The sequence below is a fragment of the Gossypium hirsutum genome, chromosome A02 (genome assembly GCF_007990345.1).
Source record: "Gossypium hirsutum isolate 1008001.06 chromosome A02, Gossypium_hirsutum_v2.1, whole genome shotgun sequence".
NCBI lineage: Eukaryota > Viridiplantae > Streptophyta > Magnoliopsida > Malvales > Malvaceae > Gossypium > Gossypium hirsutum.
Genome location: NC_053425.1, coordinates 45759421 through 45831509, shown reverse-complemented (window position 1 = coordinate 45831509; position 72089 = coordinate 45759421). Strand labels below are relative to the sequence as shown.

The 72089-nt window shown below is 33.2% G+C and overlaps 3 protein-coding genes across 3 annotated transcripts; 1 reads left to right on the top strand and 2 right to left on the bottom strand.

The window, feature by feature from the left end:
• The first annotated feature begins 1438 nt into the window (after positions 1 to 1438).
• LOC107951177 (UDP-glucose 4-epimerase GEPI48) lies at positions 1439 to 5004 on the top strand. The gene is given in 10 exon segments (XM_016886119.2): positions 1439 to 1717; positions 2782 to 2831; positions 2918 to 3053; positions 3289 to 3409; positions 3531 to 3756; positions 4174 to 4253; positions 4329 to 4411; positions 4506 to 4563; positions 4566 to 4596; positions 4723 to 5004. Coding segments are annotated over 10 exon segments (1050 nt in total). The 5' UTR covers positions 1439 to 1534; the 3' UTR covers positions 4805 to 5004.
• A 31326-nt stretch (positions 5005 to 36330) lies between these two features.
• LOC107951176 (uncharacterized) lies at positions 36331 to 37534 on the bottom strand. Its single transcript, XM_016886118.2, has one exon. The coding sequence runs from the start codon at positions 37190 to 37192 to the stop codon at positions 36536 to 36538; it is 657 nt and encodes a 218-aa protein (XP_016741607.1). The 5' UTR covers positions 37193 to 37534; the 3' UTR covers positions 36331 to 36535.
• A 1456-nt stretch (positions 37535 to 38990) lies between these two features.
• Positions 38991 to 41468, bottom strand: LOC107951174 (phosphatidylinositol 4-kinase gamma 2). Its single transcript, XM_016886117.2, has 3 exons — positions 41240 to 41468; positions 39709 to 40979; positions 38991 to 39622 (listed from the first exon to the last, which is right to left on the bottom strand). Exons 2-3 carry the CDS (start codon positions 40954 to 40956, stop codon positions 39242 to 39244), a joined length of 1629 nt encoding a protein of 542 aa, XP_016741606.1. The 5' UTR covers positions 40957 to 40979; positions 41240 to 41468; the 3' UTR covers positions 38991 to 39241.
• Between the last annotated feature and the right edge of the window lie 30621 nt (positions 41469 to 72089).

The following is a 72089-nucleotide window of genomic DNA, read 5'->3' as shown; positions in this document are numbered from 1 at the left end:
GTTCTAAGTCTTAAATTTTGTATTTATCTTACCTTATTAAAAAAAATTAATAACACCTAATCTTTCTCTTATTAGATATTTGTTTTTGTTGATTGAAAAAATTAGTCAACTATTACATTCTAAAAAAAATTTGAGATTTTTTTATTGGTTGATTTCTAGTATTTACTTTTTACTCAACTAAGAAAAAAATTCAAGTTGTTTTAGAATAAAATGGTCGACCAATTTTTTAATTAAGAAAAACAAATACCTAATACACAAATTATTTAATATTAATAACCCTACTATCTTGCTTTCCATTTCAATTTCTTTTCTCAAAACACAAAAAAAAAATCTTAAAGTAAAAATTATCAAAAAAAATTTCACACTAAAACTTCAATTGCATGGTGAAAAAAGAAGAAGAGAAAAATTGTTGTGTTATTGATTTTACTTTAATAAAATAAGATAAATAGAAAATCTATAGTTTATAACTGTTTATTAGTTACTTGTGTGTGTTTTATTATTTTTCTTTTTCCTCATGTTTACATATGAAAGAAAGAACATGAAAGTAATTTTGGCATTTGAAAAATCTGCGGCAAATATAAGTATAAATAAATGGAATGTAAGTTTTAAAATTTTCGCTTGGATTAAAATGTAAATTCTGTGTGTTGGCTTAATGCTAAAGTATTTACTGCTTTAAATATGACTTAAGTTTAAATCGTACTAATTACATTGTTGATAAAATCTTTCTCTCCTTTTATAGTTTATTAAAAAGAAAATATGAATAAATACAAAATTAATTTAAAGAGTGACGTCAATTAAATCAATTCATTTTTAGTGGTATTATAAATTTTATATCATGTGATGTGACATGATATTCTTGATGCTCAAAATTTATATTTTTATAATATGGTGGTTTGGGTTTTTTATTTTTATAATTTTAATCATTTGATGATTAAGATTCTGATTGACACCAATTAATTGGATTGTATCCGTAATTTGATTATATACAACATTATTGGTGTTGGTTAATAAAGGTTAATGAGATATATTTTTGAGAAATACTTAAATTTATTACATTATTCAAAAATAACATTTAACAAGAATTAGATGTATAAATAAATGTTGAATAATATATATGAATACCCTAACATTTGTTCACTCCAATAAGAATAGACCTTTTTCTAGAAAGAAACAGCGGCGGCAGCAGAAGAAGAAGAAATAGAAGATTAGTTTACTCCAAAAACCCATCCCCCATCCAAAATCCCCGGTCATAGGGAGCCTTTTCACCCTTTTCACTCCACGTGGCTATTCTTCTCATTCATTCTCTTTTCCCCCCATCTTCCTGAAACTGAAGCCTTCACAAAATCTCTCTTCCTTTTTCTTTTTTGTGTGCGCTCTCTGTCCTCATATATAATTCTCTCTTCTATTTTTACCTTTTAATTCCATTAAACCCTTTTAATTTCAAAGAATTATTATTAGCCTTCTGTTACGCTCGCCTCTTCTCTCAGTTTCTTTTACTTTCAGTTTTTCTTTTTTGGTTTTGATTGGTTCGAATATGTCGAAGACTATTCTGGTGACCGGCGGAGCCGGTTATATCGGGAGCCACACGGTGTTGCAGTTGTTGTTAAGCGGTTACAAAACAGTGGTTGTTGATAATCTCGACAATTCCTCGGATGTTGCTCCCAAAAGAGTCAAAGAACTCGCGGGTGAATTCGGCAGGAACCTTTCCTTTCACCAGGTTCGTTTAACGATTGAATTCACCTATTTACAGTTTTTCCTTTTTAAAGAAGAAAAATGAAGATGTGTAGTTTCGTAATTATTTTAATGCTAGACTGCTTAGTTGGTTTGCCAGAGAGAAATCTCACTTAATCTTTGTGTTTTCATTGTTAATTTGGAGTGTAATTAGTTTAAATTTGAGTAATCGAATTTGCTATAGCTGGCAACGTGTTACGCTGTAAAATTTCGATCATATTATGTTTAATTCTTTTTACACAAAAAAAAAAACTGTTGAAATAATTGCAAATAGTAGACTAATTTCACATTTTCTTTTTTTTCTTAAAATTTCTACTTCTGTTTGCCATATTATCTATTTTTGGTGTATGTTTGATTAATGAAGGAATTCGTGAATTGATTGCCATTCAACTATGTTATTAATTTATAAGTGCTTTTAAAAGTTAAATAAGTTGAAGAGTTTAAGAGAATCGATGAGAATATGATCTTATTTCTACTTGTGGATTCCATATCAAATGCATTAAATGGTATTACTTAAAAAAATTTGTCAAAATTTGCTTAATTAAGCAACATAATAATTTGATTAAACAGATTTAAAGTCGGTGAATATTCCTTAAATATAAAAGAATATAATAATATAGTCCGTTTGGTTTTGTTTAATGTTTAATTGTATTATTTTATTGTCGGTACCCAAAAAGTGTTTTTTCCTATTTCTTTTGATCTGTATTTTACCCCCCCTTTTTTTTAATATCCATGGATGGACTCTTTTGAATGGGAAATGATTGGATCTATTAATTGTTTTTCTTGATGATATTTAAAAGCTTTAAACATAAATTTTTTCTTTGGTAATTAATTGTTAGCTCTTTTATCATCTGGAAACTGGTGAAGGGTCTCTATTATTATGTTTTTGCTTCAATTAATATACATTGGGATTTGTCTGATATTGCCTATAAATCAAATATCATGGGCTGCTGTATTATTGTCCCAAAATTAACAAGAATCATTAAATCACTGAAAACATGAAGTCATTGAAGTATTAACTAACATTTGGACCACTGGTTTCAACTGCAGGTGGACCTTCGTGATAGACCAGCCATTCAAAAAATATTTGCTCAGACAAAGTACTGTCAGGAATTTATATTATATGTTTGGTTTTTTATCGTGCCTTCTCTACTTGCTCAAATTTCTAAGGTTATTACATTATCAGATTTGATGCTGTGATTCACTTTGCTGGACTAAAAGCAGTTGGTGAAAGTGTAAGTAAACCATTGCTCTATCATGACAACAATATCATTGGGACAATTATCCTGTTGGAAGTCATGGCTGCACATGGATGTAAAAATGTACATTTCTTTCCCTTCCTTCTGTGTGTGATAGTGTTTGCTTTTTTTTTTGACCTTTTGGTATCTGCTATGGAAATCATTAGAACCAGAGATAAAACGAAACAGACTTGGGTTTCTTCTTGATCAAACTTTAATCACAAACATAGTAGCACCCTGTTGAACCTAGATTCAGTTTATGGATTGTTTTGGCTTCTTGAGTTTTAGAAGTTGACCGATCTAATATGATACATTGCAGCTTGTCTTTTCATCATCTGCTACTGTTTATGGCTGGCCAAAGAAGGTTCCATGTACAGAAGAGTTCCCCCTGTCTGCAGTGAATCCATATGGACGAACCAAGGTATGCGATGAGCATTTAAGTGCATACCATTTAGCAGCTCAAGGAAACAATGTCTTCTTTTTTATGAATCCATTATGAATACTTAGGCATTTGTCAATTAAGAATAGTGTCATCTAATCATATTTGACATGGTGGTTCAGCTTTCATTGAAGAGATTTGCCGCGACCTCCGTAATTCTGATTCTCAATGGAAGATCATACTACTAAGATATTTTAATCCAGTTGGTGCTCATCCCAGTGGCCACATAGGTGAGGATCCCCGGGGTACTCCAAACAATCTCATGCCTTTTGTACAACAAGTTGCTGTTGGTAGGCGGCAAGCATTGACAGTGTTTGGAAAGGATTATGCAACGAAGGATGGTACTGGGGAAAGATTTTTTCAAATATGACACCTTCTTAGGTTCTAATGAATCTTGTTTCATATTTCAGAATTCGTTTTGAGTATGTCTATGAACTGGGATATGATTTTGAGTTCTACTGAGCTTCTATCAACAACTTTCTTTGTTATGTAAGCTTGATATTGTTAGTCTCGATTTCGTCTACTCCTTGACACTGTGAATCCATGTTTTAAGCAAAACCTTTCTTTCCTTGTAATGAAGTCGACCAACCCCATGAAGCTCTGGCTCCCTTTTTCACACTAAGGGAAGGGAAATTTGAAATTTAACCACCATGCTTCAGGTCTTTTTGGGTTATTTTTGTAGCTTAAACATCATTATTTGTTTGTGAATTTGAGTTCAATGCTTTGATCATTTGTGACAAAGGGGCCATTTCTTGTATCTTTTCAGGTTCGTGATTACGTCCATGTTGTTGATTTAGCAGATGGCCACATTGCCGCTCTAAAAAAACTATCTGATCCTAAAATAGGTAATTATATAACATAGTATACGTATTGAAGTTAAAATTCAGTAGAATTGGTCCTTATTACCTATTCAATCACAGGTTGTGAGGTATACAACTTGGGAACAGGAAAGGGAACATCAGTTTTAGAAATGGTTACTGCATTTGAAAAGGTATCCGGGAAGGTAAATGATTCCTTGTTTAGTTTTCTTTATAATTTTTATATATTGAGTTGTGCTTATTTGTTATTCATGGTATTTATTTATTACTTTTTATCAGAAAATCCCTCTTCAAATAGCTGGACGTCGACCCGGTGATTCCGAAGTCATTTATGCTTCAATAAAAAGGCCGAGACTGAATTGAAATGGAAGTAAGAGCTTTACATACATGCAAAATTTTAAAGTTTATTAATGTAGGGTCATTAACTGCTTGCATAGTTCTACATGCATCCTGTTGTCAAACAACTCATATTGTTGAATTTTGGATTTATTCACAGAGCAAAGTATGGCATTGAAGAGATGTGCAAGGATTAGTGGAACTGGGCTAGTAAGAACCCATTTGGATATGGATCTCCTTAGTCAAAAAAGTAGGATACCTAGACAATTTTTTTCATACCACACCATTCTTTCTATCCCATTTTTTTAGCTTAATTTTTTCCCTAATTCTTTTACTATTGAGATGTGTTTTTTTAACCTTGTTAAAATGAACATGGATCATAATCATTAATTTGACAATGTCTTCTTTTGTCATTTTTTATAGAATTTAAATTTTCATTTTACTCCTATATTAGTAACCTGTTTCCTATTAAAATGTAACTTTATACAAGACAATATGCTTAAAAAAAAAAAGCTTGTTTGTCTACGATGCAATGTAAACATTCACTTTGGTTTTCAATTTTTACAAATTAAATTTTAGATTAAAATATAATTTATCCTTTGAAATTATTTATAAGTATCTAATTGATGGTCTAATAAGTTCTTGAACTTTTATTTCAATACACATTTTGGTGCCTCTATATTAACACTATTAGTTTGTTAAATAATAATAGTAGAAGCCCAATTTCGTCCGGCTTAATAAAAAAACAATAAATAAATAAATAATAATAAAAGCTCATTAAATAGTCCATATTACAAGCCTAAATACAAAAAAAAATTAAAAGTCCAAAAAACTTTAAAGCCCAAAGCCCACTATCTAAACCTAAACAGAAAAAAACCCTAATCTCCTAAGACTTCATCAGCTGCTGTTGCTCTTTTGCTTTGCCACATCAGCGGGCACGCCTCTCAAGTCCCCACACCTTGAGGTTAGCCTCCTCTACCACTATTTCACCAAAATGGCAAGGGGTGTGCCTCTCCACCACCGTTGACTTAGCCTCTTGCCATGAAAAACTTGTAAAAAAGACAAAAACACAAAAGCAAAAAAGCAAGAATAGCAGAAACAAAAAAGGAGAAAAGAAAAAATAAAAAAAACTAATATCCTGAGATCTATTTGGCTATAAAAGTCGAAACCATTGTAACAAAAAAAAAAGAAATCGAATACAAAAAAAAAACAACGAAGTTCAAAAAAAAGTAGTTCATTTTATTTATATTTTTTATTTCGAAAAAATAAGAATAAAAATAAAGTTTAAATTTTTATCTGTTAAGAGCCGTCGTTGAGAACCACCTCCAATTTGAAAAGCCTCGAAACCCCTTGGGGTTCCGTTGAAGGCCTTGTCGGAGAGGGAAAAAATCGAATGTCTTTTCTTACCTTTTCTTTTTTTAGCAATCTCGGCCTTTTTAGGTGTTTTATCCCTAGATCTAACTCTAAGGTTTCGAAAGGATTTTAAAAAAGTTTTTTTTTATTTTCCGACCACAAGAGGCGGTGGTCACAGGCGTCAATGACCGGTGGCCACGGCGACATGCGGCGGCCTTGTGGCTAGAAGGGAAGAGGGGATTTGAGAGAAAAAAAAGAAAAGGAATAGTTTTTTTAAAAAAAAAACTGATAAAAATGAATTTTTAAACATTTTAACTTATATAGACCCCTCAAAACGACGTCATTTTGGGCTTGGCTTTAGACGCCCAAAACGACGTCGTTTCAAAGTCGACTCGATTAATCCTAGCCTAATAATCCGACCCGACCCCCTAGGATCCGCATGTTTTCACATGGAAGGGTTAATTGTCATTTTGGTCCTTCCGCTTTTTTACTTCTTTTTAATTTCGTCCTATTCTTTTTTTATTTATTTTAATTTTTACCCTATAATTTTAATTTCTTTGCAAATTAGTCTCTTGACCCACTGTTGACCTACCAAGGAAATGACTCGTATGTTGGGTTGGGGAAAATAACACCCTGGGCCCCTGTACTTTTTATTGTGTTTTGATTTAATCCTTTGTTTTTTTTTTGTTTTTTAATTTATGCTTAGAATTTCTTTTAGCTTTCAATTTAGTCCTTTACCTACTTATTTTTTTATTTTTTATTTTTTTATTTCTGGCACTTTTATTTATGATTATTTATATTTTTGCCCCTCTCTAAATTATGTGATTTTATTTACATCCTTGAGTAGTTTTTTTTTCATTAAATATGATTATTATTACTATTATTATCATCATGTTATAGTCATTTACTATTTTACCCTCATTACCTTTACTACAATAATTTTATTCTTTTATTATTCTTTTATTATAATATTATTTCGTTTGTACATATGTAGCTATTTTATTCTTTGCCATTATTTTATTGTTTATTATGCTTACATATACACTCGTTCATTCAGTACCAAACTCAAACAAATTAATCGCACATCACATTAAATGTTATTTTTTTTACCCGACGCATAGGAAATAATTAGAACCGAGGCGATGTTCTTTAATTAAGGGATTCAAGAAATCGTGCCCTAACCTACGGGGTACGACTTTCTCGTTGAACTGAAATAATCGAACATCCTTTTAAAATTCAATACACATATGACTTAGGTAATAATTAAATGGCGATTATTTTTATTTTCGAGGATTCAAGACCTCGTGCATTAACTTACGGGGCATAATCTTTTCTTCTCAATTAAATCAAAATAAGAAGGCTTTTTCCATAAAATTTGATTTAGTTAGCGATATTTTAATCAAATAACATCATGCAAAATAAAGGATCGTATTTTAAATTTTCTTTGAATTCTCAGTTCTCGACACTAAGACATGAAGTAATAAACTAGGTATCAATTTTGGGAGTTATGAGAGTGTTAATCCTTCCTCATGAGTAACTGACTCCCGAACCCATTTTTGAATTTTTTAGAATGAAAATCATCATTTTAGTAAATCTAACCTTTTATTAAAATGATCAAAATTTGAGGTGATTCGATCACACATAATTAAAAAGATTGGTGGCAACTCCATCTTCATTTTTAAAATAAAAAGTTAAGCTCCAAAAAAGGGTTTCGATAGCTTGACGAATCCATTAGGGACAAAATATGAGAGTCAAACCACGAGTTTATTACTTTTTGGTCTTTTGTCAAAAATTAATAATTTGGTTTAAATTGACGATTCCTTCATTGCATTTCACCTTTCATGCTTTATTTTCGTAGTGAATAATGCCTTTGTTATATTGGGTTTCAAAGCGATCTAATACATTTGTTTTATTGGTTTGAGAATTTCTCTTTGTATGTTTTCACATATGTTGCATGGCATAATCGTTCCATTTACCCATCTTAAGTGGGAGTGGGAAACTATTCCTTCGTGAGGTCTTTACCTCCGTTTAGGATAGTGGATCGTTTTCGGGATACATCCGACCTATGTCTTCGTGAGGCCTTCACCTGCGTGCAAATAGAGGGAAATGTATTCCCCTGAACTGAACTCAGTCCATTTGAGCCTATAATGGGTGAAAATTGAAGAATTTGTCGATTCGGGAACCTTTACTTTAGAACCAAACTACATGTAGTAAACCCTAAAAGCTTGCCCTAGAAAGAACCATGTCAAACCTTTAGCAGTTACCCGAACAAATTACAAAGAAGAAATGTTTTAATTGTTATTCTTTGCTTTGTATTCAAGATTTATACAAAATATATTGACTTGTTTCATTTTGTTTTGGTTGTGGTTGCATTGCATTTTCATCTTAGAGGAATGGTGTTGATTCGCGTTCAGTTGCAAAATAGAGAGTTTGTCATGGAAAAGAGGTTTCTTGATAAAATGGAAGTAATCGTTTTATGTAAAGAAACTAATTTTCTAGTAAAGTTGTTCTAATGGAATTGAACTAGAAATAGTGGCTTTTTGCATGCATCTTTTCCATTCATTACATGCATTAAATTTCATGAAATCCAAAAGTGTGTTGAGTTCAGAACTCTAGTACAGAACCTGATGGATAACAAAGAGTTGAAATTCTTTGAAGATATCGAGGGTTTGGAAGGGAAAGATGTTTGTGCCTCTGAAGAGGGAACTAAAAAAAATTATCAAGAATTTGTCCCTACATCCCCGGAAATGTTCTAAACGACTAGACTGTGGAGGAGATCTTTATAGTTTTTAGGACCATTTTAAGTAATATTCAGAACATACATATTGCTCTAAGCCTGGGAACAATAGGGATCCTTTTATGAAAAGAGCATATGTCCAATATCTTTATTTCAATGAAAATAATACATTTTTATGTCCCATTTGGCAAACACTTCACTATCTGATTTATTCATACTTATACCACACAGTTAATCATTTTTAACTTTATTTGTTCCTTGGGTCTCCTTTTATTTCTATAATGGGTCTCCGGATATCAATGACATGAGCGATGTTGCTGTTAACTCGGAGTCTCATTTCGAGTAGGATATGTGTCTAGAAAAACCTTAGGACTTTGAAAATGATCAAGATTTTAACTTGTCTCCTGATTTGTTAAGGATGGTAAAGCAAGATGAGAAACAGATCCTACCTCACAAAGAGTTAGTGGAAATTTTGAGCTTAGAGACGAACAAGAAAATAAAGAGGTGGAAATAGAAACTTGTATCATTGCAGAAACAAGGCGAGACCTCATTGAGTTACTCTGAGAATTCAAAGATATCTTTGCATGGTCTTATCAAAACATGCCTAGTCTAAGTACTGATGTCATGGTACATTGGCTTTCCATAAAGGAAGAATGCAAGCTGTTTCAGCAGAAACTTTAAAGGATAAGGCCTAACATCCTGTTGAAAATAAAAGAAGAGGTCAAGAAACAATTTGACGCTAGTTTCCTACAAATGGTCAAATATTCAGAATGGGTAGCCAATATAGTCTCCGTCTCTAAGAAAGATGAGAAAGTGCAAATGTGTGTCGATTATCAGGATTTAAACAAAGCCAGCACAAAGGAAAATTTCCTGTTGCCCCACATCAATACCTTAGTGGACAACACAGCAGGTTATTCACTATTTTCCTTCATAGACGGTTTCTCCAGATATAACCAAATAAAGATACATCATGAAGATATGGAGAAGACCACGTTCATAACAATGTGGGGAACATTTTGTTATAAAGTAATGCCATTTGGCCTAAAAAATAGCAGATTTCCTAGCTAGCAGAGCTCTAAAGGATTATGAGCCTTTAAATTTTGATTTTCCAAATGAAGATTTGATGTATGTCGCAACCACTGAAGAAAGTGCTCCAAGAAAATATTCCTGGAAGCTAAATTTTAATGGCACTTTAAATGCTATGGGTAACGAAATTTGGACAGTTCTAGTCTCTCCAAACGGAGATCACTATCCTTTCACTAGTAAACTTGATTTTGATTGCCCAAATAACAATCGAAATACGAAGCGTGTATCATGGGTATCCATGTAGCTATAGAACACAAGATAAAAGTGCTGAAAATATATGGGGATTCTGCACTAGTAATCTATCAACTCAAAGGTGAATGGCAGATGAGAGATCCCAAGTTGATTGACGATCAAAAGCTAGTTCTCAAGTTAATTAAAGAGTTTGATGACATCACCTTCTGCTACCTCTCGTGAGATGAAAATCAGATGATCGATGCCTTCACTATCTTAGCCTCCATGGTCAAAGTGAACAAACAAGAGGGTGTAAACCCAATCCAAATGAGCATTTATGAGACCCCGGCATATTGTTACAACATCGAGGAAGAAGAAATGGATGATCACCCTTGGTACCATGACATATTGCAATATATAAGGAACTGTGAATTCCCTGAGTAGGCAATTGAGAATGATAAAAGGATTCTAAAAAGGCTAGCCAATGAGTATGTCCTAGATGGGGGAAATCCTATACAAAAGAAGAAAGTATCAAGTGTTACTAAGATATGTAGATGTTGTTGAGACCAAGAAAATCCTGGAAGAAGTTCATGAGTTCGTTTGAAAAACACATGTTAATGGTTTCACAATAGCTAGGCAAATTATGATATTCGAATATTATTGGTCTACTATAGAAGGGGATTGTGTTAATTGTGCCAAGAGGTGTCATAAATGCCAAATTTATAGGGACAAAATTCATGTGTCTCACATTTTCAAGTTATGATTTCTTCATGGCCTTTCTCTACATGAGGCATGGATGTCATTGGGTCGATCTCATTAAAAGCTTCCAATAGGCATCAATTCATCTTTATGGTCACCGGTTACTTCACCAAATGGGTAGAAGTCGCTTATTATGTCAATGTCACAAAGTCGGTAGTTAGCAAATTCTTGAAGAAAAATATCATATGTTGGTATGGAATGCCAGAAAGGATCATATTTGACAATGCATTAACTTTGAACAATAGCACGATAGTGGAGGTTTGTAGTCAATTCAAGATAAAAAATCATAACTCGTCACTATATCGCCCAAAAATAAATAGTGCAATGGAGGCAGCCAATAAGAACATTAAGAAGATCGTGGGGAAAATGACATATACTTATAGAGATTGGCATAAGAAGTTATCATTTTCCCTTTTAGCTTATCGAACGATTGTCAAAACCTCCATCATTGGTTTATGAAATAGAGGCAGTCTTACCCATTGAAGCCAAGATTCCTTCTCTCTAAATTTTATCAAAATTAAAGTTAGATGAAGTAGAATGGACCCAATCTCGATATGATTAGTTAAACTTGATCGAAGAAAAGAGGTTAAAAGCTATCTGTCATGGTCAAATGTACTAAAAATTAATGATGCAAGCTTATGACAAAAAAGTCCACTCCAAGGAGTTTAATGAGGGGGACCTGATGTTGAAAAAGATCCTTCCTATATAAAAGGACTTCAAAGGAAAATGGATTCCAATTTGAGAAAGACCTTATGTGGTAAAAAATCCTTTTCAAGAGGAGCGCTGATTCTAACTGAGATGGATGGAAAATATCTACCCAATCTTGTGAATTCGAATTTAGTCAAAAAATACTTCACATAAAAAAAAGGGAGAGGTCAAGGCGAAATACCTTAAAAGACATCTTGAGACCAAAGGAATTTTGACTTCAAAACCCAAAAAGGCGACTCAAATTTTAATCAAAGAATGGATGTGTAATAGTTGTTTCCCATCAAAGGTAAAAAGGAGGAAAAACTTTACATCTTAGGGCATCAACAAAGTACTCTAGATCTCCTAAACACATATCAGGCTCAAAATGGTCTTCAACAAGTTTTCTCAGAGAAAATCTCATACTACGATATCTGGGGTACCTAATTTCATCTCACTCACTTTGGGTTCTGGCAACGTTTGCCACTTTGATTAATATTTTCATTAAGAGCTTTGCCCGCAATAAATTTTAGTCTTATCTTTTTTTTTCTACGACCTTGTTCAAGCATTTTTACATTGAAATAACAGTTAGTGGACTAACAATGTTAAAGTATAAAGAATTTCTACATATCACTTTGAAAATTTCTAAATAATATAGGGACCTGAAACAGGACAACTAGTTAGAAATAACCAAATTTAAAAGTTAGAAAGATCTTAAAATGAATAGTCCAAATTGTGATTACCTCTTCGGGTTTCTTGTCAAAGATACCAGACCTGAACAAGAGGACATGTTAATACATTAGTGATAGAACCTTGACGAACAATAAGTAATGTCAACCTAAGCATTAAAAAGAGGACCATTCTCGAATATGACATTCTACATTCATATAAATATCATTTACATACATCTAATTGAGAGCATTTTATTCATTCATATCATAACATCTTAATCATTTGGCATAAAATATAGACCTGTGAAATGAATTCTACAGGTCCAGTTCCCTTAGAGAACGGTATAACAGATCAGTGAAACCTCAAATCCTATACCTCTAAAATTGTAATGGGTCAGATTGAAGCTACAAGTCCTATACATCTGAAGTTGCAGTTAGTTGGAATGAAACTACAATGGTGAATCTTATCTCCCTGAAGGTGCACTGGAGCAAGATGAAGCTACAAATCCTATACCTCTAAAGTTGTAGTAGGTCGAATTAAAGTCACCATAACGAATTTTATCTCCCTAAAGTTGCAGTGGAGTAAGATTAAGCTACAAATCCTATACTCCTGAAGTTGCAATGGGTCAGATTGAAGTTACCATAGAAAATCTTATCTCCCTAAAGTTATAGTGGAGTAAGATAAAGCTACAAATCCTATACCCCTGAAATTGCAGTAGGTCGAATTGAAGTTACCATAGCAAAACTTACCTCCCAGAAATTATGGTGGAGCAAGATGAAGCTACAAAACCTATACCCCTAAAGTTGCAGTGGGTCGGATTAAAGTTACCATAGTGAATCTTATCTCCTTGAAGTTACAGTGGAACAAGACGAAGCTATAAAACCTATACCCCTAAAGTTGTAATGGGTCAGATTGAAGTTACCATAGTGAATCTTATCTCCCTGAAGTTGCAGTGGAGCAAGATGAAGCTATAAATCATATACCACTGAAGTTGCAGTGGGTTAGATTGATGTTACCATAGCGAATCTTATCTCCCTAAAGTTGCAGCAGAGTAAGATAAATCTACAAATCTTATTCCCCTGAAGTTGTAGTAGGTTCGATTGAAGTTACCATAGTGAATCTTATCTCCCTAAAGTTGTAGTAGAGTAAGATGAAGCTACAAATCCCATACCCCTGAAGTTGTAGTGAGTTTGATTGAAGTTACCATAGTAAATTTTATCTCCCTAAAGTTGCAATGGAGCAAAATGAAGCTACAAATCCTATACCCCTGAAGTGCAAGTGGGTCAGATTGAAGTTACCATAGCTAATCTTATCTCTCTAAAATTATAGTGGAGCAAGATAAAGCTACAAATCCTATACCCCTGAAGTTGTAGTGGGTCTGATTAAAGTTACCATAGTGAATCTTATCTCCCGAAGTTGTAGTGGAATAAGATGAAGCTACAAATCCTATACCTCTAAAGTTGTAGTGGGTTGGATTGAAGTTATTATAGTGAATCTTATCTTCTTAAAGTTATAGTGGAGCAAGATAAAGGTACAAATCCTATACCCTTGAAGTTGCAGTGCGTCGAATTGAAGCTACAATAGCGAATCTCATCTCTCTAAAGTTGCAGTGGAGCAATATAAAGCTAGAAATCCTATACCCCTGAAGTTGTAGTAGGTAGGATTGAAATTACAGTAACGAGTCTTATCTCCTTGAAGTTGCAATGGAGCAAGATAAAGCTACAAATCTTATACCCTGGAAGTTGTAGTAGGTCGGATTGAAGCTACAATAGCGAATCTTATCACTTTAAAGTTGCAGTGGAGCAAGATGAAGCTACAAATCCTATACCCCTAAAGTTGTAGTGGGTCGGATTAAAGTTACGATAGCGAATCCTATCTCCCTAAAGTTGTAGTGGAACAAGATGAAGCTACAAATCTTATACCCTAAACTTACAATAGGTTGGATTAAAGTTATTATAGTGAATCTTATATCATAAAAGTTGTAGTGAAGCAAGATAAAGCTACAAATCCTATACCCCTAAAGTTGTAGTGGGTCAGATTGAAGCTACAATAGCGAATCTTATCTCTTTAAAGTTGCAATGGAGCAAGATAAAGCTACAAATCCTATACCCCTAAAGTTGTAGTGGGTCAAATTGAAGCTACAATAGCGAATCTTATCTATCTAAAGTTGCAGTGGAACAAGATAAAGCTATAAATTTTATAACCCTAAAGTTGTAGTGGGTCAAATTGAAGCTACAATAGAGAATCTTATCTCCCTGAAGTTCCAATGGAGTAAGATGAAGCTATAAATCTTATACCCCTAAAGTTGCAGTGGGTCGGATTCAAGTTACCATAGCAAATCTTATCTCTCTGAAGTTGCAGTGAAGTAAGATGATGTTACAAATCCTGTACCCCTGAAGTTGCAATGGGTTGGATTGAAGTTACCATAGCAAATCTTATCTCCCTGAAGTTACAGTAGAGTAAGAAAAAGCTACAAATCTTATACCCCTGAAGTTATAGTACATCAAATTGAAGCTACAATAGCGAATCTTATCTCTTTGAAATTGCAGTGGAGCAAGATAAAGCTACAAATCCTATACCCCTGAAGTTGCAGTGGGTAGGATTGAAATTATAGTAGCAAGTCTTATCTTTCTGAAGTTGCAGTGGAGTAAGATAAAGCTACAATTCTTATACCTCTGAAGTTGTAATGGGTCGAACTGAAGCTACAATAGCAAATATTATCTCCCTGAAGTTGTAATGGAGCAAGATAAAGCTACAAATCCTATACCCCTGAAGTTGTAGTGGGTCGGATTAAAGTTACTATAGTGAATCTTATCTCTCTGAAATTGCAATGGAGCAAGATAAAGCTACAAATCCTATACCCCTAAAGTTGCAATGGGTCAGATTGAAACTACAATAATGAATCTTATCTCCCTGAAGTTGCAGTGGTACAAGATAAAGCTACAAATCCTATACCCCTGAAGTTGTAGTGGATCGGGTTGAAGCTACAATAGCGAATCTTAACTCCCTGAAATTGCAGTGGAGCAAGATGAAACTAGAAATCCTATATCCCTAAATTTGCAGTGGGTTAGAATGAAATTACAATGGTGAATCTTATCTCCATGAAGTTGTAGTGAAGCAAGATGAAGCTACAAATCTTGTACCCCTGAAGTTGTAGTAGGTTGGAATGAAGCTACAACAGCAAATCTTATCTCCTTGAAGTTGCAATGGAGTAAGATGAAACTGTGACACTAAGTCTTGCCTTCCTAAAGTTGTAGCGAAGTAGATATAGTCGAGTAGAGTAACCAATGGATTGAAAGAATGAGCTACTTAAAAAAGTGATGCACCAAAGAAGTCGAGATTCGACATGACCGGACAAAATTGTTCCTTCTTAAAGTCTTTACTCCATCCCCGTTACACTACAATGAGCAAAGAAGGGCAACTATAGAAGCCCTATTTCGTCCTGTACAATAAAAAATTAATAAAAGTCCATTAAATTGTCCATATTACAAGCCCAAATAAAAAAAACTAAAAGCCCAAAACCCACTATCTAAACCTAAACAAAAAGAAATCCTAATCCCTTGAGACTTCACCAGCCGTTGCTGTTCCTTTGCTTTGCCACATCAGCGGGCACACATTTCAAAGGCCCCACGATCTGAGGTTTGCCTCCTTTGCCACCATTTCACCAAAATGTCAAAGGGCAGGCCTCTCCACTACTGTTGACTCAGCCCGTTGCCATGAAAAACTTGTAAACAAAAGCAGAAAAACAGGAACAACAAAAATAAAAAAGGAGAAAAAATAAAAAAAACTAATATCATGTAATCTATTTGGCTATAAAAGCCAAAACCATTGTAACAAAAAAAGAATTGAATTAAAAAAAACAACAAAGTTCGAAAAGAAAGTAGTTCATTTTATTTACTTTTTTTATTTCAAAAAAATAAGAATAAAAAAGGTTTAAATTTTTACCTGTTAAGAGCCGTCGTCGAGAACCACCTCCAATCTGAAAAGCCTCGTAACCCCTTGGCTTTCCGTTGAGGGCCTTACCAGAGAGGGAAGAAATCAAATGGTCACTTCTTCCCTTTTTATTTTTAATGATCTCGACATTTTTTGGGTGTTTATCCCTAAATCTAACTCTAGGGTTTCGAATGGATTTTAAAAAAGTTTTTTTTTATTTTCCAACCACCGGAGGCTGTGGTCGCCGGCGTCTATGATCGATGGTCGCAATGGTGTGTGATGGCCTTGTGGCCGAAGGGAAAGAGAGTATTTCAGAGAAAAAAAAGGGAATAGTATTTTTTTTAAAACTGATAAAAATTATATTTTTTTTAATTTTAACTTATATAGACTCATCAAAATGACATCGTTTTGGGCTTGGCTTCAGATGCCCAAAACGGCATCATTTCAAAGTCGACCCGAATAATCTGATCCAACCTTCTAGGATCCGCGTGTTTTCGCCTGGAGGGGCAATTGCCATTTTGGTCCTTCCGCTTTTTTGCTTCTTTTTAATTTCATCCTATTCCTTTTTTATTTGTTTTAGTTTTTACCCCATAATTTTAATTTCTTTGCAAATTAGTCTCTTGACCCACTGTTGACCTATCAAGGAAATGACACGTATGCTGGGTTGGGAAAAATAACACCCTGGGTCCCTGTAGTTTTTATTTTATTTTGATTTAATCCTTTGTTTGCTTTTTTTGTTGTTTTTTTAATTTATGCTTAGAATTTCTTCTAGCTTTTAATTTAGTCCTTTTCCTACTTATTTTTTATTTGTTATTTTATTATTTTATTATTTCCAACACTTTTATTTATGATTATTTATATTTTTCCCCTTTCTAAATTATGCGATTTTATTTACATCCTTGAGTAGTTATTTTATTTTTTTATTTTTGTCATTAAATATGATTATTTTTACTATTATTATCATCATGTTATAATCATTTACTATTTTATGCTCGTTACCTTTACTACAATAATTTTATTCTTTTATTATTATTTCATTATAATGTTATTTCATTTGTACATATGTAGCTATTTTATTTCTTTGCCATTGTTGTATTGTTTATTATGCTTACATACACTTGTTCATTTGGTACTAAACTCAAACAAATTAATTGCACATCACATTAAATGTTATATTCGCTTTTACCCGACGCATAGGAAATAATTAGAACCGAGACGATGTTCTTTAATTAGGGGATTCAAGAAATCGTGCCCTAACTTACAGGGCACAGCTTTCTCTTTGAACTGAAATAACCGAACGTGCTTTTAAAATTAAATACACATATGACTTAGGTAATAATTAAATAGCAATTATTCTTATTTTTGAGGATTCGAGACCTCGTGCCCTATCTTACAGGGCATGATCTTTTCCTCTTAATTAAATCGAAATAAGAAGGCTTTTTCCATAAAATTTAATTTAGTTAGCAATATTTTAATCAAATAACATCACGCAAAAAAAAAGGATCGTATATAAAACTTTCTTTGAATTCTCAGTTCTCGACAATAAGATATCAAGTAATCAACTAGGTACCAATTTTGGGCATTCTGAGGGTGTTAATCCTTTCTCATGCGTAACCGACTCCCGAACTCATTTCTTGGATTTTGTAGACCGAAAATTTTCGTTTTAATAAATCTAACATTTTATTAAAATGATCAAATTTCAAGGTGATCCAATCACACCTAATAAAAAGGATTGGTGGTGACTCCGTCTTTATTTTTAAAATAAAAAGTCGAGTTCCAAAAACAGGTTTCGACAATAATTATATATATTTATATTTATATTTATATTAAATTACTAACCCAATAACAATTAAACCAATGACCCAAAACCTTAAAAAAGGCTCACTTAACTAAATAACCCAACCCATAATATTTATTTGTGTTTTTTAATTAGGCAAGATTAATTAAGCTACAACGATCTTAAAAATATAAAAAATTATTAAAATCGAGTAATTGAAGGAATAACAGACCAAATGGCCAATAAAAGCCCTTTTTTAAAAAAAAATTACAGAAATGGGCCACTTTTTTAAAAATGACTGGAATCGCCCTTCAATTTTAGACAGGCTGGCGAACTCAGTTGGGGGTTCCTAGTGTTGGTGACATTGTACTGAGAGATGTATCGGGCGATAAAACTAGAAAAAACCAAAATTGGTGGTTGCCTTTTACTACTACAATAATGGGCTCAGCACCACCTTGTATTTTTACGCACTTAAATGGACTATCCGTGTAACAGCCTGATTTTTAGTGGTGTCAGAAACAGTTGTTTTTGGGCCACCAAATCCTACGAGTAAGTTCATAAATATTATATAATAATATTTATGACTCAAATATGGTTTTAAAAAGGTTTTTGATTCGATAATTTATACTATTTGAATGATTAATTAAGCTCAAGTAGTAAGACCTTAAGGTCAAGTGGTTTTAGAAAATGAGGTATCGAGACTCGTTTCTATAAACGAAGTAGTAAATATTTTTATAAATATTTACGGAGTGTCATTAAGGTGGTACTAAAGTTTCATTAAGAAATTTGAACGTTTCGATAGTTAATTAATTAAAACGGACTAAATCATAAAATATGTAAAATTTGATGACTATTTGATTTGAGTGATTAAATGTTTTATTGTATAAAGGAAAAGGGAATTAAATGGTAATTAAAACACTCAAGGTGTTAGTGGACAATTATGGGTATGAAATTGGTATTTTATTTATTTATTAACCAAGGTTAAAATGGTAATTTGATAATGAATTAAATTAAATAAAACATACGTAAAAGATAATGGTTGTCATCTTCCTTTCTCATTTTTGTTTCAACCGAAAGTCATGGCTATGGAGAAGCTAGGTTTGGCAATGTTTCATTTCATGCCTGGTAAGCCATTTTTCACCCATTTTTAATATTTTTTTATGTTTTCTAGATCGTTGCAACTAGGTCCAGCTGGCCTGTACCTTCGATTTTGAAACTATTAAAGATGTGAATGTTTCCATTGATGAATCTAGTGATTTTTTATGTTAAATGATGAATTTGAAATATTAGTTGTTGTTTAAAAGTATTTTGTTAAGTAATTTTGATGAATTTTCTTATTAGGGACTAAATTATTGAAATAATAAAAGTACAAGGAGTTGTTGTGAAATTGTTGCAAAAATCGGCTGAAATGGAGACTATGAATATTTGGCTAATGTGAATTGGCATTAAAAATGGTTAATTTGCATATTTTAAGCTCAGGGACTAAATTAAATAAAAGTAAAATGTTAGGGGCAATTTTGTAAAAATTTCAAAAATGAACATAAAATACATTTTTTTTGCTATCTAAATTAATAAATTGAATGAAATTATTAATTTAGATCAAGATCGAGTGGAAAATCGAGGAGAATTGAAAATTACCAAAATGCCCTTGTACTTTGATATTTTTGCAATTTAGCCAGGTAAGTTCGTACGTTTAAATAATGTTTTAAATTTTTGTTTTAAATGCTATCATGTTACATTCATATCATGCCTTGACGGAAAAATCAAACAACATATCGACGCCCATCGAATATGAAAAGGGATGGTTACGACCATCGAATATAAAAAAGGATGGTTTCAACCATCGATTATGAAAAGGGATGGTTTCGACCATCGAATATGGAAAGAGATGGTGACGACCATCAAATATGAAAAGGGATGGTTTCGACCATCGTTTAGCACTCTTTGTGTAAGCTTTAGTAAGGGTGCGATGAAATTCACTTTGATATTATAGAAAGGTATAAAGTATGTATATTCATAATTAAGGAAAATATGAGTTCATATGAATTATGTTTATGAAATCTATCTTACCATGTGATAATATTGCAAAGTTATGTGTCTAATTACTAGCTTGTGGCTATGGTAAATGTTATGTTTATGTCTTATGTGTTATGCAAAGGAAATGGTCAATGTTCAATATGAACCATGACATGTATGTATGAAACTCATTGAAATGGTGATGCATGGAAAACATAATATATTATGAAAGATGATAAATCCAATTCGATCAAGCTCAAGAATAATGGTTATCTATGTTAAGTTCACATGAATTATGTTCAAGTATGCTAACGTGTGTTATTGATGTGCTTAGGCTTGTGCCAAGCTTATAATCGGATTATATCATGCTTATTCTTAATTAAATACATCGAACCCGTAAGTGTTCAATTGGTAATATGCTCTTGTACATGATAAGGTGGTATAAATTAAAGTATGTAATTTCTTATGAAATGGTTTATCATGTAGTTGATTTCAAATGAGCTATATTTAAATGCACTAGTTTGTAGTCATGGTTGATATTATGCGTATATTTTGTGTGTTATGCATATGAAACAAGTGAGGAAAGGTAATGAAATGGTAAATTCATAGTTGAAATGAAATTTGATGCAAAGGGAGTAATGAGTTTGAATGATGTACTATATGTGAGAAATTTACATATGCTATGGATGGATATACCTATATCATGGATAAATACACTAAGTCGAGAATTCATAATGTTTTTTAGGCTTATGATAAGCATTGAGAACGGAATAAAAAGAAAGTAGATTGAAAAGTGTATAACCTTATAGAAAGGTTGATGATTATCTATTAAGTCGCATAAAATCCTATCATGTTATGAATGATAAATATACGCGACATTAATGAACTTACTCATTTGTGAGTTGATGATCATATCGATTTATGAATCTTATGGAATTGGCATAGATTTATGTTTATTCAATAAATTTTATTATTAAAATGGAATATTATGCTTAAAGTTTATATGAGCTTACTACGCATTCATTGCTTACATAGTTATTTTCCTTTACTTTACATATTATCGGAAGCTCGACTGGGTTGGAAGTTAGCAGGAGATCCATCACACTATCCATCGATTTTATCAGTAGATTTTGATACTTTGGTCGCAGTTATAATGACATGTATAGGTGGACTATGTCTAATGTTTAATTGATGAGTTTGGCATGTATATGTCATTTTGGTTGATGATTGTGGCATGAAATATTGCCCTGGATTTGAGGTACTTAAGATACTATTAATATCTTGTTGGTTGTGGTTAATATGTTTAAATTGATCCATCTTTTGAAGTGACCAAAAATTGGCATGTGTTAATGTATCTTTAAATGGCCAAAATGGTATGTGATAAATTGATCCAATCATGGTCAATATATAGTTTACTTTGAAAAGGTTTTGAACTAGATGTGCATAATGTAAATATGGTATATAAATATTGGTTGTTTGGTACTATTTTGAAATGGTTGGTTTATGTCATTTAAGTGGTTATGAAGCATGAGAGGAATGCTCCTAATGGTAAGGTTATTTTGATATGGCATGAATCTAATATGGTATGGTTGGTATGTATCAATTGTGATATGTTTGGCATGGAAACAAAATAGTTGATAAATGGTAAATGTACACATGTTTAGGTTGATTTGATGATTATGTTTGAGGTGTCTTTTGGCATATTGGTTGTATGGATAAATAACCTATTGAATTGGTTTTAATATGCATGCTTTGGTATGTTTGAAAGCTTGATTGTATGTGCAAATATCTTGTAAGTGTGAGCTTGAAATGGGAAAAAGGAATGGCTCAAAATTGGCCTATTTCTTGTCCACACGGCCTAAGACACCAGCGTGTGTCTCAGCTGTATGTGACACACGATCGTGTGTCCCCTGTAAATTTTAGAAGGTTGCGTTTCGAGAGTTACAAGGCTTGGCACACGGGCATCTGGCTTGGCCATGTGAACCAAGTCAGAGAGTTACACGGGCACAGACACGAGCTGGGACACGGCTGTGTGTCCCTACTTTGAATACCCACACAACCTGAGACACGGGCATGCGTTTCAACTGTGTGACCCTTATAGTATGAATTTTTCTATCTTTTGCCATGAAAATTCTAAATGTTTTTGATTTAGTCCCGAATCATTTCTAAAGTGTTTCTAAAGCCTTGAGGGCTTGAAAAAGAACGTTGTGCATGTGTTTGATTGAATTTTGAAATGTTTATGAACTGTTGGAAATTAAGGATTTGATTTATGTTTTTACAGTAATGCTCTGTATCCTTATTCCGGCAACGGATACGGTTTAGTGGTGTTACAACCCATATACATTCCCACTCGTAAAAAGGTAAAATTCAGTATATATTACCATTATTAAATTGATTTAAAATTAAATTATTATGCTAATAAGTTATTTAATTAGGTCCATGCTCCGAGTCACTTGGGATTATCTACCGAGTTTGAAGATATATAGCTTCTATTTGACCAGCGCTTGGAAGCGGATGTATATATTTATTTATTTTTTAACTATATACAAATAATGTAGTCGATTTCGTATTTAATATTTAGTAGTATATATATAAATAATTTTTTATCACATTCATATAGTTTGAATGGATACCATACGAGGACCCAACAACTCGAGTAGTAATTTTTAAGGAATTCTTTGTGAATCCTAACACCTAGCACGTTAAGGTCCCATTGGTAGTGTACTCTACCATCAAGATGCACGAGGTGGATAGAGTGTTGCGACAGTTCAGATTCCGGCAATCGATTCCTATAGCACCTCAAGAGCTTGATGATTTACATCGTATCGACTTACAGCGACTGGAGATGAATTGGCTAGTATTGCACTCGTAATACATCAAGATGTGGAATAATCGGTATGATTTTTTACCTACTGCGACGCAATTCTCGTTCCAGAGTTAGCATGCGATTCGGATTACATGCCATAGTTTAGGATCCATAGCAAGCCATATTTGTTGAGTGAAGAGGACAAGCGTTAAAATCCCCTTATGATTAAGCCACAACAGACCCCTTTAAATCCAGGGGGTAGTGAGACAGGCCCATCATCAGTGTCCATACAAGAACTAGCCCTGACAACATCAGCACTATCGCGCTCACCACACCCCCTTCATATCGTCTTATTCTAAGTCGTATTCTAACTATTTTCTGTATGTAATCCTATGACAGGTTGGACTGTCGGTCATCTATCACTGATTCGATACTTGCCTGGGCCATCTCATTTCTTGATGGCAGCAATGCATATGACGACGTACAGGCCATCTATGCATGAGGCACCAACAAGGAGTCTAGTCATTGTCCTATCAGCTTATGGGACTCAACATAGTTACACTAATTCGTCCAGGTGGTGCAAACACCTCTGGCATCTTTGTTATATCAAGGTGGGTAATCTTCCTAACCACTTAGGTATAGACCAGAGGTTGCATGAATACAAGGATGTACATCGTCTGAAGGCGAACCCCAACAACTACAACCTCCACCGGAAGCTGAACCTAGAAGGAATCCAGCGTGTAATTGTCGACCACCCTGATGTGGCATAGATTCCGACCAGCATATGCACTAATGAATTGTAAATTTTATTATTTAAATTAGTATAAGTTCTTTTGAATATTTTTTGTACACTATCTGGTTTAGCTATTCATTAAACTTTAATCAAAATTTTAATTTACCTTGAATATTTTCACATAACATTGCAATAAAACTTGATTTGAATAGAAATAACAAATTTTTTTTGTTTATAATTCACATGAAAAAATATTAAATTTATTTTGTATTAACAATGGCTAACAATTCTCATCAAGGCATATTATAATGTTGAACTTCGATATAGACAAGACGACATTGTATGACCCAAGTTCCTACACCACTCGCATAACCTCTGTTGGTTTGATCACTCCCGAATATCCATGTAGCGAATTCGGGTCGAGCATGGTCTACCTTTTATTTGTGACGCAGATCTCTACTAGGTAACAACTTAAATGGAGCAAGCGATACAGGTGGCTACTTACGTTCATCTGGAGTCGGTAGGAGTATATATCTCCACATGTTGTACAAGTTTTCTTATTTGTACACTTCATCAATAAAACTCGTTGGATCCAAATGAAGATTCATACAACCTACAATTGCATGAGCGCATAGATAACGAAGTGCATTAAATATCCTACAATCACAAGTCTTATTTCTCAGGTGTACCTGATACACTCCGTGCAATACCTTGATTCGGCCTGTCGAACTCCATCACTCGAAATCATAGGTCGTCGCACAAGTGACAAACTGTGTGTATGCAGTTTACTCGTACCTTACCATTATTAATTTCTATCACTACCGTCGAGCACCATACATGGCCTCCCTACAATTTTCCGGCATAACTCGTTGCTCGCTTTGGGAACAGTTCCGCCAAACAGAAGTATATCTCTTTCACTACTGTCGTTATCAGTAAATGTTCCCTTTAAAATGGAATTGATGCATTCCGTTAGGTTCGGTGTCATGTGGCCATATCATAGCCCACCATCGTATGCTTGTGTCCACTATTCGAATGGTATGTTTTCGAGATATGCTGCCTTGCCAAGTTAGTTGACTGCAATGTTGCCAACATTTCATGAAAATGATCCTTCGTGATCTTGTACTCTGTCAATATAATTGCATAGCGATGATTACATACAAAAAAAATATAAAAATACAAACGAAACATTACAAACCAAATAATACTGGTGGCAATCAGATACCCATGTTCATCACTTATCGTCACTCAATGGTAGACAGATATTGTTCGTTATAGTTGGATGCAACATGCCTCAAGCAGTATTGATGGTGCGTGGGATCCTAGAGGCTTACTTACTGTTCAATTGCAAACAGTATTCCAACTCCCCGATTCGAGATAACGCATATATCAAGTTGAGGGCAACATGCCTCCTCAATCTAAGCAAAAAGAAATCTTAGTCTTCTGCTTTCTCCCCAGTGTTCTTGCAAATGCAATTGGAAGGATCCTCTGATTACCATCCTTTGCCATAGCCAACAATAGCCGATGGGTATATCTACCATACATGAAGGTACCTTCTATTTGTATCAATGGCATGTAGTACTGGAATGCATCCCAGCATTTCTTGAAGGTCCAAAATAGATGCTTGAACACTCGGCATCCATAGAACAAGCGATCGTTGTAGTATGCGAGACCCGTTTCAAGATTTTTTATGCAACTAGGTACGTACCTCTCCAACACTTGACACTACTGCCATACCTCGTTGTATAACACGTCCCACCCACTATGCATACTCTCTAAGGCATTCTGTTTAGCTATCCATGCCTTACGGTACAAAGGTGTGTAGTTGAATTGGTTGCAAATATTAGCAATTAAAACCGACATGTTAGTCCTCGAATCCGCTTTCACCATCGGTAGTATTAGGCCTGCGATCATATCTGAATCTAACTTCAGATTATCCTATGAAACAACTGCAACCCAACGAATACGTCAAATTAAATTGAAAATAACCCTAAACTCTAAATAAAACCCAAATAACCCAATGATAATGTACCCGAGGCAACACATGTAGGCAAACCGGTAAACTTTTTAATCGTCTATAACCCTGTCTTCTTCCTAATAGAAGCCATGATTTTCCATGAGTAATTGTCGTCTCTTACTGCACACTTCCCTTCAAACTTCTCTAATTTTGATTTAATCACGTAGAAATTAACCCCATTCTTGATGTTGTATCGCCTCAATACTGCGAGAAAACCATCTTTATTGAAGTACTCACTACTCGCTTCTAAATCACTGAATCTAATGATGCACAACTGTAGCCAAGCCTCTTGTGTAGCAAGTCTGGAAATTCCAATACATTATCTGTCAAAAGATCGACGTTATACATGTGGGTTGGCGAGGAGTATGACGTGAATCATGGATCTTCTTCTTCTACTTCTTTATCACCCCTTTCACCGTCTTTAGGTTCAATTGGGACAGGCTCCGATTAAAAAAATAACCCAACTTCTAAACCGTTAGCACCAGGCTCTCGGGGTGGATCCACATCAGTTTCATTGTCATCTTCATTCTCCTGCCCACTAACATTTGCCACGTTGGAGGTCCCATTACCGGTGGACGTTGGAGGGAGTAAATTAATCCTTCTCGTGTACGTTTCAGAATATCCAAAATCACATGTTGATTGTCAATCACTGGAAGATGATGTCATTCCTCGGTAAGTATTCCCAACGTTGAACATCGACCCATCGAGGTGCATGTCACATCCACTAATTGAGTGTTATACAGGGGTAGTGTATTCCGTTCTACTACCAAAATTCGATAGTTCGGTGTTCTGCCTCCCACAATTGAAATATAAGGCTGAGACGGATGAGTGTCTTCTTATTGATGATCCCGGGATATCATAATGGGAATTTTCTACAAGAGTAGTTGTACTATCGACATTTTCAACCATTCTCACATTTCGGGCAGGAAGAGATATTGAAGTCGCAAGCCATTCATCCGGTCTTAAAAATTCCACATACAACTCAAGAAACAGTAATCCACTTTCAAGGTGCATTTGCGCCATTGCCTCTAAACCCTGAGCATCTTTGGTATCAAATGAGTCATATCTCAAGGGATCAACCGAAACACAAAATTAATACTTAATAGACGAAACTCTCATTGCAATAGATCTGAAGATTTTTCGCCTAATTCTTTTACAAAGTTCTGTCAACTCTATGTTCTGGTTAAAAGTCAGTCGCGTTGTATCTTCTAATAAAAAAGTCACGCTGTTCTATTTGTCACGGACCTCACCGTCATAATAAATAGTAGCATGAATTCATCCACTCATTTTCAACCAATTTATCTATCGAGAGAAAATTTCAAAACAAGAAAAATTATCACGAAAAATCAAAACATTATGAAATAAAATATAATGTTTCATATAAATGTGTTACTTATACTTTCAACCTCAACTTCTATTCTTCTGAACTTCTTCAATTTCTATTACTCCAACTTATGACATCGGAAGCTAAAATATGGGTCATTTATAGCCTAAGGGAATGCATCATACTCCTTTCTGTAAAATGCATCCCACTATCAGAAGCAGTACTGAAAAGGGCGTCCAGTTGGAAGCTTTTTTAGTACTTTTGCTCACAGTGCATCCTACTTGGAGCATTTTTCCTTAGAAACCTCAACCCCTACTATTAGGAGAATTTTTCAAAAACCTCATCTCAGGAATCTTGGGATATTTTTTCAAAACCATTTCATTAAATTTATTTTCTCAGAAGTAGCAGTATTGAAAAGGGCATCCAGTTGGAAGCATTTTCAGTACTTTTGCTGACAATGCATCCTACTTGTAGAGTTTTTCCTCTACAAACCTCAACCCATCTTGTCAAAACTATTTCTTCAAAACCCATCCTCAAAAAAATATTTTTTCAGATTCCATCCTGTACAAATTATTTTTTAAACCCCCTAAACCCTAAAATCTAAACATTTAAAAAATAAAACCCCTAAACCTAATTTAAAAAATCCTAACCTTAAATAATTAAAAATTAAAACAAAACCCTAACTTGGAAAACACGAGCAAAAGCGGTCCCACGTGGATGATTTTTAGAAAAACGCTTCCACTTTAGCGCGTTTTACCCTAACAGTAGGGAAAAAATGCTGAGTTGGATGCGATTTTCCATGTATCCCCTGAAAACGATGCCAGCTCAGTGCGTTTTAGTGAAAACAGACCATTCCCGTCATTTTTTAAAAAAAGCTGCCCATTTCTGTAATTTGTTTTTAAAAAAGGGCTTTTATTAGTCATTTGGTCGGAATTACATGCAAAAAAGTAAATGGTCAAACCTTCAAGCTAATCTAACAATGGAGTTTCGATGGGGAGAAGTAAAAATGAAGAATGTGATGTTATTATTTTATGTTTTAAGTTTTATTTACCTTATTTTTAATTTTTAAAATTAACTAAATTCATTGTAAAAGAATCACAAACCGTCCACCATAAGCTATTATGGTTAAATTGACATTTAAATCCATGTAATTAGATTCCTCAACATAAATTAGCCTTTTAAAATTAATAGCAATTTATTTTTACAGTTTTTACAATTTAATCTTTTTTCTTTAATTAACTAACCAAACATCAAAATTACCGAAGCAAGTTTCAATATGACATTCTAATGACCTCGTAAATATTAGTTGAAATTGTGGTCTCGAAACCATTTTTTTGACACTACTAGAAAACAAGTTATTACACAAAGTCTCCAAGACTTTGTGGAAGCTCTACTTGGGGGGCATCACGGATTGCCCAAGAACCACTTTTTAAACTTCCAAAAGGAATTTGAGCATTGTAATGTAACAACCCATTTTTACAGAATTTGAAACAGTGGTTTCAAAACCACAAAACTGATTCCGAAAAAAATTTATTTTAATATTATTTTAGGGTCTATAATATGATAATAATGTTGTGTGAAAATTTCGTAAAGAAATTTTATCGATTTACATGCTTAAATCGATAAATGACCAAATTGCACAAGGTGCAAAAGTTGAGTTCTAATAGCTAAAGGGATTAAATAGCTATAGAACTTTAAATTGGAGGTCCTTATATGGTAATTAGACCATTAAAAATACTTAGTCATTGAGGATGATGATTCATCCATGGAAAATAAAATTAAAGAAAAGGACAAAAATTGGAAGAATAAAAAAATAAAGGTGATAAATAATAAAAGATGAAAATATTATCATTTATCATCATCTTCCCCAAATATTTTTCATGGAAACCCTAGGAAAGAGAAAGCAAGCTTTCTTGGTCAAATTAGGTAAGTATTCAAGCCTCGTTTTTAGTAATTTTTATATTTTTGAGATCGGGATAACTTAATCTATTTATTTTGGGGATCAATTTGAAAAGATATCAAAGTATAGAATTTTTATCATGGATGAATATGCTGAAATTATGAAATTTATGGTAGAAAATGAAAGGTTGTTGATAGATAAACAACTTTTACAAAGTGAATTTTTATGAAAACTTGATTTAGGGACTAAATTGTAAAAATGAGAAATCCATGGAAAATTTCTGATTTTTATGAAATATATGGGCTGTAAATATTACATGAAAAATTTGGTTAGGCTTGGAACAAGGATTAAATTGCATGAACTTTATTTTTAGAGTCTAGAGACGAAATCGTCATTTATTAAAAGTTTAGGGCAAAATGGTAATTTTTCATAATGTGTAAATTGGACTAAATTGAGTGTGAATTACATTAAATTGATGTTAAATTTACTCGTATAGATCCGGATAAACCGAATATGGAGTTAGAACAAGGAAAGGAGAAATGTCAGATTAGTAGACTTTATGTACACGAGCACTTATTGAGCTAAGTTCGTATAACTAAATTGTATATGTTTATATGTTTGAATTGAATGTTGTGTATGTAAATTGTATAAATGCCATAAATATGTGAAATGATCACATATTCGTTAAAGCCTGAAAAATAAAAGTGTCTGAAATAAATGATAATACTCGATAAGTGATAAATGATATAAATGTTATTTTTATGCTTGAGTTGAATGTGAACATTTGAATTGCATAAATGCATAAATATATGAGATTGATCACATACCCAACAATTGCCTGATAAATGTCAAATTTCGTTTGAAAAAATGAAAAATCGATGGATATGTGATTTCCCAAAATGAATGAGGTCGTGTATTTGTTTCTGACAGGATTTAGCTCAGACAAGAGATCCTATTGACCTCATTACAGATAGGATTTAGCCCGGACTGGTAATCCTGATATAATTGCTCTCGAGCATATGTTACAATTAGGGTTTAGCCTGGACTGGTAGTCTTAATTAAGCTCTTCAGAGCATATGTTACAGAAAGGATTTAGCCTGATTGGTAATCCTAATTAAGCTCTTGTGAGCATATGTTGGAGACAGGATTTAGCCTGGACTAGTAATCCTATAATATGATATGTGGCTTGAGAGTGTGTTTCCTGATTAAGTGCCCTAATAGGTACTTTTGAATATAAATTGACGGATTTACTGATTTGTACACTTTGCGTGTACTACTTGAGTATTCATCGATATTTTCAATAATTCAATGGGTAAAATCCTGACATGAAAAGAAATGCGTTTTTACATGTATCTGCCTAAAGTACATGAAAATGATGTTATATTAAATATGGAAGTATGAAATTATGATATACGAACATGGAAATTTGTTTGATGAATACTTCATCTATGAGAATAGATTTGTACATATCGAGTGTATTATCTGTGTGATTATTAATATTTCAGTTGAATAATGAGCAAAGTTCTAACATGAAATATGGTAAAACTCGAGATGAATTATTGTAGAATGTACCCAAAAAATATGGAAATATTTGTATATATGTTATATGAATACATGATGTGGAAAACATATGTGTATGAGAATCTGAATATTGTTGAACTCATATATGTGTTTTCTTGATGTTTATATGAAATAAGTTACTAACAAAAGTGATAAGAATATGATTTAGGGCTTGGAACCGAATGTTTGATTGTGATTTACGTGTTTATCTTTAATATGAATAGTTGGTAAGTTAATTACCAAGTTATACGGACTTACTAAGCATTATATACTTACTCTGTTTTATTTTTTCCTGTACTATAGTAAATCGGAAGCTCGTTGGATTGGTAGCTCGACGGAGATCACTCACACTATCCATCGACTCAATTTGATATATAAGGTAAAACAATTGTGGTTATAATGGCATGTATAGGTTAAATTGGCCAAGGAATGGCATGTAAATATTTGTTAATGACTAGCTATTGGAATGGCTAGTTATGAACATGTTTTGGTGTTTATGTATAGAAGACTATATCATGGTATACGTTTGAAAATGAATGATAAATAGAAATCACAATGAGATATGTATGAATGAATTAAATTAGCATATTTGATACAATATGCACAAATGTGAAAGTAGTATATAGATAAATATGAGTATAAATTGACATGTATAGGACTTAAATTTTGGCATGAAAATGTGGTTGGTGAAGGTGATAAATTGTGTATAAGTGTTGGTGTAGGTGCAAGGCTAAAAGGGGTGAAAAATAAAGCTAGGAAATGGCTTTATTTTGTCCACACGGATAGACATGGGCGTGTGTCTTAACCGTGTGTGACACAAGGCTTAGCACATGAGCGTGTGGTCTGGCCGTGTGTCCCCTGCATCTTAAATTTTAGAAACAGAATGCTCAAAATTGAGCACACGACCAGAGACACGGGCGTGTGTTTCAGCCGTGTGAGTAACACAACATAGCACACGGGCGTGTGACTTGACCGTGTGATGCAAGTCAGAGAGTTATACGGGGCAGGACACGCCTTGATGTTAGGGGTGTTCAATCGGTTAACCGACCGATTAACCGACCCGAAATATCATTAACCAAATTAACCGACCCTTCAAAAATTTTAACAATTAATCGAACCAAAATTTTTTCGATTAATTCGGTCGGTTAATCGAATTAATAGAAAATTATATGTTTTTTTTTATTTTTGGTTAAAATAAGTATAAAATTAACCTAATTACCCGAATTAACCGAATTAACTGAATTATTTGTATAAAATTATATTTTTTTTATTTTTATTTTTATTTTTAGAATTTTATTTTTATTTATTAAATTATTTGTAATTTTTATTATTGGGTTGGGTAATTGGGTTGGGTTAGGTACTTGGGTTAATATATATTAGATTGGGTATTTGGGTTTATGTTGGATTGGGTTTGAGTAAATAGTGGACTATTTATATATTATAATTTTAGTTATTAATTTTTTCGGTTAAACCGAAAAAATTTGGTTAATCAACCGATTTCGAACCAAATTAATAGTTAACCAAAAACTTAAAAAATTATTAACCGACCCTCAACCTAATTTTTTCGATTTTACCCGAATTTTGCACACCCCTACTTGATGTATGGGCGTGTCATAGGGTCACATGGGTGTGTCTCTTAGCCACACGGATGTGTGAGCCCTGCATTTAGGAAAAATTTTGAAATTTCATAATAAATTTTTTGAGATCCCGATTAAGTCCGATTTAATTCCAATATTTATATTGGGTCTCGAGGGCCCATTCAAGGGACAATATGATTAGTATTGGACATAAATAGTAAATGATGTGAAATATCTGCAATTATTCTGTAAACTTTGGTAAAGCTTCGTAACCCTATTCTGGCGACGGATACGAGTTAGGGGTGTTACATGTAAATAATTGAATAATTGGAGACAAGACTATCTATTTTTGCTTATTTTTCAAACTCATTTCATGTTTAGGATTAAGATTTAGTATAGGACTTTTTTGTGTAGTTGAGAATTTTGAGTTGAAAAAAAAAAAACTAAGGCTTTTGTGCATGCTACAGTGATATCGCGACATCCTAGAATGGAGTCGTGACATTGTAGGCAATTTCGAGGTAGGGCCTAAAACTAAATAGATGCAAGAAAAAGTTTTATTTCAAAAGTGTAAGGATGTCGCGATATCGAAAGGTGGAAGTTGCGACATCGAATAAATAAAAATAATAACTTTTATATGATTTAAAAAATAATTTTTATATAAAAAATTTATGTTATTTTCATTATTTTAAATATAAAATATTTATTTTATAATAATAAATTTAAATTAATTCTAAATTAAATAAAAAAATTGCTTTTGATTTAGTTTAGGTGACTGTAATTTTAACTTTTATTTCATAAACTGTCACATACATTAGATCAAATTGATTTTCAATTTCTCGATTTTTCTTTAACAACCTACAAATAATATAACATATAAAAAAATAATTATATTTATTCAATGTTCCTTTAACAAAAAAAAAAAGAAAAATGCTAAAATATACTATAAGTCTCTACTTTTGTTTTAAAAAATAGCCATTAACTTATCAAATTTTAAAATTTAAGTTTCTGTAATGACCTAAGATTCACGGGCACCGAAAAAGTACAGTATCGGGCCTCCGTCTTAATAAATTGGGTTTGTAAGTAATTATTAGGAGTAATTATGAGTCTAGTAGTGTGTTTAATTAAGTTTTAATTAGGTGAATTTAGCTTAAATTAGGATAATTAGCAAAAATAACTAAATTGAATAAAGGGTAAAAGTTTATTATAGATTAAAAGAAAGTATAAAGGGCCAAAATGGTAATTAAGCCAATTTACTATAGATGAGGCGGCAATCTTAGATAAAATTTAAGATTTTTATTAGATTTTTATATGTTGAAGGTTTTAAATTAATTTATAAATTATATTAATTATTATATTATGAAATAAGTTAAATAAAGACAAATGTATGGTAGTGATTTAATACAAGTGAATTAATAGAAATATATAAATTTGTGATATTTTTTATTTAATTAGTAAAAGATATTTATTAGATAAAATAATTAAATTGTAAGATTTTTGAGTAATGAACAAATTAGATAATAACATTTGTAATAATGTAAATATATACATTTGTATTATATTTATTTATTTACTTGAAAATTAAGTAAAAGATAATTACTAATTAAATAATTATATTAGAAGATTTTTATTAGTAAATAAATTGAAAGTATGACAATTGTATGGTATTGATGGTGTACAAATGTAGTAAAAAATAATATATATATATATATGTGTGTACATTTGTATGTATATGATTAATTATATAAAAAATATTTAATGTTATTATATTATAATATAATAAGTTAATTAATAAAATAAAAGAATATATATATATAACATAAAAGAAAAGAAATAAAGAAGGAAAGAACATAATAGCAAACGGGGAAGAAAGAAAGAAAGGAGAAAAACAAAAGAAAAATGAAAAAGTAGGGATTTGAAGCTTTAAATTTTGAAAAGGTAAGTCAATGAAGTCCTTTCACTTAATTTTGATGTTTTTGAAGTTTTAAAACAAGGTTTTGATGAAATTAAGTTAATATTTTGGAAGTTCATAGGTTTTCAAATATAGTTCATGTTGAACAAAAATATGAATTAGGGGTTTAATTGAATGAATTTCAAGTTAAAAGTGATAAAGGGATTAAATTGTAAAATAAAAGCTATAAGTTTTGTGATAAAGGGATTAAATTGAAAGAAGTTTTAGATTAGGATTTTATTGTGAATATTGAATAGTTGAGTTTAATATAGCAAGAAATTAAGTAGAAAAGAAGTATAAATTGAGTTAGAAAAGTAAGTGAATTTAGTTAGGACTAAATTGGGAATAAGTAGGAATTGAATAAAAAATTCAATTATTTGTTATAATTTAATGCTGTAATTGATAGTGAAAATTATTATTTTCGTAGCTAACAAGGAATCCGAGGCATTGACATCGAAAGGAGAGGAAAAAGTTGTAGAGGAGTAACCGAATGAATCCGGATTTGTATTACTATAATTCAAGTTATTTTTATTAAATGTTAAATTTTTAATTATATGTATGGTAAGTAAATTATGAGGTTAGTATTATTATGGAATTGAAAAGGAAATTGAATTGATGATGGATAAGTATTAATATTGAATTTTATATTGATGAAAAGTGAAATTGAATTGATTCGTAAATGAATTGAAAATGATATTGAATTGAGAAAGTGAATCGAATACCCTATTAACTAGTCGGGCTGAGTTGGATATAGTTGGCATACTATAGGATTGGAAGTGTTCAGGGATGCAGGATGCCTCAACCTCGAGTCGATGAGACACTAGGTGTCACTATATTACTTCGGAGAGATTCAATGAGGTACTGTGTACCAACTTACTTCGGCTTGGCCGATGAGATACTGGGTGTCAATTATTTGCTTCGAACTATCTGATGAGGCATTGGGTGCCATACTGGAGTGTTTGGTTGGATCTGTGTATCCGCCAAATTCCGAGCCTGTTAATAGGGGTAATTAAAGGAAATGTTAAACTGAATAAAATTAATTGATAAGCCATTAAAAAAAAGTGAAAATGGAACGTGAATTAAAAAAAAAGGTGATTTGAATGTGAGTATGAGAATGAAAAACATGAACCAATGGTTCATGAGATGGATAATGGCTCAACATAAATGTATGTGATTTCAACTGTTGATTAGCTAAATTGAATTGTATGAATATATTGAGAATGACAAATTTAAGTTTGAATTGATTTAGTAAAAAAATAAAAATAAATAAAGTTATATGATTTAATGATATGGTTATTATGTTTATAATTTGAATTATAGTAATACCATTGAGTATAAAATACTCAGCATACGGTTGTTTCCGTGTATAGGTTAATAGGTGTTCAGAGTCTCAGTTCAGCATCCAGGTGATCCCGACTCCAGCGCAAAACTCGGTAATGTATTTTTCTTTTGGTAAAAGTGGCATGTACATAGGTGTTGTTTTGGTCAATTTAAAATGCTATATGATTTTTGTTGTAAAGAATGGTATTTGGTATTTTAGTGTTTAAACTAATAAAATGGTATGAAAATTTATATGATATACATGGTATAATTGGTGCTAAATTTAGAATAGAATGAATGAAATTCTAATTTAATTTTTAATGGTAATATAAATGTACATAGAGTAAATTATCAAATAAATGTTATATGTATGATTTTAATACGATTAAACATGAAATTGCATTCGTTCAAATATTGATTTTGGATTGGTCCTAGTTTGAAATTGCAGAGAAGGTTAGATATTTATAAAGGGGTTATATTGAGTTAAAAAAAATCCTCGAAGCACTCGAACAAGTCCCTATTCCCCTCTAATACTTATTTTGGGCCTTGAGGGTCTAATTAAGGGACTTTATAATTATTTTATAATATAATATGTTCGATAATTATTTAATTATTAATCACAAATTGTCTGATTATTCGATAATATATCGTAACTCTGTTCTGATGACGGTTTAAGATTAAGGGTATCACAGTTTAACTCTAAACATAGTTAAATTTATTGAAGTAATATTTTTTAAAAAAACTTACTTAATAATTATATAATTAAAAAATAAAATAATAATTAACTTAAAATTATATAAAAAAATTAACGAGGTTAAAACTTGAACTTAAATTATAAAAAACTAAATTCCAGATGCTCTAAAAGGCCAAGGAGTTATGAAGGATTTTAACCTAAAGAAAAACATAAAATCGAATTTCGAGGACACTGACTGGTGATGATATTCAGTGTCTCTTCTGCTCCGCTGTCTTGGGTCCCACTAACCTCACTAACTCAACTCTCCCCACTTAATTATAATTTTCTCACTGGCACATTTATCGAAATCCGGTGGGCAATTAATTCTCCGACGACGATGATCCCAAACCATCTGCAACTGACTGAATTTTGCTCTATCAAAATTTAAAGTTTAAACGACGTCGTAGACTTTCTGACCTCCCAATTAGTGCCCTTCCTCGAACAATGGAAAAAAAAAGAGTAAACGGAAAACAAGCCGGATTTTGCGCTGCCTTTTTTCCAGCTCATAATTCAACTCACCTTTGCTTCATTATTGGTCCAAAACCAAAACAAAAAGCCCCACCACAAAGTAATCTCACTTCACTCTATCATTAGCATCCATCCTTTACTTACTCTTCAATTAATCCCTTTAAATAAAAAGTTCATTAATTCACAAATTATGCTCATAAGCTGAAACCTTTCTTTCTTTATACTAAAAACACCTTACTTGCAGCACCCACAACAATCAAAGTTCTAATTTTTACAGTTTTTTTGACAAATTGGGTATAAAAAATTTAAAACCCAAATCACCAGATCCTCCAAAACTGATAAATTTTAAGAAAAAAAAAGCTGTTAAATGTCTAAAATTACATTAAAAAAAGGAAGAAAAAATTAGCAATGAAACCCTAAAACAGACCCATCATTCCCAGCAACGGTGACTCTACACTCCGATTTAGCATCCACATGATGGGCGAACACATTTAGAACCCGAATCCGACCCGCTAATTCCATCCGAGAGTCAATCTCCATCGTTGGTCCAACTCGATTCACATTATTACCCCCGCCGAACCCAGCTGTCACCCCAACGGGCCCTGTCATCGTCGCCGCCACCGTAGTAGTAGCACCAGGTATAGGTATCGTGGTGGCCGCCGCCGCTTGATTCGGTTGCGCCAAGGGAAATGACTGAACTGCAAAAGTGGCGGCCATGTATTGAGTCTGACCCGACTCGATCTTCCCGGCGGGTATGAACATGAACCCGACTTGAGATCCGGAGTAAAGGAGCTGAATAGTGCTGTCGTAGTGAGAAAAAGTGGCTCTGTTAGGGTTGTTAACGGTGACGTATTGAGAGAAAGTGAAGCTGACGGAGTTGTTGCCGACGGAAAAAGAAGGGAGCTGGATGGAATTAACGTAAATCTTAGGGTCTTTGGGTTTAAAAACGGTGAAATAAACAATGAGAACAATGATTACAAGAAAGATCAAGAAAATGGTTGCTACAATACATGATGCCAGATTTGTACGGCCAGATGGCGGCCTTTGAGACTTCACCATGATTTTTGTAAATTCGAACTGTGTTTTTTTTTCTTGGGTGTTGATCTAAAAAGAGAAAGGAAGTGAAATGGGGGAAGGAAAAGAGTGTTTGGATGTAGGGAAAATAAGAGAGTATTTAAGAAGAAGAGAAAGTGGGGGAAAGGAAAGTAATGTGAAAGGGAAGACTTTTTCTTTGGTTGGGTTTTGTCATTTTATAAGAAAGGATTTGGAGTTTATGTTGGAGCTATTCAAAGCTTAGATTTTTGAGTGTTTTTTTTTATGCTTTGGGGGAAGGAATCATTGAATCAAAGATGAAGTGAATGAAAAAGAAAGAAGGAAAATTAATTAAGAAGAAAATTGAAAAGAAAAAGTGAGGGTATGTTAGTCCTTAACTTTTAACTTTAAAGAGGATGAGAATTTTTTTTTTTTTTGAAAAAATGGATAAGAAGATGATGCAAATTGTAAGAATTTGCAGTTTGGAGGCGGAAATTATGAAAAAAAAAATTCAGTTATTTAGTTTTAAGATTCATCTTTTTTTCTTTTTTTTCCTTTCTAGTTTGGGATGTGTTTGATTTTTCGCAACAAAACTGGAATATTTAGGTTATTAACTGTTAACCAAAATATAGTATTTTATATAGAATTTTAACACTCAAATATGAAAAATAAGAAATTTTGTTCAAAGAGCATTATTAAAAGTAGATGTTTGAAGATTGGTAGAACAAAATATTGTAGTTAAATTGGTATTTAGAAAATCAGATAAATACTGGATAAGATATCCAAAAAAATGAAAAAGGGTAAGAATAGTAAAAAATGAAAAAGAAAGGGTGGTAAGTCGAAAGGTAACTACTGTCTTGTTTTTACATATAGGAGTCAAAGGAAAAAGCTTTAGGTAAAGAAAAATTGATGCCTTTCCACATGGTCAGTGGAATGATTGTCAAACGGCAAAAGCGTGGTCTATTTGGTGTGTTGGAACAAATCAGTGGTCTTCTTGTAAGAAGTGAAACAACAATTTCAATGGCGGTGGCGGTGGCAGTGGAAAATGACAGAAATTTGCTAAATTTACTGCAGTAAGAATTGTGGGTGTTTCAATATAAGCTTCCTTGGGTTTCTTCTGCCAATAATTGTATGAACGGATAGAAAAAAAAAACTTTTTAAAAAAATTAATTTGCGCATAGAAATTCCACACTCAAGTTGGGAGTATCATAATTAATTACCACTGCTCTATAGATTAAAATTGGTTTTATTTACTTACAGGGTCAGGTGAGATGAGTTTTTGTTTGTCCGACCCAATTTGTATATCTCTCGTTCTGATATCATCCTCAAACATGACCCTAAAATTAGAGAAATTATTTTACTCCAATTAAGGTTGTTAAAACCAAATTGAATTGGCTTATTGGATCGATTGAAAAAGAATAAAAAAACAATCGATTGAGTTAGAAGTTTTTTAATTTTTAATATTTTAAAAACAATAGAATTTAATAATTTGATTAATTTAAATTAAATCCGCAATCAAATCCATCAAATTAAAAATCAATGACTTAATAATTCAACCAACTCAATCCAAAAAAAACTTACCCCTGTAGTAACAGTGCAGATCAAAATCCGATGGTCATGTTTAAACTCACCCATTACTTCCATATTTCAGAAAGGGAAAATAGAAAGGCTCTTTGACATGACCTACCTTTAATTTGGGTTGAGTAAAATATTAAGAGAACGTTGGATATGGCTGATCTTGGCCCATTTTTAGTTTACCTTTCTGAAACGATATATGGTCCAAAACAATCATCAAATTACACATAAAAAACCCAATATATGCAAGTTTTACATCAAACCCAATCATCAATGGCTACCTATTATTTCATTATCTTTGAATCTGTTCAACATATTAATACAGGATCAAGTAATAACTTGATAAAGTTATAAAAATAAATAAATAAATAAAGGAAAGCTTCAATCTCCTATGAAGGATAAGCCATCTACATTGACATAATTTGTGGTCCATACAAAAATGGACTCATCATTAACTCAATACATTCAAATATGTACCATGAACAAACCATATAGGTAGCTTTAGTTTGTGAGCTTGTCAAGCCAAGAATCCATGACTTGAGACACAGTCTCCATAAATGCAGCTTCACTCATGCCTGGAAGCAACAAATCTTGAGCTTCATCTACAATTTGCTCAATCACAGATTCCTTGTTCACAGTTTCCCTGCACATGATGCTTCCAATAGCAAAGGGAGTGGTAAGACCCCGTTCGACCGCTTTTTTCAAAAGCATGGTCGAGATACAGAGCGTGCGAGCGCACTCGACGGGAACATCCCACCCGTAAAATCTCAGAAGTGCAACATCTTGTTCAGCATCCAGTGATTTTATATAGTCTATAGTCTCTTGGGAGTAAGGCTGTCGTGATTGTGGCCAATAAACCCAATCAAATGTGCAATCCTGGAACTGCAAATAGATTAAAAAAAAAAAAAAGGGTTAGACAACAAAGATGCAACGCATTACTAGAATGATATAGCTATATATAAACTTACATTCTCAGGCAAGCAGTAGCCATGATCAATTGGAATAAGCACAGTTTGGTCATTTTCCCGTTTACCAATCAAGATATTACCGGCATGTCGATCGGAATTTGCCATTCTTATATCGAGCACGCTGATCTTGTGCACTTCCTCCACAGGGAAACCTCCTGGACCTACATCCTCACCACTCCCGGCATTCTTCATATACATCTGTAAGGACCCAACCTTAACATTCTCAGGTGCACATTTATACCCATTTGGATGGTTAAACCCTTTGTGCAAGCACTGAACCATGCAAGTAGGAGGGACACCAGCAAACCCCGACATCTCACCAGACAAAGACCGAGGTCCACTCTTGGGATGATCCAATATATAAGCAGCCACTTCTCTCACTGCTCCTCCTCCAACTCTTGTACCCTTTTTCAACCCTTCACCATTTGATGATCCATGGACTCCATGTGGATTGTTATTTGCCATCGGCTCCTCATCGATCGGTTTAAAGATCGAAACATAATCAACCCCCAACTTATCTTGCATAAAGTAAACCCCTCCTGTCCCTTCCGGTGATCGAATTGGCTGGTTCCCCAAATCCAACCCATCAAATGTAGAATGCATCATATCCCACATAAAACAAGGCAATTTCACTTTGGGGTTCAAAATAACTGGTTCAAACCAGAAATCTCTAACCGGTTCAACAGGCTTAGCTCGAACTTTGGCTGATTTTTGAACCATCAAATGAATCACAGCATCACTATCTTTACATAAATCATCAATTAGTTTTTGATCATCGAGTTTTTCACCATTACAAAAGATTTCTTGTTCATCAACATCAACGAAACCTTTCCCTTGTTTAACTATCCTTTGTTTCAAATACCCAACATTTCTAAACCTATCAACATGCAATTCAAACTCTTTCCCGCAACTTGTTCTTACAGTGATGAGCAAAAGATTGGAAAGTTTTAAAACTAGGTGCAAAAAATTCCCACCTTTCAAGCCGTAGTCTTTAACAAGCGAATCGTTGCGAGCCAATTCTCTGCCTTTAAAAACAAGCCTCTGTTTCTTCACTACAAAGCCTTTACATGTCTGGATCCGAAGCTTGACGGAGGCTATCGAATCGGATTTTAAAACCCGCATCGGAATCACCGAACCGGAAACCGAAAGGTAAATCAAGATCGAGTCACCCGCTTGGTTATAGCAATAACCAGAAGAGTGAACCGCTTCTCGACGAACCGGACTCAAAGCAACATCTACGACAGACATTTCGGGTTTTTGTCTTTCTTCTTCTTTTGTTTCAACCGAAAAACATTTGAATGAAGAAATCAACAACAAAAATTAGGAAAAAAGAAAAAAACTAATTATTTTCCTTTCAATCTGCAGTCAAAGGGACAGAGATATAACTGTAAAAATATTATTTTTTAGGCAAAAAGATGAAATTTCCAAACATTTGCAAAGAGAGACAGCAGGAGGAGAGGGAATTATTATTATTTTTTAATGAAGAAAAGAAACAATAAGTAAAAACTATGGAAGTGGGAGATCGAACTACCGTAATTAATATAAAATAGTCGCCATCTTTGTTTTTATGTATTTCCGAAAATGGTGGTTTCCGTTTCTGATTAGCGCGATTGTATCAGCTATTTTCTCTGCTCCAATGCAAAATAAAAATAAAAATGGTAGTCGTCCAAAGTAAAACTGAGAAAGGAGATAAAAAGGAGGAATGATACTGGAGTCGTTGGCATTTTATAAAGCTTTCTTTCACCTTTGATCCAACGACTATAAGGGGCCTGTTTTTGTTATTATTATTTTAGATTTTTATTTTAAATACGGTTAGTGTGAGTAACGGTCGTTTGGTTAAAGTTCAGAGAAGGAGCGGAGGTTGACTGTTGAGTTTACTGAAATACCCACCGAGAATCGTCTTTTTTAATCTTATCTTCAATCCGATTGTATTTAATATAGGCTATACACATTTCATCATTTTCTCCTCAAATTACTATTATAATTGTATACAAGTTTCTATTACAATTGATATAATTTTATAATTACCACTACCGTCAAACTACTACAATCCATAAACAAATTAAAATATATTCATATTTAAATTAAACTAAAATTCATACCAAAATAATAAAAACAAAACTCCTTCATGTAACATTATGAATATCTATTGTCATATACAATTTATAAATAAAATCATGATATATGACTCTTATTTTTATTTTTATCAATAATTGATGGCTTATTATTGCATTGCATTCTTAAAAATAAAACTTCAACTCCAACTTTAAAAATAATTTTATTAATAAAAATAGTCACAAATCCCAAAAGAATTAAACTTCATTAGTAGTATAATTGACATTTAAGATATCTCATAAAAATGACTTGTAAGATATCTTAATTCTTAAAAAAAATTATTATTTGGAGTTTTGTCTTATCTCATTAGTAAAAATGGAATCACTCTAATTATGTATGTAGGGCCCTAATCAAAACAGCCCAAAGCAGAAAGCCCAAACTTGACCTTAGACCTAGCCCACAACCATTAGCAAAACAGAAGCCAAGTTTAGCGCCGCACGCCCCACGCACGCCCCCAGCTCGCGCGTCGCACGTCGCACGCATCACGTCCGTGCACTCCTCCTCCACGTCTTTACGGCACCTGCGACTTGAGCAAGAAAATAGCAAGAAACAAGTTGTATTCGACTATAAAGCCCTAAAATTTTTATTGTTTTGGGAACTTTTTTTTCCCCTTCCTTTTTCAGAAAAATAAAATATAGATCTAAAAAATCAACAAATATACAAGAAAGAATTCAGAGAAATCAAAAAGCAAAGGTTGCATTTTTTTTAGATTTCTTTTGTTGTTATTGATGTTCTCTTTTCATGGGTTTTATTTTGAGTTGTTTTAAAGTAGGACATAGTGTTTGAAGTGTTTTTTTAAATAAAAAATAAAGAAAGCGAAAAGGGTCGAAGGTACTTGGTTGGGGCTCCTCCGGTCGCCGTTATTCGTGATCGGGGTGGATTAGCAGCAGGGGGCTGATCTATTTGTGCCCTAGTAGAGTAGAAAGGGAGAAAACCCTTTTTTTTTCTTTTCCTTTTGATTCGTAACAGATAACTTGGGGGGAGGGGGGAAGGTTTCTTTTTTTTTTTCTAAAAAGGGGAATTTATGTGTTTAGTCCTCCCTTTTTGTCCGTGTTAATTCTTCATTCTTCGTTCTTTAATTTTTCTTTGAGATTTAGGCGCGGTGTTAATTTTTTCCGTGTTTAAGCACTGCGTTTTGGAACATGGGATAATTTCGTTTTCAATCCCCATAAGTTTGCACACATTGTATTTAAGTCCCAAATTAGGCTCCAACGCTTTGTTCATTTATAGATTATCTTGTTGATTTTAATTTTATTTCAATTGAGTCCTTTTCCTTTTAATTTCAGCTTTTTTGTTTGTAAAATTGTTTTTAGCATTTATTTTAAATTATTATTCACTTTTTATATTATTCATTTATTTATTTATTTTCTTTTGTATATTTTTTAAAATGCTTTATTTATATAATTTACTCATTTTAAAATTCTCTTTTATGTACATTCTTTATTTAAAAGTTTTATATCGTTGCTATTTTAAATATTTTTATACATTATTATTGTATATATATACACATAATTTATATTTAACTATTTTTTTATTTTATGTATATTATCTCTTGTAGACACACACACATATATATATATTGTTTTGTATGTTACTTACTTTAATTCTTTGCTTGCATAATGTTTATTTTAAAAATCAATTTATATATTATTATTTCACATATGATTTATTGTTGTTCTTATACTTATGATTTATTTTATATTAAATTATTATAGATTCTATTTATTTATTTTGAAGTGTTTCAATATTATTTTTACACTTATATATATTATTAAATATTTTATATATCATCTGTTTTAAATTGTTGTATATTATTTATTTTTAAAACTACTTTTTATATTATTTGTTTTAAACTTATTTATTATCAGTTATATTTTTTAATTTGTTTTATGTTTATTTTCTACTATTGGTTATATACATATTGTTTAATATCTCTTAAAAATTTGTTAGCCCGAATGTTAGAATAATATATGGTGAATGATTATTCACTTTATATGTCGCATTTTATATTCATTGCTTTTACATTGCTCATTTGTATCATATCCAATTATTTGCTTTCCAACACTATGATTCGTTAATGCTTTGGTAATGTGTTTTGACAAAATGATATGTTGTTATTCACATGCATGTTGAAATCTTTTATTATGAGTGGTCATTTAAACATTTTAGTCCAATCAATTATCTTTTAATCGCCAATTCTTTCTATTTTAAATTATGACGAAAGGAACTCTTTGATAACAAGGTAATGTTTCGTGTTTGGAAAATCAAGAAAACGTGCCCTAACGTGCTAGGTTTCGATTTTTCTGTTTGACCAAAATAACCAAATATCCTTTTAAAATTTCGTCTGTGTTTTCTTAATTAAAAAATGAGGCAATGTTTCATGATGGAAATTCGAGAAATCGTGCCCTAACGTGCTGGGTTTCGATTTACCATTTGACCAAATAACCGAATATCCTTTTAAAATCTCAATACATGAATTTTGGAAATCATGAGATGATCTTGGTTTCGAAGATTTGAATTGTCGTATCCTAGCGTACTGGATGTGATATTTTATTCCTTCGGAACAAGAGAATCTTAACATCCAATTCGAGTATATTCAAGCATTTTTAAATGAGATTATACTTTTAAAATCATTTCAAATTTTTGACATTAGGACATTAATTAATCAATTAGGTACCAATTTTGGGCGTTGCGAGGGTGCTAATCCTTCCTCGTACGCAACAGACTCCCGAACCTGTTTTCTTGACTTTCGTAGGCCAAACTCAATATTTTAATAAATCAAATTGTTTTATTAGGTGATCCGATCACACCTAATAAAAAGGATTAGTGACGACTCCATACTATATTTTAAAGTAGATCTCGTGTTCCAAAAAATAGTTTCGACAGCTTGGCGACTCTACTGGGGATCAATAAGAGAGTCAAGTCGTAAAATTGATTAGTTTCTATCCTTTTGTCGAAAATTGAAAATTTGATTTGAAAATCATGGTTCCTTTGTTGAATTTGTTTGTGATCCGCTAGAATACTTTTGCATTGCATTGCATGACCGTTGTGGTTACACCTTTTAAGTGGGAGTGAAAAACTATGCCTTCGTGAGGTTTTCACCTCCGCATGGGCTAGTGGACTACTTCCGGGATATATCCGTACCTATGTCTTCGTGAGGTTTTCACCTCCACATGGCCATAGGGAAATGTATTCCCCTAAACTGAACTCAATCCACATGAGCCTATAATGGGTGAGGGTTGAGGAATCTACTAGTTCAGATACCCTTTCTTAGAACCGAGCCACATATAGTGAACCCTAAGGCCTGCCCTAGTTAGAGCTATGTTGAACCCTAGCGATTACCGAGATAGGTGTTTGACTATTTTCTATTTGTTTTGATTTTTATTATTCGATACTGACTTGTTTGTGGTTTGTTGTAGCTATGATTGCATGTTATTTTATATTAAAGAGATGTCGATTCCTGTTCAGTTACTAAATTAGAAAGTTTGTCATGGAAAACGAATTTCTTAATAAAGTGGAGGATAATGCAGTTGTCTGTATGTGGTCAGAGAAAATGCAACTTGAGAAAGGGGATAGCCTAGCTAAGGGATATATGTCGAAGTTGTGTGACTTCATCCGTATCAGTGTGACACAAAATGAGTTCCGGGAATTGAGGGATATATGGGCCTGTTGGGATGATGAGACTAAGCAGCTGTTCTATCAAAATTATGGCGACTTACCCTACCTGCTCGACATCAAGGTGGACAAGCACTTGTTTCAGGCTATGGCTCAATTTTGGAACTCTATATATAGTTGTTTCACTTTCGGGAAGGTGGACTTGGTGCCTACTGTAGAGGAGTATACAACTTTGCTTCGTTGTCTAAAGGTTCAAGTCGACAAAACTTATTCTAGGGCCGCTAATATCCCAACTTTTGTAAAGAAATTAATGAGTATCACTAGGATGAGTGAATAGTGGGTTATAGCCCGAATTCAGCAAAAGGGTGATGGTAAATGCATTCCTTGGGTGAGTTTGAGGGACCTAATTGTAGCACATCCAGATGTAAAGAAGAAATTTGACGTCTTCGCCTTGAGTATTTATGGTTTGGTAATTTTCCCTAAAGCTTTAAGGCATATAGATGAAGCAGTTGCCGACTTATTTGATCGACTTGACAAACGAGTCACACCAGTACTGATAATTTTAGCCGAGACATTCAAATCTTTGAGTGCATGTCGGAGGGCAGGTGAAGGTAGATTTATAGGGTGTGCTCAATTATTGTTAGCTTGGCTCCACAGCCATTTCTAGAAGGTGGATAAAGTTTCCTATCGGGTTTTCTTTGAGAATTACTCCCCATTAAGGGAGATAGCAGCCACGCCTAGGAGAGATGACATATCAGAAGAAAATTGGATCGCGCTCATTTGAAATCTCCAAGAAGAGGACGTTGAGTGGAGAGCTCTTTGGATGGTTCCCGACGAGATCCTCTATCGGTGTAGGAGTTTTGGCTGGGTACCTCTGCCTGGAATTTGGGGAGCCATTGGATATGCCCCTTTGCTCGTTTTAAGACAATATAGATCAATGTAGTTTATACCGATGGCACACGGGCTAGCTCAGTGTGAGTTTTCGTATAGGGGGACAATTATAAGAAGAAGGTTCGAAAAATTTCTGATGCTTAGAAACAGACACGCCGGATGAAGAGATCGGCTGTAGGTTCAATAAAGACCCCTGAATACAAAGGGTGGTTGAATAAAAGGATCAATGATAATATCCCTGAGCAGAGTTTAGAGGGCGTTCGATCGATGGAAGAATAGTTGCAAGTAATTCCCTCTGAGCTAGAAATCATAAAACAGGACTTCGAAGAGAGAAATTCAGAGTTGGGAAAAAAGATAGAATAATTGGAAGAGGAAAAGATGCATTTGAGGTAAAATGTCGATGTTCAGAAACTCGAAGCCGAGAAGTTGAGAAAAAAGAAAAGAAATGATGAAGAAGACTTGGACAGTTTGAAGACTGATTACAAAAAGTTGCGTATGTCGATGAGAAATGTCGGATTAGGAAAGACGTCAGAGCAATGGCAACAAGAAATTCAAGAAGAAAAGGCTAGAGCTGATCAGAGGGAGAAGAGGTTCCATGATGCTCGAGCACGTGAAAACGCCTTAAAAAAGAGCTTAGTTGAAGGCCAAGATGAGAAGGAAATGTTAGTAGCTCGGGTAGTAGAGTTAGAAAAGGCACTGCATCAGCGTAGTGGTCGTAACTCTGACATTGAATTAAGAACCAGCCTGAGCAGGATCGAGGATTTGAAAAGAAAGGTAGAAGAACTCGAGACTGTGCTACAAAATTGTGAACTTCAAATTGTATTCCTTGAGTCGAATAATGAACAGTGGAAGGAACAGCTCCGTCGATCGCAAGACTAGGTCAAGGATAGAGATTATGTCATGGGCGAAGCCGTGCCTCAGATTCGAGAAGTGGTCAATCATTTACATACCTTAGCAGTTCAGGCTGACGTGCTAAGTGTGAAATATGCGTTAGAGTCAGACCGGGGTCGTGAGCTAGCTTGGCTTCTTAAGAGAGTTAAAACTTTGAGCATCAAGGCAAAGCCGTATATATAATCTGTTTTATGTAAAGGATTTTATTTTCTAATAAAGTTATTCTAAATAGAATTGGATCAGAATTGATGCCTTTTTAGTTTTGCATCCATCTCATGCATTTGCATTTCATCGTATCATGTGCATTAAATTTCACAAAAGAATCCTAATTAATTAGAAATCGTATTATAGTTACCCTGGAACATCACTATTACACACGAAGAAAACCCAAAGCTATGGATCAAAGGTTGGAAAAACTGGAACAAATGCAGAAGGAAATACAGGATCAACTGCAAGTACAGATGCAAGAACAGTTGGCCAAAATCCAACATGATATGACGGATCAGATGCTGGAATTTCAAAGGAATATGATGAACCAATTGACCTAGTTACTAATTGGAAGGCCAGAAAAAAGGAAGAATCCCATGATCAATACTGAGGATGACAGTGAGGACCTTGCTTATCCTCCAGGTTTTACCTTACTGAATACCCAAGAACCACCTCAAAGGGTTTCTGTCAATATCAGACCCCAATCTCAGACTGGTACTTTGGCACCGATAAATTTCCCAACGGGCTCGTGTTCTAACCCCGAAGACAATTGGGTAAATCTGTAGTCCCTGACCTCGATGATATAGCGAAAGTAGGAAGGGTAAGAGCGGAACTCCCAAAGTAACTGGAAGATCGATACAAATGGCTGGAAGAGAAATTCAAGGTGTTGGAAAATGCTGATTATCATTGTAGAGTGGATATTAAGGAGTTGAGCTTGGTCCCAGATTTGGTACTCCATCCAAAGTTTAAAATATCAGAGTTTGAAAAATATAATAGGACTAACTGCCCTGAGGTCCACATTACAATGTTCTGTCAGAGGATGATAGGATATGTCAACAACGATCAATTGTTAATTCACTGTTTCTAGGATAGTTTGACTAGGGCTGCGGCCAAATGGTATAATCAGTTGAATCACACCTAAGTTAAATCATGGAAGGACTTAGCACAGACCTTCATGAAGCAATATGGCCATGTGACGGACATAGCGCTTGACAGGATCACATTACAGAACATGGAGAAAAAGTCGAATGAAAGTTTTAGGCAATATGCTCAGAGGTGGAGAGAAGTTGCTACACAAGTCCAACCGTCGTTGTTGGAAAAAGAAACAACCATGCTTTTCATTAATACATTGAAGGCACCTTTTATTAATCTATGCTGGGAAGTGCAACTAAGAGTTTTGCAGACATAGTGATGTCCAGTGAAATGATAAAGAATGTGATAAGGTACGGAAAGATAGAGGCTGGGGAAAGCACTAGGAGGTCGGCCCCGAAGAAGAGAGGAAATGAGGCCAGCAATGTGAGCATGGGTTATGCAAAACCAATCACAATAAACCAACCATGAACGGTAGCCATGGGCCAACAAGCCTCGCCAAGACAGGAGCCCAATACAAAGCAAAACACAGAGAAGCCCCAGTTTACCCCTATTTCAATAACGTATTAGAAGTTGTACAAAAGTATATTTGATGCACATGTTGTGTCTGCTTTTTACTTAAAATCGATACAAACCCCATGCCCCAAATGGTACGACGCAAGGGCTCAATGTGAATACCATGTGAAAACCACGAGACACTCGATAGAGAACTGCACCTCTTTCAAAAGGTTAGTCGAAAGGCTTTTCAAAATGGGTGTTGTGAAATTCAATGATGCACCTGGTGTAGGGAATCTGTTACCCAATCATACTGATAATAGGGTAAATGTAATAGTCAAGAATACGGGGAAAAGAATCAAGCTGAATGTTGCGGAAGTAGAAACCCCGTTGAGAGGGGTTTGGAAGAAGATGGTAGAAAGAGGGTTAACCATGCAGGATTTGGGAAACAAATTCCGAGATGCAAGGAACTATTGTGAGTTCCACAATGAGGGAGATAATGAGATTGGAAGATGCAATGAATTCAGAGCCCTAGTATAGGTTTTAATGGACAACAAAGAGCTGGAGTTCTTTGAATTTACCGAAGGAGAAGATGTATGCACCTCGGAGGGAGAGGTGATAGAGAAGGTCTCTAAGGTCAATCACCCGATGGTTATCATCTCACGACTAAGAATCAATGAAGCCGGAGTAAAAATGGCACCAAGAGTTGTAATTTAGAAACCTGTGGCTTTTCCTTATAAGGATAGCAAAAGAGTGCCTTGAAATTATAACTGCAATGTGACAGTCTTAGGAGAGGAAAATCCGGACATCACGCTAAGCACAAAAGCCAAACCTGTAAAAAGGAAATCCTTGATAATCAAACAAGGGAGAGAAAGGTCAGAACCACTGATTAATGAACCGGTAATAGAGAATGAAGCCAAGGAGTTTTTGAAATTCCTAAAATATAGCGAGTATAGTGTTGTGGAGCAATTACACAAGTAGCCGACACGCATATTGGTACTGGCTTTGCTCTTAAACTCGGAGGTACATCGTAATGCACTGATAAAGGTGTTGAACGAAACCTATGTCGCTGATGACATCTCGATAAGCAAGCTAGACCGCCTTGTCAGCAACATAAGCGCCGATAACTTCATCTCCTTCAGTGAGAATGAGATACCGCTAGAGGGCATGGGATCCACCAAGGCTCTGCACATCACCACCCACTGCAAAGGGTATACATTGCCGGGGGTACTAATTGAAAATGGATCAGTACTGATGTCTTGCCCCTGTTTACATTGAATAGGTTGCCTATAGACAGTTCTCATATGAAGAAATGCCAGAACATAGTGAGGGCATTTGACGGCACCGAAAGGAAAGTAATGGGAAGAATTGAGGTACCTCTTCTGATCGGACCAAGTACGTACGAAGTGGACTTTCTAGTGATGGACATCAGACCTTCTTATAATTGTTGATTAGGGAGGCCTTGGATTCATTCAGCAAGGGCAGTACCATCATCACTGTACCAGAAGCTAAAATTGGTGACAGAGGGTCGGTTGGTAACCATAAATGTAGAAAAGGACATTATCGCATCCGTTGCCAGTGATGCGTTGTATATAGAAAATGATAGTAAGATAATAAAGTGTTCATTTCGGTCATTAAAATTTGTAAATGAAACTTTCATCTTCGAAGGAGGAAATGTCCCAATGCCAAAGATATCCGAAGCTATGAGGATGAGTTTACAAGTAACAGTTGGAAAAGGGGCATTGCTTGGAAGGAGACTCAGAAAATATCTTCATGGACGAGTTGTAGTGCCAATTTTAGCTGACAAACAGGATCGCTTTGGCTTAGGGTATAGGCCAGAAGCAAAGCAAAGGAGAAAAGAAATGGAGAGGAAGTAAGAGAGAAGAAGAGCATGATTGAGTAGGGCAGAGGTCAAGTGGAAATCAATGACTTTTCCCCATATATCCAATACATTCGTGTCAGAAGGAATTTTCTATCCTGAACCGAAGATGACAGGAGAAGGAACGGCCGAAGATTTGATGAGAAATCTAAAAATCAACGTCATATCTGAAAAGAAAGTGATGGAAGGAGAATTAGAAAGTATTCGCCCTTACGAGTCTGGAAGTGTTCTGAACAACTAGACTGTGAAAGAAATTCCTGTAGTTTTTAGAGCTAATATAGAGTAATATTTAAAACACACTTGTTGTTTTAAAGCTTAGAAGCAATAAGGATCTTTTGTGAAGTAGGCTCATGTTCAAAACGTCTTTATTTCAATAAAAATACACTTTTATGTCTTATTCTGAGCAAATATTCTTTTATCCTAAGCAAATATTATTTTCTTGCATTTTATTCATAATCACGCCATATAAAATAAGCTATTCTTAGATTCATTTGTTTTTGGATATTCTTTCGTGCCTACAATAGGTCTCTAGATATCAATGACACGAGTGACGCTGTTACAGACCCAGAATTCCCTTTTGAGTGAGACATGTGTATGGAGGGATCTCAGGATTTTAAAGATGATAGAAACTGTAACTTATCTCTGAATTTGTTAAGGATGAAAGAGCAGGAAGAGAAACAGATCCTACCTCACAAAGAAATGATAGAGAATGTAACCTTGGAAGAAGGGAAAGATGTGAACATTGGAACTTGCATAACCGAGGAAACAAGACGGGACCTCATTGAATTATTGCAAGAGTTCAAAGATGTCTTCGCGTGGTCGTATTAAGATATGCCTAGGTTGAGTGTCGATATTATGGTGTACCGCATCCCCATAAAAGAAGAGTGCAAGCCAGTCCAACAGAAGCTTCGAAGGATGAGACCCAATGTTGCAGTAAAAATAAGAGAGGAGGTCAAGAAGCAATTTGATGCTGGGTTCTTACAAGTAGTTAATTACTCAGAATGGGTAGCCAACGTTGTCCCTATCCCTAAGAAAGATGGAAAAGTGCGAATGTGTGTAGATTACAGAGACTTAAACAAGGCCAGCCCAAAAGAAAACTTCACACTGCCTTACATCGATACTTTAGTAGATAACACGGTAGGTTACTCACTGTTCTCCTTCATGGATGGTTTCTCTAGATACAATCAGATAAAGATGCATCCTAAAGATATGGAAAAGACCAAATTCATAACATTGTGGGGAATATTTTGCTATAAGGTAATGCCATTCGGGTTAAAAAATGTGGGAGCAACGTATCAAAGAGCCATGGTAACCTTGTTTCACGACATGATGCACAAGGAAATTGAGGTTTACGTTAACGATATGATCGCAAAATCTCGAACAGAAAAAGAGCATGTACAGGTTTTGAGGAAATTGTTCTTGAGACTGAGAAAGTTTCAGCTAAAGCTCAATCCAAAAAAATGTACTTTCGGGCCTAGGTCAGGAAAGCTACTCGGTTTCATAGTCAGCGAAAAGAGAATTGAGGCCGACCCCGACAAAGTCAAGGGTATACAAAAATTGCCTCCGCCACGCACTCATAAGGAAGCTCGAGGTTTCCTGGGAAGACTAAACTACATCGCTCGGTTCATTTCACAACTAACTGAGAAATGTGACCCCATATTTTACCTTCTTAAGAAACATAACCCAGGTGTGTGGGATGATGAGTGCCAAAAAACCTTTGACAAGGTTAAACAGTATTTGTCCAATCCCCCAGTGCCATTGATACTGTATTTGACAGTATTTGACAATTCAATGGGATGTGTGCTCGGCCAACACGATGAGACAGGAAAGAAAGAAATGGTGATATATTACCTCAGTATGAAATTCACTGAATGTGAAATGAAATACTCGCCAATTGAGAAATTATGTTACGCTTTGGTTTGGACCACTCGAGATTGAGATAGTACATGTTATACCATACGACTTGGTTAATCTTAAAATTGGACCCTTTAAAGTACATGATGGAGTCAACTGCTTTAAGTGGAATAATGGCCTGATGGAAAATTTTACTTTCCGAATTCGACATAGTTTATGTGAACCAAAAGGCTGTGAAAGAGAGTGCAATAGTAGATTTTCTAGCCAATAGAGCTTTAGAAGATTACGAGCCTTTGAACTTTAATTTCCCTAATGAATATCTAATGTATGTGGAAACTACCGAAGAAGATACTCCAGAGAATCGTCCTTGGGAACTGAATTTTGACAGAGCATCAAACGCCGTTAGTAATAGAATTGGGGCAGTCCTGATATCCCCAAGTGGAGATCATTATCCATTCACTTACAAATTGGATTTTGACTGCACAAATAATATGGCGGAATATGAAGCTTGTATCATGGAAATTCGTGCGGCCATAGAGGAAGTATATAGGGATTCTACATGGTGATCTATTAGCTCAAAGGTGAATGGGAAACAAGAGTCCCAAAGTTGATCAATTATCGAAAGCTAGTTCTGGAATTAATTGAGGAGTTTGATGATATCACTTTCTGTTACCTCCCACGAGATGAAAACCAGATGGCTGACGCCTTGGATACATTAGCTTCTATGATTAGAGTAAATAAACTAGAAGATATGAAGTCGATCCAGATGAGTATTTGTGAGGCTTCAGCTCATTACTGCAATATCGACGAAGAAGAGGAGAGAGGTGATTATCCTTGGTATCATGATATTCTACGATATGTGAAGAACCGTGAATACCCTGATCAGACAACTGAAAATGATAAGAGAATATTGAGGAGGCTGGCCAGTGACTATGTCTTAGACGGAGAGATCCTATATAAAAAGAGGAAGGATCAGGTGCTGCTAAGATGTATTGACACCATTGAAGCTAAGAAAATCCTAGAATAAGTCCATGAAGGTGTCTGCGGGATGTATGCCAATGGGTTCATAATGGCCAAAAAATCATGAGATTCGGGTATTATTGGTCCATGATGGAAGGAGATTGCATCAGTTACGTCAAGAAATACCATAAGTGCCAAATTTATGGAGACAAGATCCATGTGCCTCCTTCACCTTTTCATGTAATGACTTCTTCATGGTCTTTCTCAATATAGGGCATGGACGTCATTGGGCCGATTTCACCAAAAGGTTCTAACGGACATCGATTTATCTTTGTAGTCATCAATTACTTCACTAAGTGGGTAGAGGCTGCTTCATATGCCAATGTCACAAAGTCGGCAGTCAGCAAGTTCTTGAAGAGGGAGATCATATGTCGATATGGCATGCCAGAAAGGATCATATTTGACAACGCGTTAAATTTGAATAATAGCGTGATAGTGGAGGTCTGCAGTCAGTTCAAAATTAAGCACTACTACTCGTCACCATATCGCCCAAAAATGAATGGTGCAATTGAGGCAGCTAATAAAGATATCAAGAAGATCGTGGGGAAAATGACTGAGACCTACAAGGATTGGCATGAAAAGTTATCATTTGCTCTCTATGCCTATCGAACATCTGCCAGAACTTCTACCAGGGCAACACCGTACTCATTGATTTATGAGATGGAGATAGTTTTACCCATTGAAGTTGAAATTCCTTCTCTCCAGGTTTTATTAGAGTTGAAGCTGGACGAAGCAGAATGGATCCAATCCCGGTATGATCAGCTGAACTTGATTAAAGAAAAGAGGCTAAAAGTTATCTGTCATGGTTAAATGTACTAGAAGCGAATGATGTGGGCTTACAACAAAAAAGTTCACCCTAGAGTGTTTCATGATGAGGACTTGGTATTGAAGAAGATCCTTCCTATGCAAAAAGATTTCAGAGGGAAATGGATACCAAACTAGAAAGGACTTTATGTGGTAAAGAAGGCTTTTTCTGGAGGAGCGTTGATATTAACTGATATAGATGGTAAAAGCTTGCCTAACCCAGTAAATTCAAATTCAGTTAAAATGTATTTCACTTAAAAGGTGGCTAAGGTGAAAAATCGCAAAGGGCGCCTAAAAAAACCAAAGGGAGAGACCGAGGTGAAAACCCGCAAATGGCGCCTTGAGACCAAAGGGGTTTTGAATTGAAAACTCGAAAAAGGCAATTCAAATTTCAACCGAAGATGAGGCATGTGGTAGTCTTACTATGCTGGAATTAACGAAGAGAAAGTATGCTACGTCTTGGGGCATCGAAAAGGTACTCTAGATCTCCTAAGCACATGATAAGCTCAAAAGGGTCTTCGAAGAGTTAGTACAGAGAAGCTCAGGCTGCGATATCTGGGGCACTCATTTTTTTCGCCTTTACCTATTCTTAGTGCTCCGACAATATTTGCTTTCTTTGATTAATCCATTCTTTTCGGATTTTGTTCCTAATAAATTTCAGTTTTGTCTATCTTTATAATTTTTTTCAAGTGCTCGTATTGAAATAACGATTAATGGACTAATAATACTTTTACAAAAGAGGTTCTGCATATTACTCTGGAAGTTTCTAAATAGTACAAGAACCTAAAACAGGATTATTGTTTAGAACTTACCAAACCTAAGGGTTAGAAATGAAGGGTTTAAGTTGAGACTACCTCTTAAAATTTTTTGTCAAAGGTATCAAATACAAGATATTGCATCGGTGATACAACCTCGATGAATAGCAAGCAATGTTCACCCAAGCATTAAAATGGATGCTCGAAAAAGGAAAATTGATATTCTGCATACGCATCTGGTCATGTTACCCCAAAAGGGGTGTAACAGATCATTTGATTGAAAAAGATGGTACAAATCCTATACCCCTGAGTTGCAATAGGATGGATTGAAGAAGATGATTTTCTGTCAAAGATACTAGTTGAGTAGAGAAGGTAGGATAACACATCAGTGACAGAACCTTGATGAGTGACGAGTAACGGCAACCTAAATATTAAAAAGGAATCATTCGTATTTTACATTCATATATCATTCATAGTACATCCAGTTAGGAGCATTTGATCCATTCTGATCATAATATCCTAATCAGCATCCTAATCATTCGGCATAAGCGTAGGCCCATCTTATAGGACATGTTACCCAAAGAATGGTGTAACAGATCTATGAAATTACAGATCCTATACCCCTGAGTTATAGTGGGATGGATTGAAGAAGATTACAGATCTTATCTCCTTAAACAGTAGTGGAGCAGATAGAAGACGGTGAATCTTATTTTCCCGAGGAAATATGGAAGCTGATTTAGGCCATTAGCCTTATCTCCCTGAGCAGCAGTGGAATAGGCTAAAGATTACAGATCTTATCTCCCTAAGCAGTAGTGGAGCAGATTGAAGACTGCGAATCTTATCTCCATATAGCGGTAATTGAGCAGATTTAAGCCACCAGCCTTATCTCCTTGAAGTTACAGTGGAGCAGGTTCGTGATACAAGTCTTATCTCCCTGAAGTTGCAGTGGAGCAGATTGAAAATTGCAGATTTTATCTCCCTAAGTAGTAGTGGAGCAGATCGAAGATGACGAATCTTATCTCTATGTAGCAGCAATGGAGCAGATTTAAGCCACAAATCTTATCTCCCTGAAGTTGTAGTGGAGCAGACTAAAGATAGTGAATCTTATTTCCCTGAAGATATAGAGGAACATATTGAAGCTATAAATAAACAGATCTTATCTCTCTGAAGTTGCAGTAAAGCAGATCATAGCCAACCTTATCTCCCTGAAGTTGCAATAGAGCAGGTTGGAGTTACCAATTCCATTCTCCTTGAAGTTCTAGTGGGTGGGTTAAATCGAAGCTACTTGGAAAGAGAAGCACCAAAAGGTCAAGACTCGGCGAGACCGGGCGAGATTGGTCCTTATTAAAAGTTTTTGCTCCCTTCTCATTACATGATAACAAGCAAAGAGGGGCAGCTGTAGGGCCCAATTTCTGTCTGGGCCTAATCAAAACAGCCCAAAGTAGAAAGCCCAAACCTGACCCTAGACCTAGCCCACAACCATTAGCAAAACAGAAGCCAAGTTCAGCGCCGTACGCCCCACGCACGACCTCCAGCTCGCGCGTCGCATGCCCCACATCCGTGCACTCCTCCTCCACATCTTCACGGCACCTGCGACTTGAGCAAGAAAAATAGCAAGAAACATGTTGTATTCAGCTATAAAGCCCTCAAATTTTCATTGTTTGGGAACCTTTTTTTTTCCTTCCTTTTTTCAGAAAAATAGAATATAGATCTAAAAAATCAACAAATATATAGGAATTTTCATTGTTGTTATTGATGTTCTCTTTTCATGGGTTTTATTTTGAGTTTTTTTAAAGTAGGAAATAGTGTTTGAAGTGTTTTTTTAAATAAGAAATAAAGAAAGCGAAAAGGGTCGAAAGTACCTGGTTGGGGCTCCTTCGACCACCGTTATTCGTGATCGAGGCGGATTAGCAGTAGGGGGCTGATCTATTTATGCCCTAGTAGAGTAGAAAGGGAGAAACCCTTTTCTTTCTTTTTTTTTCCTTTTGATTCGTAACAGATAACTTTGGGGGAGGGAGGTTTCTTTTTTTTTCCCAAAAAGGGGAATTTTGCGTTTAGTCCTCCCTTTTTGCGCTGTCGTTTGAATAGATCCTGTCTGTATTTTCTTCATTCTTTAATTCTTCCCTGAGATTTAGGCACGATGTTAATTTTGTCCGTGTTTAAGCACTGCGTTTTGGAGTTTGGGATAATTTCATTTTCAATCCCCACGAGTTTGCACACATTGTATTTAAGTCCCAAATTAGGCTCCAACGCTTTGTTCATTTATGGATTATCTTGTTGATTTTAATTTTATTTCAATTGAGTCCTTTTCCTTTTAATTTCAGTTTTTTTGTTTGTAAAATTATTTTTATCATTTATTTTAAATTATTATTCACTTTTTATATTATTCATTTATTTATTTATTTTCTTTTGTATATTTTTTAAAATGATTTATTTATATAATTTACTAATTTTAAAATTCTCTTTTATGTACATTCTTTATTTTAAAGTTTTATATCATGACTATTTTAAATATTTTTATACATTATTATTGTATATATATACACATAATTTATATTTAATTATTTTTTTATTTTATGTATATTATGTCTTGTAGACACACACACACATATATATATTGTTTTGTGTGTTACTTACTTTAATTCTTTGCTTGCATAATGTTTATTTTAAAAATCAATTTATATATTATTATTTCACATATGATTTATTGTTGTTCTTATACTTATGATTTATTTTATATTAAATTATTATAGATTTTATTTATTTATTTTGAAGTGTTTCAATATTATTTTTACACTTATATATATTATTAAATATTTTATATATCATCTGTTTTAAATTGTTGTATATTATTTATTTTTAAAACTACTTTTTATATTATTTGTTTTAAACTTATTTATTATCAGTTATATTTTTTTAATTTGTTTTATGTTTATTTTCTACTATTGGTTATATACATATTGTTTAATATCTTTTAAAAATTTGTTAGCCCGAATGTTAGAATAATATATGGTGAATGATTATTCACTTTATATATCGCATTTTAAATTCATTGCTTTTACATTGCTCATTTGTATCATATTCAATTATTTATGCTTTCCAACACTATGATTTGTTAATGCTTTGGTAATGTGTTTGATAAAATGATATGTCACATGCATGTTGAAATCTTTTATTATGTGTGGTCATTTAAACATTTTAGTCCAATCAATTATCTTTTAATCGTCAATTCTTTCTATTTTAAATTATGACGAAAGGAACTCTTTGATAACAAAGTAATGTTTCGTGTTTAGAAAATCAAGAAAACGTGCTCTAATGTGCTGGGTTTCGATTTTTCTATTTAACCAAAATAACCAAATATCCTTTTAAAATTTCGTCCGTGTTTTCTTAATTAAAAAATGAGGCAATGTTTCGTGTTTGGAAATTCGAGAAATCGTGCTCTAACGTGCTGGGTTTCGATTTACCATTTGACCAAATAACCGAATATCCTTTTAAAATCTCAATGTATTAATTTTGGAAATCATGAGATGATCTTGGTTTCGAGGGTTTGAATTGTCGTATCCTAGCATACTGGATGTGATATTTTATTCCTTCGGAACAAGAGAATCTTAACATCTAATTCGAGTATATTCAAGCATTTTTAAATGAGATTGTACTTTTAAAATCATTTCAAATTTTTGACATTAGGACATTAATTAATCAATTAGGTACCAATTTTAGGCGTTGCGAGGGTACTAATCCTTCCTCGTACGCAATCGACTCCCCAACCTGTTTTCTTGACTTTCGTAGGCCAAACTCAATATTTTAATAAATCAAAATGGTTTATTAGGTGATCCGATCACACCTAAACAAAAAGGATTGGTGGCGACTCCATACCATATTTTAAAAACTCTATCACATGCATGAAAATCATGTATTTAGAACACAGATTTATGTTTAAAAATAACATACTATAAATAATGAAATGTATTATTTAACACTAATTAATAATAACACATGATATATGTACGATATTAAAATAAAAAAATTGATTAAATTGTAAGTAAAATGAAATTTAAACACATGAATATATCAGACTAAGATTACTAAATAAATACAATTATTTATCATGGTATTGTCATCAATCCTAAGTTGGTGTTCAGTTAATTTGTAACATCATCTCAATCAACAACATTATTAATATATAATTGGTGGGGTAACAAAGTGTCAATAATAAAATTAAAATGTATAAAAATATTAAAATAAAACTTTAGTTGAAACTTTTAGTAAATTTAAAATCTTGCTAATTCAATTGGCATGTGTTCAAATCCCATCACACGTATTTTTTTATTGTTTTTTAAATAAAAAGACTAAATTACCCTCAAATAATATAATTTAAAGTAAATGCAAAGTGATATTAAAGTAATTTCCCTAACCGAATTAGAACTCGATTGATGGGTGACACAACTCAATAAAGGACTTTATAAATAGTATAGACAATGGCGGAGTCAGGGGGCTGGTAGGGGCTCGGCCCCCCTAAAATGGAAAAAATTTCATTTAGGCCATTTATAATTTATAAAATTTTAAATTAGTAATGGTATAATTGCACTCCCCAAATAATAAAATTTTGATTTAATCCTTCAAAAATTATAAAAATATAGACTATTAAAATGATAAAATTACATTTTTATTATCGTAAAAATATACAATTTAATTTTATTCAAAAAAACATTTTTTTAACTCCGGCACTAAATATGGATAACAAAATACAACCACAATTCTGTCATATATTGATTCTTTAAATGGAAAACATAAGTTACATGTTTAAAAAAATAAATTATTTACTTAAATAATTCTAATTCTATTAGTATATCTATACAAATTTAAATATTTGATTTAAAAAAATCTAAAGACACATGGCGAAATTTTAACCGTTAGTAGAGTAAAATTGTTTTAAATAACTACCCAAAAACAATATCAATTACATGTTAATTATTGTGAAAAAAAAACTTTCTTGATTTTATTATCCCGTTCAACAAATAGTAATATTAACCAAAACAAGTGGTTGAATTAGCCTTTATATTCATATTAAATTACCTTTATTATTTTATATTATTTATAACATAAATTAATATTATAGTTATATATCAATTAAAGATAAAATTTAATAATATAAATAGATGCGTTAACCTCTACTCAAGTCTAAATTGAGCAACCATTTTTAGTAGCCACGGTCTTTCTTTAGCATTGTTTCATATTTACAGCTGTAAAACACGGTTTGTACCCTTCTCATTTTTCAGTAAAATGGAGAATCGAAAGCTTAATGAAAATCAATGTCTTGAAACCTTTTATTTTGCAATTTAAAATATCGAACATAGCAAGCTCCACACCCACTTCAATTCGATGTCGCATGTTGGATTTGGACAATCATTTGCATTTGGAATTTCACGTAGCTTGGTTTGTATTTGATTTGCAAAGTTATAGCTATGGGGTTGTTTTATTGTTGGTTTGTATTTGAAGTACTTATTTTAGTAAACTTTGTTATATTTTAGCTACTGTTATGATTTGTATTTAAAGTATTGATGCTAGTTGGTTTGTATTTGAATTACTAATGTTGTTTTAGGGTTGATGTTAGTAAGCTCTATTAGTTGTGTTTTAGCATAGATGGTTTGCATTTTAACTATTGCTATTGTTGTGTTCTAGTGTCACGGGCCGCAGTTCAAAGCCCGTGACCATCGCACCAAACGCATCCGATGGAGGTTTATTATGTAGATGGGGATAATTTGGCCCGTAAGAACTGGCCCAATTCGGTAAGCTATTGAAAAAGCCTGTCAGATTGAAACTTGGTTAGCTCGATAATGAAGATTTGGCAACTTAGGTTATTTTGGTAACTAACTTAAAAAATTGATAAAATCATATCTTGTAAAGATTAGATTAGATTTGATATGACATATCTTGTAAATCTTTAAAATCAAGGGATATAGTTAATCTCGACCGTCGATGTAAATGTATCTTAACCGTCGGTTTTGGGGGATCTCAACTATAAATAGAGAGCCTCCCGTCATTTGTTGTACTTACTCCATTCATTATTTTCATTATTCTTTGTGAATAAGAGAATATAGAGAGCATTTACTCAAACAACTTGTATGCATTTTTTTTTTGTTCTTTTGTTGCTTCTTTTGGCATAAATCGCTTCCGCTATACAAATTGGTGCTTTGGAGGAGTTCTTAAGGAATCCTCACTTGAGTAAAGGCTGATTTAGGTGAGTTTGGACGAACGGATTGTCTAAGGCCACACGGATGGCGAGACAAAAGATCTAGTCCTGTGACACTAGTATGATGGTTTGTATTATGTTTTAGCTTTGTGTTGGTCTAGATATGCTCTTTTTTTTAAAGATTTCTATAATGTTTTAGCTACTATTAAATTTTTAGCTTTGCATGATGTCATTTTAGCTACTAGTATAATGATTTTGCTTCATCTAATCTTTGTTTTGTAAAAAATAATAATGTCAATTTGGTGGATTTCATAATTTAACCAATCAAATAAATGATTGATCAGTTTTCTTAATTTTTTTTATAGATATTCAATTTATTTTAATTTCTAAAAAAAGAAAAATAGATTAAGTCGATTTTCAATTTTTTTGAAGCAAATCAATTGAAACTATCGATTGCACACCCTTAAGTTGCATTCAAAACTTTGGCAACTAGTGTGCCAAATAGCACCAAAAGTAGGTGTGTTTCAATAGAAAAAGAATTGTCTTTGAATTCCATTGCATTGGAAGTAGGAGTGAGTGTTCGACTGAATCAAATCGAATAAAATTTTTTTGAGTTAATATAGTTGACGAATCATATTTTATCATCTTAATTCAATTTGGAATCTTCTTGAATCGAGTCAGGTTATATGGAATTTGAATCAAATTGATTATATTTGTTCTAGTTAAATTAAAAATAAGACTTTGGTCATCCTTTATTTTATGTAATCTTTTTTTAAAATATTTTTAAACATGATCGTACTAAGAAAAATTAAAGTAAACAAGTGAACAAATAAAAGCAACACAACGTGAGTTCAAGTAAACAACATCAACAACACAACAATATTATAATAGAAAACATAAGCAAAACTTTAAAATACAACAAAAAAACTACATCAGTCCAATCAACAAAACAAAAAATAAAAACAACACAACAAAAGTCCAATAAATTAGCAGCAATAACACAACAAATTGGTAACAATAACACATCAGTTCAAAACCCGTTATAGATTAGCTTAAGCTTCTTCTTTTTCTTCAACCACCTTCGATAAACTTGAAACATCTAGTAAAAATATTGAATGAGTTAGTTAAATAATAAAAAAATGTTTGCAAAAATAAATTAAATAAATATTTAACTTTATAAACTATTGCTAAGTATATTACCTTCTTGATCTTCGGGTATTTAGGATAAGTCTAGCAAATTTAAAAACAAAAGTGTTAGTTAAATAATAAGAATGCTTACTAATATAAATAACACAAAATCTTATTTTATGAATCAAAATTAATATATTACCATCTTTCATGATTTGAAGTTCATTAACATAGTCTTCAAAATCGATGGGATCATTAGATTTCCAAAGCCAATCTTGTGTGTAAACCAACACCTCGACTATGAGAGGAGTTACAAAACTTTTAAAACTATCAAAAACACATCCGCCAGTGCTAAGTGCACCTTCTGAGGAAACTGTTGAGATAGGAATAACAAGAATGTCTCAAGCCATTTGTGCAAGAATAAAGAATCTAGGATGAACCACCACATAAATAAATCAAATGAACTTGAATTGTTTATTTCGTTTTCCTCACGCAAATACTTATCCAACTCAGGTTTACTTTCTAGTCCAACTTGTTTCTTCTTCTTAAGGTGTTTTTGTTTGGCCAAACCCATTTGTATTTCTGACTGATCTATTTCTATTAAACTAAAAAGGTTTGTAAAAAAAACTAGATCTACCTTCAAACAATTGAATTATCTTGACATTAGAAGAATACTCATTGAACAAGTAACGCAATTATTTATCAATAATTTTCATAATGTCATTAGCAACATGAGGAAAAAGAAAGTTGACCCCAATGTCCAAAAAGGTCATTTTGCATCGCAAATCAAAGATAACCGTCAAGTAAACTAGCATGTTGATTTTGTTTCCTTCACCCCAATACTTATTATGTTTATCCCTCATTTTTGAAGTCAGAGAAATCATGTCTAAATCTCCACAATCTTGCCACCCATACAAAAGACAATGCACATTTGTCAATAGTTCATAAAGTGAAAGAGATATAGCATGGAAAGATCCGAACACATTCAATGTAAGATGATAAAAAGACTCTATGTCACATTCCAAAATTGGGTCTAGAAGTTTCGAGGGTAATTTTAGAATAATAGCTCAAAGTGTGTTCGAAAATTTGAAGCATGGTAAACCGGAAATGTCTTCATCTATGGCTTTTTGAAAACTAAATCAATTTGTGAAAATAATGTGAAAATGACTTTCAAATTTAAAAAGAAGATTGTTTTATAAATGAGTTTAATTTAAGAGTAGTTTTAAAGTTATCAAATTTTAAAATTAGCCCAATTTATTCTCCATTCACCCTAATATTTATGTGAAAAAAAAAGGAGAGAGAATAGAAACATTCCCTTCCTCTTCTTGCCGTCAATTAAATTCCCAAAAACCCATTCACCTATTTTGATTCTCAAAAATCTAATCTATTTGATTTTTACCATCATCCAAAGACCAAATCTTTTCTTTAGTAAAAAAGGAACATCAAGAACACCATTAAACCCATTGTTACTCATATTGTGAGTTTTCTTGGATTTCAATCAATTGTTTGTCGTTTTCTTCAATCGGGGTAAGGTTTTCTATTTTTAACAGTTTTTGATGTAGTCTAGTCATTTAAATCGAGTTTTTATCTATTGAATCAAAGGTGGGATTTGGAATTTTGAATGAAATCAATGTTTCAAAGTGATTTTTAACTTGTTTTGATGTGATTAGAAGGTTTCTAAATTTTCCTTAAAGATTCGTTAAAGAATTCTAAGGTTTTTTTCTAAATTTTAGTGAAAATTGTCATTGTACGTCGAAATTTCGGAACCATGAATCTGTGTAGTTTTGTGTAGTTTGAAGGTTGAGAATTATTCTTAAATGATGATTCATGTTAATAATATATAAAAAAAAACACACATTGATAAGGCTCACACAACTCGATACTGAAGAAACTTGGTAGTGCTACGTCATTTCAAAAGCTTATTTTCTAATAAGGCTCAGTTTAAGGGTTTGAAATTTGAATTAACTGATGATGAAGAAGAAGAAGAAGAAGAAGAAGAAGAAGAAGAAGAATTATTCAAATTATTCGATTTATTCAAAATATAAATTTAAAATATAAAATAATATAGTTCAGTACTTGATTTATTCAAATTATTCGATTTATTTAAATTCAAAAATCTAACTCGATTCAAACTTGAAATTCGAAAAAAATATTGAGTTGATTCAAATAATTTAAAATTTTAATTTTTTTTCAAATTTTCATCACCCCTAATTGGAAGAAAAAGCAGATCCAAAGGAAGCCTTAGCGAACTTGCCAGCTCTGCTCAATATGATTGTTGTCGGAGGCGAATTTAGGGGATGGTAGCACCCAACCCCTCCAAAATTTTGTAAAATTTCATTCAAATCCTTTTTAAAAAAAATTATTTTGATCTTATAATTAGTGCCTAAAAATAATATAAATTTGTATTTGGCCCCCAAAGTCCAATTTTTTTTAAATTGATTTCTTTTATAGAATTTATAATTTCTTATGATAAATTCAGTAGCATTTTAATTTAATTTGGTAAACTAATACAAAGTAGTATCTACAAAATTAATTTGATAAAAATAAAGTTAAATAATTACAACATCTAAATATAAATAGTATCTAAACATTAATTAGATAAAAAAAAACTTAAATAATTACAATATCTAATACAAATTGAGCATTTAACCTATTTTGTTTTTCCTAAATTTTAGTTATCAATATTATCTCAAATTTAAAAATAAATTGTTGAAAGTTAACCTAACCTATAGCCAATTCATAAGGAAAGCCTACTTTGGAAATGTTTATTTCATATAGGTATCTCAGCTCTCTTTATAAATAATTCTGACTTCGTCTTTCATTAGTATCACTCATCAATCACATATATTATAACTCAATTACATCAAATTACACCATCAACCTAACAAGGAGACTTATATTATACAACCTGAATGATAACTCACCAACTATGAGAGGAATGTAACCCTAAAAATGTCCCCCTTAAATACCTCTCCACAATCAATAAAAAATCAATGAAGATACGAACAACAAACACACCTTTCAATCTCCTCTTATCTCAAGAAGCTCTATAACAACTCTAAGCTCTTCCCTCTTCCAGAACACCACTTACAACTGTCAATTTTTTGAATGAACTGTGTCTCGAACCTCCATCACTTTCTCGTCATCAACAAATACATTTTTTTTAAAGAATAATACATTTATTATTTGTTTAAACTCATTCTTATGTATTGTTACAAATCTGTAAAAGTAGTCACTCACTTTGTCGGTGCATGTAATGTTTATTCTGTCTCTAAAATAAAGACCTGTGTCTTATTTGTCCTTTTTTTTCTTTTTGATACAAATGATTTGTCCCTTTTAATAAGAAATGTTAAAGTGACAGGCACATTTGAATTGGCCAATGGCTCTTGTATTCGCCTTGCTCAAGGGAATCAGAACTCTTGCAACGAGAAATCTTGTAGACGTTTAAATAGTTATTTTCGGAGCAAAGCTGGTAAGATGGTGCCACCACCTACAGAGTTGTTTCATAAAAAGATTAGGTTTTAGTACATGCACTTGTCAATTCCTCTACTTTATATATAATATTTATGTCTTTATAATGATACCATCCAAATGGAGTTCCAAAGTCATAAGATTCCTAAGGCTTTAAAGTTTTTTTTTTAAGGCTCAATTATACTATGAATTATTTGAAATATATTTGATAAGGTTGGAAATTTAAAATAAATTTGAGAGATAATTTATTTACGATAATTACATAATTTTAAAATTTTTAAGATTTCAGTTTGAGAAATGAATATTTAACTTAGACCAACATACCATTACCATAGAAGGAACAGTGCTTTTAAGGACACATTATTCTTTGATGTGGAGGTCCTATAACCCATGTCCAGATGCTCATGCTCAGAAGTTTGAATCAAATAATAATTTTTTTTACTATTTTAAATATATATAAGTTACTTTTAAAAAATAATATAAATTTATTATTAATTAGTCAATAAAGTTTAACTAGAATTAAAGAAAGAAATATTTAAAATAAATTTAAAATTTTATTTTAAAAAAAATTAAAATTAAATTATAAAATTTTGAAATACCAATAGTTAGATAAGCTTATGTAGTTTATATACTATATGCCACTATTAAAAAGGAAATTTCTTTGAAATCTGTGTAGTTAGAGGGGATGAAGTGGCTTTACCCCAGTTAAAAATGGTATGATAGTAATTTTAGTTTCTTTCCCTTATAAAAAGTTAAAAGCCATTTTCAATTTTCTTTTTATATTTCGTCTCCAAACTTTTAAAAATTTATTTTAGTCTCAATTTCTAATTTTTAGTTTCACTCTTATATATTTATATTATTTACTAAACCCTGATTGAGTTAGTATCACCTTCAATCAAGTCATCAATTCGTCAAAAAATTATAAAAATATTCTTCTGTAATTAAAAAAAGTTATATTATTCGAAGGTATTTTTCTACTTCATTTTAATAAAAACCAATTAAAATATTATTCATATGATGCAATTTGAATTCACACCAATTAAATTATTAAAACCTTAAATTTACTACTCAACTAAAATTTTATTTTGATAAATCTTATACAATTTTTTAATATACACAATTTATTATCCACAATTATATAATTAGTTTTAAACCACACGTTTCATTATTTATTTTATGTTATTTTTAAACAAGCATCCGCGTTTTAAATCTATAGTCTTCACGCGCACACATGTGAGATAGAATTTCTAGTTATATTTTAATCTCTTGTTGAACTTGATGTCATGAGTCAACTTAACACTAACTCAAGTAGAAAAATTATTATAAAATAAAAATAAATAAAAACAATAAGTTTTATTATAAGGATATATATGGTTTTTTTTTAAAATTAAACATATTAAATTAAGGTGGAATGTAATTTAATATATTTAATTAAAACAATTTATAGAGTTAGTAAAAAAAATCTTAAAATGGATAGATGGTTGTGTTAAGAAATTTAAATCGTCTTATTCATATAGAAAATTATTAATTATTTAGTTGAAGTTTAATAATGTTTACGAATGGATAGGAAATATCTTGCTCACATGTATCACTATTTATAATTCAACTACGAAAATCAATTTTTTTATCAAAATAAACCATGAAGCTAATAGAAATGTAATTCTTTAATCTTTTTTCTACCAAAACTAGAGACCATTGTCATACGTATAATTCTAATTTACAAGAGAGAGTGGAACTACCTTGTAACTAAACTTACAACCACTTTTAATTAATTCTAGTTACCGTGATACAAGCTATAATGTGGACAAGTTAGCTTATTTGTGAAACCAGTTTAGTATACATAAAATGTTGTTATTTTTTTTTATCTTTTTAAGGATAATTAGTGTTGTATTTGATATTGAGCCAATATTTTTTTTGAGAAATATATATTACTTAGATTAATCTAATTCCAGTTATACACTGTTCTGCCTAGTGCCATTCAAATTTAAAAAAAAAAAAATTCCCCTTAAAAGCCACCGTCCAAAGAGATACGGACGGTTAAATTTTGGAATATAATATTCAAGGGTTGTAGAGAAAGTCAAAACTACAGAACACGTGTCGGTCTGAAACAACATCAAGTTACGCTCCCGGTAAAGGACGGTGAACTGTCGGGACAGGTGGCAAGTATTGCTTTATTTTGGGATCCTGCCTTGTGCACGCTTGCTCTGCCGGTAGCTATTGGCATTTCATTTCAAGTATCGAGCTTCCAAAGCGCAAATGAACCTTTGAATTTAGACCATTCTCCTAAGGTTATGAAGTTAGGGCCCAGGGCTTCAACAAATCCATTATACTTCAATTCTATATTAAAAAAAATGATGATTAATATATTATAAAGTAATATGCCATACTAATGTAATTTTGTGCATGCATGGTATATAAAAGATGGAGAAATTTTTATTTTCTTATTAATAAATCTAAATGCTTAATTGCTACACTTTTCTTAGTTTCATTGGCCCATTTACTTTAAAAATCTAGAAATTCTTGAGCATATTTGTTGAATATATATATTTATATCATTTTATAATCAAGAATTACTCAGAATATAAATGTTTATAAAAATATTTTTATTTTTTTAATTTAAAAAACACACTTGCTAAATAGAAATATTTTTTATTTAATGAAAATATTAAAACATGTTTGTTACTTTTTTTTATAATAAAAACATGAGTAATAATTTTTTCTTAAAATATATATTCGAATCAACGATTGAATATTTAAAATTTGTTGAAAAATAAATAATTATTTTTATATTTACATGAGGTTTGAACTATAATCAATTCATTTAATCTTTCGTTTTTTTTACAAAATATTTTTAGTAAAAATAATGAAATTATTTTTTTATATTATATTTTCACACATTTTATATTTTATAAATTATTGTAATTATTTTATTTGTTTGTGAAAAAAAGTACCATGTCAATTTTTGTTGGGTATTTTATTAAAAAATTCTATTTCTAACATTATTTACGAAAATAGGTCACTTAAAACATTTTTACTAGAATGGTCCAAAAAAATGCAAAACGCGCCTAAGTGGAAGCGTTTTAAGAGAAAATTTCAAAAAAGCCCCTTCTCGTGGGAACGCTTTTGCCATGTTTGCAAAAGCACGTTAACGTGGAAGCGCTTTTGCTGACATGGCAAAAGCGCACTTATGTGGGCGCGTTTTAGCCCGTCTTTTTGCCCCAACGGTCATTTAAAAATTTGATAGTTAGGGCCAACGGTCATGAAAAAAAATTATAAACCCCACCATTTTTTTCACACAAAATTTCCTCCAAATTACATATAACACCCCTCACTCGTACCCAACGCTGGGACAGTGTTCGAGGCGTTACCAGGCTTACACATTCACAAACACACTAAATCGGGTCACCGAATTTCACCCCAAATTAAAACCTTTCAAACACATGCTTATCGTCCCTTATATAGGCCTTCGAGACATAAAACATACATCGGGGCGGTTCGGGACAAAACCAAGAACATTCGATAAACTTTGGGCAACTTGTTAAATTTCCTTGCTTTAATGAGTCACATGCCCGTGTGGCTTGGGACACGCCCGTGCCCTCAGCCCGTGTAACTCTCTGTTTATGACGTCAGCATACATTTAAGGGCATATGGCTAAGACACACACCCGTGTGTCTAGCCCGTGCTCGACACTGACTTAAAATTTTAGGTGCAGGGGATGCACTGCCATACCACATGCCCATGGGGGCAATCCGTATTTCACACACGGCCTAGACACACACCCGTGTGTCTATCCGTGTGGACCTTGTTAGGCTGTTTTCTAAGCCTTTGGTCACCTTCTATCAACCAATCACACTTATAGGTTACCTTAATACATAATAAGGCAAGATTATATATTTACATATATCCTTGATAAACCTCATTGCATGTAAACCTCATATCATCGGTTTTATACATGCTAGGTTATTTCCTTTGTATTAAGGATTTTTCATGCCTCATTAACACCTTTAAGATTGGCTCATTATTATAACTCATTGCCAATTATGGGCAAGCCACTCCATGTAAAATAAACATGCATAGATTTGTAGGTCATAGCCTACTTCAAAATAAGCCAATTTCTATGGCCAAATACAAGAAGATATGTAAACTTTTACAAGCTTTCATATGGGCAATTCAAATAACACATATCACAAAATGAACCCAAGCCCTATACATGCCATTGAACAAAATAAGAGTATCTATATACCAAAGCTGGACTAATTGATAGCATGTTAATTCTCCAATCGTCTTCTAATCTTTACGAGTCCTCAAGCTCTGTATGACAGAGAAAATAGAGGGGTAATCATTTACATGTTTAGTAAGCCCGAATAACTGGAAAGTAAACTTACCAAACAATTAGCATACAACCATATTTAGCAAATATACCAACAAGAATGAAATGGTTTCCTATCACATGTGCTCAATCAACAAGTTAGTCACAATAATAATACAACATGTAATTTGTCTTAGATGAGCTCATCATCCAATATTTTCATTTTTATATCTCATGTTAATCCCGTTGAGTTTCTTGGAAATCTCGATGGATTATCCATTTACCGTCAAGTTATAAGAGCGATCATCTCATGTACGCACTCCCGCAAACCTCACATCTTACGGCTGGATTACCAGTCCAAGCTAAATCTCCCGTATTTAAACTCATAAGGTGATGTCGGGATTACCAATCCGGACTAAATCCCTTATAGCGACAAACACCCTTAATGAGCTCGGATCTGAAATACCAGTCCAGGCTAAATTCAGACCCTAATTGGATTACCCGTCCGAGCTAAATCCAAAATGCACACATATTCTTCGGGAGGCTCAATCACTCAAGGAACACCCGTCCGGGCTAGATCATTTTTATATTTGAGATCAACGGATTACCCGTCCGGGCTAAATCCTTTCTGCAACACATGCAGGATTTCAAGTCATGTAAGCCATGGTTTATCCATCAGATTCCCTTTTCAACCTCAATCGGGACATTTATCAACATGTTATTATTAAGGATGTATTTCATAGATTTTCATGCCATCATCAAATGCAATTACCATACATTCATAAATCATGCAATTAAGCATACTATGAGTTTACTTTAAGTTATCCTAAAATTACCTGGTATTCGTCTCGAAATCATGTCTCGGTTATTCCGAAACTTTTCATTTTCCTCGATCGACCTCTGGAATTTGTTCTTCGGGGTCTATAACAATAAAATTAAATTATTAACACCTCACAATATACCTTTTCAAGTCTAAATTTCACCCCTGGTCTAAATGACCATTTTGCCCCTAACCTTTCACATTTTTACATTTTAGTCCCTAGGCTCGTATAATAAATGCACGCTATTTCTATCTTACCCAAGCCTAGCCGAACATTTTTCCCTTTTATGGCAGCCCACATTTTTTTATTATTTCACATTTCTACCTCATACTTTACACCTTTTGCAAAAAGGTCCTTTCAGGGGTTTTTCATGAAAATCACCTCGGAAAATATGTTTAACACACATCCAACTTTCATATTCTTCCATAAAACATCAAAATACAAGTAACTCATGCATGGGTAAATTTTTAAACATGAAACCTAGCATGAAATATGGGTAGAAATAGAGAGAGTAAGCTACCGGGATTTCAAAAATATGAAGAACATTAAAAACGGGGCTTGGGAGCACTTACTATTGAGCTTGAAAAGCTTGAAAACCCTAGCTATGGAGAACCCCAAATTTTCAGCAGCAACATGAAAGAAATGAGGTGATTTTTGGCTTATTTTTCCCATTTTATTTCATTAAAATGCCAAATAACCAAAATGCCCTTAAGCCTTTTCTTTAAAATTCATCCATACAAGCCCATTTTTGTCCAAAAACTTAAAAATTGGGTAAATTACTCTCTAAGGACCTCTAATTAATAATCTAAAGCAATTTTATACAAATTGCTTCTAGAATCCAAGTTTTGCAATTTATTCAATTTAGTCCCTAATTTCCAATTAGACACTTTACTCAAAGAATTTCTTCATGAAACTTTAACACATGCATATCCTCATATTGTAGACCTCATAATAATCATAAAATAAATATTTTAATGTCGAATTTGTGATCCCGAAACCACTATTCTGACTAGGTTCTATTTCGGGATGTTACATATTTCCATCCTTTAGGGACTTTCGTCCT

Bases quoted from the DNA above. Each gene is read 5' to 3' on its own strand.
- LOC107951176 (XM_016886118.2), bottom strand. From the start codon at position 37,192: ATGGTGAAGTCTCAAAGGCCGCCATCTGGCCGTACAAATCTGGCATCA.
- LOC107951174 (XM_016886117.2), bottom strand. From the start codon at position 40,956: ATGTCTGTCGTAGATGTTGCTTTGAGTCCGGTTCGTCGAGAAGCGGTT. The intron at 39,623-39,708 runs GTAAGTTTATAT...ATCTATTTGCAG, and splicing joins GCTACTGCTTGCCTGAGAAT to TTCCAGGATTGCACATTTGA.